Here is a 72,089-nt window from a genome sequence, read left to right on the forward strand (position 1 = left end):
ACAAGACTCTTCTGCTCGTCATCCGATTCGTAGACAATGTCCAACTCTTTCGAAGACATGCCTAAAAAAACATTTTAGTCAATTAGAACATGCACGCTTATTATACATGGGGTCAGTACCTGGATAAAGAGATTTGGATATACACATGCAAGTCCCCTGTCGCTTGGTACTAGCACCAAAAAAGAGGGGTTAGTACCAAGCGGTAGAGGGCCCACAATGAGGCAAATCCTAAAGATCAACCCTACAAGAAACCCCAACAAAATTTTCCCTACTACAACAGAGGGCGACAAGGCAACTCTTTTGTCCCCTGCTCGTATGCTGCTTCTTCCAGAGAAGGCCCTCTATGTTTTGAGTGCAATGAGCCGGGACACTTTAGGGCCAACTGTCCCAAGATGGCAACATCATTTCCCCAAGGTGGCAGAGAAAATCAAGGCCGTGGAACCCCTATCCACCAAGGTGCAAGAGGTGGTGGGCGTGGCAGAGGCCGTGGAGGAGCAGTTGCTAGGACCACCTGCATTATAAGTGAAGAACCGACCTTGGAAATGGCTGAAGAAGAGCGCGCCACCATCCATGCGGCAGTAGAACACCAAGGTCCGAATAAATAATTTGGTGTAATCCAAACCCTAGCCACTCATCACGGCAAGCCATTTCAGCTTTTGATTGATTGTGGCAGCACCCATTCATTTCTTTCTCCTAGGTGTTTGCAAAAATTAAACTTGGGTCAAAAATAGCTAGAAGAATGATTGTAGAGTTAGCCAGTGGGAAAGAAGTAGTATCTCGCCACTCTATAGGAAGCCTTGATTTTGAGCTGGGTAATGAGCGAACTCATGGCCACTTTAGAGTCTTGCCATTAGGAATTTATGATGGAATCCTTGGGATGGATTGGTTAATTGCAAACAAATCTAGCATTCATTGTAACCAGGGGAGTATCACTTTTGAAAATGAGCATGGCCAAGTAATATCCGTTCAGAAGATAACAGGAAAACCTAAATATAGAGTAGTCAAGGCAAAACATCTTCTCAAGGGAACACGTAAGGGTCAGCAAGTTTTCTTAGTCAAGCTCAATAAAACCATTGAACCTAGTAAGGAGACAGAGCCCTCTTGGCTCCAAGAATTCTCTGACATCTTCCCTGATGAGCTTACAGGGCTACCGCCTCCTCGAGAAGTCGATCATGAAATCGAGGTGATCCCTGGGGCTCATCAACCCATCTCAAAAACGCCCTATAAAATGTCCCTTCCTAAAGCCATTGAACTTAAAGAGCAACTTTCCCAACTCATTGAGCAAGGATTTGTACGCCCCAGTAGCTCTTGTCCTTTTCCAAAAACAGAAGGACAGAACTCTCCGCCTTTGCATAGATTATCGAGGGCTGAATCAAGTCACTGTCAAGAATAAGTATCCTATCCCTCGCATCGAGACGAACTTCTTGACAGGCTTCATGGGGCCAAAGTCTTCTCAAAATAGATTTGAGGTCTGGTTACTATCAGATCAAAGTCAAGGAAGCAGATATACCCAAGACAGCCTTCAATACCCGTTATGGCCACTATGTGTTTACTGTAATGTCATTCGGGTTAACCAATGCTCCTGCAACCTTCAACCGCCTAATGCAAGATATATTCCGTCCTTACTTGGATGAATTTGTGCTTGTTTTCTTTGATGACATCTTAATCTACTCCAAATCAATGGAAGAGCATGAGGAGCATGTGCGTAAACTTCTGCAATTGTTGCGCAGACATAAACTCTATGCCACCAAAAAGAGCAAATGTACCTTCTTTACTCATCTGAGTATCTTGGGTTCATCGTCTCCATTTTACAGGATTTTTATCAAAGATTATGCCTTGGTAGCTGCACCTTTGATGGATCTTCTTAAGAAGGATTGCAAAATAGTGTAGCTACCAATCCATCAAAATAGTTTTGATCAGCTCAAGGTCATTATTACTTCTGTCCCAGTCCTGAAACTTCCTGATTTCACCAAGGAATTTGAAGTGGTTACTGGGATGCCAGTAGTCTAGCACTTGGTGGTGTCTTAGGCCAAGAAGGAAGACCAGTCGCTTATACTTCCCGCAAGCTGAAGCAATATGAAGCAAATTATGCCACCCATGATTTGGAGCTCTTAGCAGTTGTTCATTGCCTCAAATTATGGAGACATTATCTCTTGGGGGGCGAATTCCAGCTTGTAACTGACCACAAAAGTCTAAACTGGATCTTCACCCAGCCTAACCTCAACATGCGGCAAAGGAGATGGATTGAAATTCTACAAGAATATGACTTCGATATCAAATTCCGCCCTGGGAAAGATAATGTGGTAGCAGATGCACTTAGCCGCAAATCTTTCTTGAGTGCAATTTCAATGCCAAATAATCCCATACTGGTTAAGGTGGAAGAAGTCTCATATCATGATCCAGATTATCAGAGGATGATGAAGTTAGTAGAAGAAGGGGAAAATTCAGAGAAAGAGAAGAATCTAATCAAGGGATACTCTACTCATGAAGGAAGTCTCTACTTCAATCACAAGCTATGTATCCCTAAGGATCCTCCTTAAGAAACTAATCCTCCATGAAGCTCATGATAGTCCTGCTGCTCTGCAGGACACCTAGGCTATGCAAAAACATTAAATGCCGTAAGAAGGAGCTTTCATTGGGAAAGCTTGAAAAATGATGTCCTTCGGTACTTGAAGCAATGCCTCTCATTGTTACCATATTATAGTAGTGATGTGTGTGAACACACTTAGGACCGCCGGGGCACTTTTTCCCTCACTAGGAGGTTTTTTCCCCCGTGCATTGTATATACGCCCATTATCTTCTAGGGCTTGTTATCTTTCATTTTTGGCACTCATAATACACTACTGTGTTGTGCTCAAGCTTCCTCATCTTCTTGAAGTTGTGTGTGCATTCCTGCAACCCTAATTCCAACAATTGGTATCAGAGCAGGCTTCCTTCTCCCGGGCAGCATCACCGGCACCTGCCGCTTCATCTCCTCCGATTGCAACGAGGTTTCACGAGCGTCTGCAGGTTAGTATATGCCGTGGGAGATCCCGTAGGGCTTGGTCGTTTCAGAATTTTGATCTGAAGTCATTTCGCCCTCCGTTTTTGCATTCCAAGTACTGCGCAGGCAAAATCGTCCTACTGTGCAGATTTTCTGTCAAGATTAAAATCTGCAGGACAGGTGCCCATTCGTCTGTTTTGGGCTGTGCTATATAGCACAGGTCGATTTTATACAGGTTTACCTCTTGCAGACAGCATTTACATCTAGTAGTACAGTCATTGGCCATGGCTGACAACAATGATGTATTCCGCATGTTGGCTGCTGAGGATAAGTTGGATGGCACCAACTATCCATTGTGGGCATATATGATGCGACATGTATTGGTAGCAAAGGGGTTATGGAACATTGTGCAGGGTATTGATGCACGTCCTATTGTGGCTGGGAATGCTGCAAACACATCAGAAACAGGTACTGTAGATGATGGTGCAGGCACAAGTGCTGTAGCAGCTGTTCGAGAACCACCACTTTCAGCAGAGCAGATTCGTTGGGATGGTAGAGATGCGCAGGCTCATGCCTTGATTGCGCTGTCTGTCAAACGTACCATTATCCCACATATTCGCTCCTGCAGGACTTCTAAGGATGCTTGGGATGTACTTGCCACATTGTATCAGGCAAGAAATGAGGCTCGTGTTGCTTATCTCCGAAAACAGTTGGAGAATGAGCATATGAACGAAGGTGATTCTATGGATAGCTTTTTGACAAAGATCAAGGATTTCAAAGAGCAGCTCATTTCTGCAGATGAAATCCTGTCAGACAGTTCACTTGTGCAGACTGTTTTGAATGGTCTACCAGATTCTTATCAGGGTTTTGCTTCCACTCTTCGCTTGATGATGAAAGGCAATCCCAATGCCTTATCATTTGAGGAGTTAGTTTCTGTTTTGCTGCAAGAAGACCAGTCAAGGCAAAACAGGAATAGTATGCGTGTCGCAGATCAAGCTTTCGTTGCTAGTCAGAGAAGCGGGAAAGGTAAAGCTGGCTTTTCTTCTAGTAAGCAGAAATCTGCAAATGCTGCGCAACCAAAGAAGGAAGACAAAGATGAGAAGAAGGGTGACAAACAGAAGACATTTTGCAAGTACTGTAAGGGAAATGATCATGTCATCAAAGCGTGTCCTAAGCTGGCTGCGAAAGAGGCTAAGAAGAAAGAGGCTGGTATGGCTGTTGCAGATGCCTCTCCTTCTAACAATGAATCTGCTAATGTTGTGCTAGATACAGAATGGGCATTCAATGCGCAGTGCATTTATGACCCATCTTTGCATGACACATGTATGTCTGCAGTAGATTCAGATGTATGGTACTTTGACAGTGGTGCCACTAAGCATATCACCTCGCAGCGCAGTTTATTCACTTTCCTTGAGTCTGCTCCCACAGGGAATACTGTCACTTGTGCCAATAACTCCTCTTATCCCGTTAAAGGAGTTGGACAGATTGTGCTGAATGTTGCAAATGGCAACACCTTTACACTTTTTGATGCATTGTATGTGCCAGGGATCAAAAAGAATCTGCTGTCAGTCTCCGCATTTGCCAAAACAGGTTTGGTTGTAAAATTTGTGGATGACAGATGTACTGTTCATGATCTCTCTTGTGGTGACATCATTGTAGCATCTGGTTCACTATGTCGAGGGCTGTATAAGCTCAATATGGATGGCAAATGTGTAGAGGATTCAGCATGTGCTATTATGGATACGCAGGCTATTTCAAATGCAAAACTGTGGCATGCACGTTTTGGTCATCTGAATTTTGCAAGTTTGCTGCGCCTGCAGAAATCTGAAATGGTGTCTTCTTTGCCTAAGCTTGAGGCACCTGTCAAGCATGTTTGTGAGGGCTGCATATTGGGTAAAATGCAGCGTGCTTCCTTTCCCAAAGATGGATGAGTGAGAGCTGAACGCAGATTGCAGCTTGTTCACAGTGATGTTTGTGGTCCCATGCAAACTCCATCATTTGGAAACTACCTTTACTTCGTGACTTTCATTGATGATTTTACCAGGCATGCATGGGTATATCCTTTGAAGGCAAAGTCCGAAGTGTTTTTGTGCTTCAAACAGTTTTTGGTTATGGCTGAAAATGTGTCAGAAAGTAAGATGGGCACCCTCCGTTCAGATCGAGGGGGGGAGTATATGTCTTCAGAATTTAATGCATTTCTGGCTGAGCGTGGGATAAAACACCAATGTACAGTGCCGTATACACCACAGCAAAATGGTGTGGCTGAGAGAAAAAACAGGTCTCTCATGGAAATGGCAAGATGTATGGTTAAGAGTCAAAGTCTACCACATGGTTTTTGGCTTGAGGCTGTCATGTGTGCCACTTATGTACTAAACAGGTGTCCCACCAAAGCATTACAGGTTGTCACTCCATATGAGGCTTGGCATGGCCGCAAGCCATCTGTTGGCCATTTACGTGTTTTTGGTTGCCTGGCATATGCATTAGTGCCTGTGCAACATCGCAGAAAATTGGATGACAAAGCTGTCAAATGTATTTTTGTTGGATATAGTGCTGAGAGCAAAGGCTATCGTTTGTATCATCCACAGAAAAAGCGCATTTTGGTTAGCCGTGATGTTGTATTTGTGGAAGATGCAGTTCAGCCCTTGGTTTCATGTACTAAGGAGACAGATATCAGCTCACGTGATGTCTATGATACATTGTTGCCTCTTTTCAGTGGTGCACAGTCAAGTGCAATACCTCATGAAGCAGTTTTTCAGCCTATGCAGGTTTTAAATGATGGCACAGATCAGCCTATATCTGATGCAGATGTGCATGATGCACTTGAGGATGAGAGACAAGAGATTGAGGGCTCTAGGAATATGCCTAGATGGCTGGTGCAGACTTTGCATGACAGCAAGTTGGATGCCCCTTTGTCTAGTCGCACTCGTTCTGGCTCTCATGGTGCCTCTTATGCGTCAGATTGTTATGCATTGGCTGTTTCTAGTATGTGCGATGAAAGTGAGAATACCTCAACATGGGTAGAAGAACATGCTTTAAAATAGAACCCAAAAGAGAAAACGTAACCTTCTAAACCCAAGAAAGACAAGGGACAAAAAGCTATCGAAACCAAGGTCGAAGTGAAAGACAGGGAAAAGGAGTCTGTAGAGGACATAAACCCAAAAGGGGACATAAACATGACAGAGCCAAAAGTTATACATGATGCAAAAGAATCCACATATCAAAGACTACCACACAAACTTCAACACCCATATGTGCGACACAGGATACAAAAACCCAAAAGAAAACTCGATCTCGTCACATGGGTAAACATAGTGAAAATTTGACAAACCAAAGGAAGTCAGAGAATGAAACAAGTTCTAGTACATCACTAAGTGAGGATGAGAAAAGTTCTTACTCTTCGCTCAGTGTACCACATAGACCAATCAAGACACTAGAACCCACCCAACCACCCCAAATGGATAATAATGATCACATGACATATGCAAAACACAAAAAATGAGCTCAGGAGTGCATGCTTGGCATGGTTGAATGTCTAACAGGGTCACCGGTTGTGATTGAACCTCATAATGCCAAACCTACACCAGCAACCAAGATACAAAGCCTAGAGGAGTACCGCTTTCCCTTTGAAGAGGAAGACATACTCTCTACAGAAGAGTCATTTGAGAGATAGATTGTACGAACTATAGTCTTAAGAAAGCACGTAAGGAATTCGATAATTCCCTTACAAGATTAAAACAGTCTCTCAAAACCTCATTCGGAGGAATGGTCTTCTCTCATGATAAAGCTAGCATCATATCAACACTTGCACCTTTAATGGCCCAACCTGCATTATACAAGGACATAACGAACTACATAAAACAGGACTGTCAGGATTCACAAGTTTCCAAACAGCCCTCATTAAGAATTGTGAGAGGGCCAAGTGTGCCAGTGTACGCATTGGGTACTCTTGAAAAAGCTGAGACCTAAACAGAGGATGAAAGTGAATGGGAATACGAAACAGAAACAAGATTTGAAGTTGAAACAATAACCGAAACACCCATGGTTCCTTTGGAAGATTCTATCATGGTATGGTTGGATTTTCCTAAAGGCACTGATGTTCAGTGCAAACGTGCATTGATTAGCCCTCGAGCTAGTCATAACATCATTGACAATAGACACTTGGGTGTCATTGGGACAACCTAAACTCATCCTTGCAAGCAATAGTCTTGCAAGAGGAGCCAATGGACAAAACATTGAAGTTCCAAGTTACTTTAGATACACTACTCAAACAATCGATGGCGATATGGAATTTACATTTCATGTCACCCTAGATTCCCTTGAGCATGATGTCATCCTTAGCGGACCTTGGATAAGTGCATCATTGTATTCACTAGATGAATCCATGCAAATAGTAACCTTGAACACTCCTGCATGCAATGTATAGTAACCTTGAACACTCATGCATGCAATGTATAGTAACCTTGAACACTCCTGCATGCAATGTATAATTGCTATTATGGAAGGATGAAACCTTGCAAGAGCTGGAACTTCCAACACATCTTACTGAAAAGATCCCTAGGATTTTGGTTGGATTGGAAATTGTAAATAAAATTGCCACAACTCAAGCACAGCTTTATCCAACACGAGAACACAATCTCATGACTCTTGAGCTATGGGATTTGTTAGGTCAACCAACACTCATGGCACATCCTGAAGGGATTACCTTTACACAAGACTTGAACATGCCATGTTTGGGGTTCTTTGAACATACAATGTAGATTGAAACTAACCCCCTCACTTGCAAGTTTTTTGTGGTTGAGTATGTAATGGAAGCAGATTTGATCTTAGGGCATAAATGGACTGTTGCTACCCAAGCACCACTGTGTTTTTTACGATAGAGTCATCATGATGGTCAACGATAAAAAGTTGACAATAACATTCTGCGAGGAAGAGGATCCAACTTTAATGGATATCTATGATACTGAACGCAAAAGGATACAAGCCTTTTCCACAAAAGCCCCTCTACACAATGACCTACCATCTGCGTCAACAACCCTCTAATAAAGCCTCTACTCCATCAACCCCATCCTCACCTACGAAGTTTGATGCCAAAACCTCGCAATCAGCAGCTATTCCTGAAGAATTTCCTAGAGCCCAACCATCTATCTCTAACAGGGAACTCAAAGGAAAGGCTGTGGATCCTATGCATCTTCATCTCAATAAACCTCACCAAAGGAGACAACCACATGCTCCGAGGCCTCATCATCGCGACAGCCACTCCACAAGAGACTCTAACCTCATCAATCAACAATGCCAATGAGTCTCAAACCTATAGCCTCAGCACCAACCAAATTCAAGGAGGGCCCCAAACCTTCCACATCACCCCAAAAGAAAACTCCACCACGACAACCACAATCAAGATATCTTAATAGTATCAAAATGTGGGTGGAGAAGCAGCTACTTGTAGCTCAAGGCTCTATGAAGGTGCCAATAAAATTTGGGTTCCTCGACAATCAAAACCTCTTTCTCAATGCAACACTCGAAAGCAAATGAAGAACAAGAGTACTCCACGACACCGTCCACAAAAGCCTATGCGAGTTCCTCAAAGAACTCTAGCAATGCAACAAGTGTGGGTACCAAAAACACTGCTGAAAGCACAAGGGTACTACCAAAGAAATACCAAAGCTTGGATCCCTAAGTGCATCACAAAGTCCCCTAAGCTCACACAAAGAAGGAAGCCTCAACCCCAAGCACATCGGCCAACCAAATTACAGTGTTCATCAAAGATGGGTGCTTGTGCATGTACTTCAACAACAAGGATACCATGATGGTAATTCCATCATATGGTTGCCAAAATCGAACAATGTGAAGAAAACCTCACCACCAACTTTAACCCCAACAACTTCACCTATAGTTCGATAAGAATGGAGGCCCAAGAAATAGTAAGCAAATCCCTCAACCACTCTCGTGCATCCAGCACTAACACAAGAGCTTGTCTGTTCAAGTAAACAATCAGCAGTCTTCCCTATTGTCTCGACATCATTTCAGCAACAAATTCAAGATCAAATATGGAGACTTACGAGCACATCAAGAACAAAATAACAATGCTCTTAGTCACTCCTCTGGAAATGATAAATGATCCATCCTAAGCAAGTGCAAACACAGTTGTAAAGTCACGGCCCATGTCAGTCCCATGACTTTCACGTCTGCTATTTCACGTCTGCAATTTCATGTCATGACTTTCATGTCTGCGATTTCACTTCATGACTTTCATGCCTGCTATTTCACATTATGACTTTCACGTCTGCTCTTTCACGTTTGGGCTTTCATGCCTCAGTGTTTCACGTCTTAGCAGTTCACGTGGAGAAAAAAAAATGAGGTCAAAATTTGCAAATTTAAGGAGTCCATCTCAAGGCTTAAGAACCTGAACTTTCATGATTTAAGTCTCATCATGGATTAAGCCATATCACACAATAGCCACTATATATTTGTTAAGCTTATTGCTTACTATTCTTTTGGCTAAATTAATGTAGTAGCTGTTCCATGAGTACGAATCCATACTTATGCATTGGAGAACAATAACTTCCAGGTACATCTCTGGATGGGGGAGCCACGGTGGGTGAAAGCCTGGTCAATGGTACAACCCATCGCTTGGAATTTTCCTTCAAATTACAAACCTCTCCAAACGACGCCACAATCCTCACAACAACTCAATGATTTTCAATCCATAGTGAAGATATCTATTTAGCCTCGCAAGTCAACGTAATTCTTTCAATCCTCACCAACAAGTGGCTACTTCAACACAGAGCAGTTCAATAAGATTCTATATGACTACATTCTTATACTTCATGTAAATCAGCTTCATAAGAGCACTTAAATATGCATAAAAACATAAAAAGCACATGGGTAGAAGAAGATAGGATCAAGTCTTACTCAACAAAATTTGACAAGAATCCTGCCACACAAAGGGACATCATCACAAGCCAAATACTTCAAATGATGAATGTCACTTCAATGAATCAAATGAGGAATTGAGAATCACCATTTCATTCTGATGATCTATGTTCCTCCGGATCCTTCTCTCTTCTCTCTCATTATTAACACTCTTAGTGTCCCCACTAACAAAAATCACATGTAACCTTGCCGATGATTGCCAAAAACAAAGTAAGCCAAAAAAAAAGACACTCACACAAATATAAAAATGCAATCATTTGTCGCAAAAACCCCCCACCCTGTTAGGAATTCCCAATACACAACTAACCTCTTCATTCATTAACTAGCCTTTCTTATTCCTTCCAGAGGAACAAAGATCATTGAACGTTATTCAACATCAAGCCATCGACAAAGCTTGTTCATTCTCCCCACATAAAGGTCTTCAACACATCACGAGGGACGTGATCGTCATCGGCGGGAAAGGGGGGAATGTTAATCTCATTCTAGGATTAACAAGAGCTACCACCATTATCTTACATCAAAGAGTCACGGTAGATACACCAAAGGGTCATACATTCAAGATATAAAGCAATAGTGTCCAAAGCTACAACTTGGACGGGCGCCCGGAATGGTGTGATGGAGTATTTATGGAGATTTTTTCTTCAAGAGCGTGTGGTAGCAAGTTAGGATGAAGTGCTAAGTGATGTACTTCATGGATATATTATGAGAGTAGTCATTGTAATAGCATTAGGCCTCTTGTGAGCCTAAAGTTCCCAGCCGGCCATAGTTTAAGTGAGTGTGAACACTTATGGCCATGTATATAAGTGAATTTCTCTCATAATACAACATACTCTCCCATTGTGCAATTGAGTCTTACTCTTGCTTATCCTCTTGCTAATCTCTCTCCCTAATGCATGCTAGTGAGTGTGTGTGAGTGAAGTGAGGTGAGAGGAGGGACGAGGACCCATAGTGCAACGCGACGGTGTGACAACGCTCATAGGAGATGCGGTGGAATTGCTTCTCAAGGAGTTGTAGAGTTGGAGACCTCGAGGGTTACGAGCTCGGCCATTGGAAAGATCCTCTCATGTTGACAGTTTGCGGTTCACCAAGGTAATCTCTTTTTGGATGTGTTTCAAGGAGGGTTAGGGTGAGCCTTAACAAAGAGTCAAATATGGCTAATGCACATTAGCACCAAGTGCTGAAAGGAGTCAACGAACTATGCATAAGATGATTGGGTATTCATTGTGCACTATTGTTATGACCCTTCTTTCTATGATGTATGCATTAATATATGCAGTATAGAAGAACAGGTGCCTTGTATGCACAATGAGGATTGGGATGATCGTAGTGATTGCACTCAACACAAGGCATTTTGCTCCTCACTTTTAGAGGCATTAAGGATGTCTGGGCTTGAAGGTTTTCATCCTCTCTTATAGATGTCTGCTATAAGGTTTTAAGCAAGGCTGCATAAAATTCGGGGAATGTTAATTCCGAGATCGATCTTTCTTTTGCCATTGCTTCACTGGGTTTAGATGAGAAACACCTCGTAGCATGATCATCTTCTAGCATGTTATCATCTAAATGTATTGCTTCTTTGCAACATTTATCGAATGTTTCCGGATTGGTTACAATGATCAAGTTGTGTAAGCTGTTATTCTTCAAGCCCATTATGAAACATCTCCTCAATTGAATATCGTTTAATTTTTTCCATGACTCACAATGTGAGTCCAAGAGTTTTATCCTAAGGATAAAATCTCTAATGGATTCATTTGGTTGAAGCTCAATTGAATAGAGTTCTGTTACTGCACTCCATCTATCACCTTGTCTAGAAAAGCCATGTATAAAGGCTGATTTCAAGGTTTTGAAGTTGGTCTTGATTGCCGGCATCAATGCGATGAACCATCTGACTAGCTTTTCCCTCTAAGCATAAGTTCAACGCATGTACCTTAGTGGGGCAGTTGGGATTTTCAAAGGCTTCACATCTCTGTTCAAACATTTGAATGAATTGAATAGGGCCTATTGTTCCGTCATATTTGCCCATAATTTTGGAAATTTGTACGGCCATATTTTTGTATGAGTCACTAAGGCCATATGTGAGTGCTCCTATTGGAAGAGACTCACTGAGTCCTTGGGCCATCCCCCTTCCTAGACTAGTCAGTATGTTCAAGGTGTGGGAATTCAAGAAAGGGTTGGTACTTATAGGATTTATGGGAATGTTAGGCAAGGGGCCAAAGCCCGGTTAAATCGACGTGACAGGGGGTGTAAAACCCAATGACACGCTTGTTATAGGCATGGCCAATGGCATTGGGAGGTGAATTTGTGGCATAGATCTCAATGGCTCGAAGATGTCAGCCATTGGGTTCAGTCCTTGTGTGATCCCTCGCACTCCCTCTATCGTGGCCAGTCGGAGTTCCTAAATTCTCTTAAATGAGTAATTACAGTTTTTTTTTACTTTTTATACTTTCCCATAGCCTGTTTTATAGCCTCAAGAGGCTTGGCGTACTCTTCGTTGGATTAAACGGGTGTCCATTTGCCCTGATTAGCTTAGCCGCTATATGCACGTGAACCTCTAGATATTTTTTCGAAAAAAGCATATGCTAGAAACTTCCCAGATGGAAGAGGAGGTCCTAAAACCTATTTTCCATCACTGTCTCAAGACGAAAAAAATTTCTGAGAATTTTTTCCCTGTTTCTTCGTAACGCATTTTTAAGGGTGTTCCAAAAGGAATTTTGAAAAACTCTGTATGAGGAGTTGTAGTATTTTTGGAGTACTTCAAGTTTGTTTCCCTAAGTCGTCCGCGATTTTGTCGTTTAGACCCTCAAAAAGTAGCCCGAATATGACTCATCGTTTTCGTGCTAATTTTCGTGGTTTTTGGACTGTTTTTTGCCTCAATTTCCAAGTCAAATTTTGAGACTACTGGTCAGAGGCCAAAATGGTTGATTTTGACTTCGGACGACTAGTCCAAAGTCGAAGAGCTCGATGTCAACTTTTCGATGAGCCTTAGAGCACCTTCATCGAATATACGGTTGAGGAGATACGGGCCTCCAAACAGGGGTGGTTTTCGGAGTCATGTTTGGCGACGGACCCCTTTTCATGCCATGAACCGGATTCCATGGAACATTAAATTTGTTTTTTTTTGCGTGAAAATACAGAAAATGGTTCACGCCGTGAACTCCGGACTTCACAGAATATTAAATTCGATTTTTTTTATTTTATTTTTTTGGCACGTGAAACCTTAGGCTTTTACGCCGTGAAACACTAAGTGTTTCACGCCGTGAAACCGGACTCACGGAATATTAAATTTGATTTTTTTTACGTGAACCCTAATTCCGTGAAAGTGTAGAAAATGGTTCACGCCGTGAAAGTACAGAAAATGGTTCACGCCATGAACCGAACTTCACAGAATATTAAATTCAATTTTTTTTTACGTGAACCCTAGTTCCGTGAAAGTGCAGAAAATGGTTCACGCCATGAACCGGTCCGCTTCATGGAATATTAAATTCGAATTTTTTTTCGTGAACTCTAGTTTCGTGAAAGTACAAAAAATGGTTCATGTCGTGAATCGGACTTCACGGAATATTAAATTTGATTTTTTTAAACGTGAACCCTAGTTCCATGAAAGTATAGAAAATGGTTCATGCTGTGAATCGGACTTCACGGAATATTAAATTTATTTTTTTTAACGTGAATCCTAGTTTCGTGAAAGTGCAGAAAATGGTTCACGCTGTGAACTGGACTTCACAGAATATTAAATTTAATTTTATTTTTTTATTTTTAGTAGAAAATACGAATTTCTCCTTTTGGGGGAAAATATTTTTGAATTTAAAATGAAAGGGATATAGGCATTTTTCCAAAAAAGTCAACCTTTTAATGACACCCCTTACATCCTTCATAAATGACCCCCAAAATGGACAAATTTGACAACTCATGAGCATCTACTCATTGAATGCTCATTAGCCTTAATGAGTTGTGCAAAAAAGTAATTAAGAATTAATCTAAGATTAATCCTTTCACTAATCTTTCTCTCTTTTATACTAATCAAGGACTCTAATTAACCACTAATCCTTAATTAATACACACAATTGAGCATATCATTGGATAGAGCAAGCAAATGCTAATCTTTGTGCATCAACAATTGTGTAAATTAATCTAAAATAGGAGATTAATTAGACTCTTAATTATGGTCTCCTCTTTTAAGGCAAAATTAAACAAAGAGAGTCAAATTTCTCTAATTGATGAAGAAATTGATATGATTAGGTGTTTTGATGCATCAATATGCTCTCAAAACACTCAAAAATCCCAATTTCGACTACTCATATGATCAATTTAAACCTCAATTAACACATTTTCTAATTTTTTGGCCTCTTGAATAAGATTAATCACCCTTAATGACAAAAACCAGTCCATTAAGAGAAATTAGTCAAAGGCAAGGTTTTTTTATAGTTTTAAGAAATTTTTTGAAAGATTAAGCTACTGCTAATGCTTGCTAATACTCTAAACCAAACAATTTCAACAAAAAACACACAATTAAACTAAAATTAATGATCTTAGTTCTATGTTTAAACTAAAGAGAGCTAACATTCACTAAAAATTGCATTCTATTGCATTATTTGATGCAATGGATGCAAACTAAGCCTAATACAAACTATGTGCAAGCCCTAAGAACATGAAAAACCTCCAAAACAACAAATTAATCTAAAAATTAAACAAAAAGCATTCTTTTCAAAAACACAAAAGAGAGTTATTCTACACCAAATCTCACACAAATCACCATCAAATCCACATCTTTTTCATGGGAAACCATTAATCAAGATAATGGCAATGGGTTATGCATAGATTAGAGGCAAAACGATGGAAAAAGCCAAGGGATGGCTCCCCGGCAGAGCAACGCCAAAAATGTTATGGCTCACCCTAACCCTCCTTGAAACACATCCAAAAAGAGATTACCTGGTGAACCGCAACTATTATGAGGATATTTCCAATGGCCGAGCTCGTAACCCTTGAGGTCTCCAAGCTCTATAACTCCTTGAGAAGCAATTCCACCGCGTCTCCCACGAGCATTGTCACACTGCCGTGTTACACTATAGGTCCTCGTCCCTCCTCTCACCTCATTTCACTCACACACACTCACTAGCATGCTTTAGGGAGAGAGATTAGCAAGAGCAAGACTCAATTGCACAATGGGAGAGTAAGTTATATTATGAGATATATTCACTTATATACATGGCCAGTGTTCACACTCACTTAAACTGTGGTCGACAGGGCACTTTAGGCTCATGAGAGGCCTAATGCTATTATAATGACTACTCTCATAATATATCCATGAAGTACATCACTTAGGACTTCATCCTATTTTGCTACCATACGCTCTTAAAGCGAGAATCACCATAAATACTCCATCATCACATCATTACGTGCGCCCGTCCAAGTTGTAGTTTTGGACACTATTGCTTCATATCTTGAATGTATGACCCTTTGGTGTATCTACCGTGGCTCCTTGATGTAAGATAATGGCGGTAGCTCTTGTTAGTCCTAGAATTGAACTAACAGCTATATTACATGTTGCATACAGAAGTTGTCTGTTTACGAGTTATTTGATTGCTGTAAGAAAACATGTATAACAGAATTAACCAGATTGTTAGTGAGAAGCTGGATAAGAATAACTTCCATGCGTGGAAGTCCAGAATGACCAATTTCCTAATGGGTAAAGGATTTTGGGATTATGTAGAAGGAGACAATGAGGAGCCTCTAGAGTTATCTGAGGAGAATGCCACTCCTGCAGATATAAAGGTATTCAAGGATTGGAATCAAAGTGCAAGAAAAGTCATGTACTGGCTTTCTACTAATGTCACAGACACTATGAATAGAACACATACAGGATGCAAACACTCCAGTAGTTGCATGGTAGAATCTGGTTCAGATGTTCCAGACCAACACAAAGATAAGGAAGTTGCAGTTAAAGCAAGAGTTGCATACTGTGGAAAAGAAAAGCATGTTCATCAATGAATATGCCTTAAAGATCAAGGGCATTGTTGAATCCCTTGGGTCTATCAATGTATCAATGGAAGATGATGATTTGGTGAGTGTCTGTCTGAATGGGCTTGGCAAAGAGTACAAGCCATTCAAGACCTCCATAGCAGTTAGGAAGAATATTCCCAACTTTCGGGACTTGATATCTATGCTGATCATAAAAGAAAAGGCTTTAGGTGAGGATTCTTCTTCACAAAGCAAGAACACATCGGAACAAGCCTTCTACTCTAATTCAGGTAGAGGCCGTGGTCGAGGCCAAGGTGGTGGCCGACAAGGAAATCAAAATTCTGGACAACAACAATCCAATGATTCACAGCAACAATCACACACAGGTGGAAGAGGCCAGTCTAGAGGCAGGGGGAGCCAAAGAGCCCGAGGTGGTTGGCAAAGAAATCAAAATGCAAATAGCATAGAGTGCTATTACTGTGGCAAACCAGGACACATGGCAAAGGACTGCTACAAAAAGCAAAATGACATTAAAAGTGGGAAGTTTCAGCACAGCAAGGTAACTATGCATCATCTAGAAAACATGGAGGTGATGATGGAAGTGAGCAGCTTTTTGTGATGTAGCACATGCTTAGTTCCATAACAGGGAATGTGTCAAGATCTCAAGATATATGGTATGTGGATTCTGTCGCCTCTAACCACATGACCAGTCATGCTGAGTGGTTTAGAGATATGTAGAAAATGGAGAAACTAGGTTATGTAGAAACAGGTGATGATACTGCGCATCCCATTGCGCATGTTGGTAAAGTGCCATTGTCTATGCATGATGGCAAAATGGAGTACTTGGTTGATGTACTTCATGTTCTGAATATTACAAAGAACCTAGTTTCTGTTGGACAGATGGTTGAGCAGGGTCTATAAGTGAGGTTTAATCCTCAAGGATGTTTTGTGGAAGACTTCAAAAATAAGCTCGCTTGGTTGCAAAGGGTAACACAAATGGCAGGATGTTTACTTTGGATGTGAACATGCCTGACATAAAGGCAGCCATGTTTGCGCATGGAACAGGTGTCATTGCAGATATTGACATATGGCATAAGTGCATTGGTCATGTGAATGTACAGTGAGGTTTAATCCTCAAGGATGTTTTGTGGAAGACTTCAAAAATAAGTGTCGCTTGGTTGCAAACGGTAACAGAAATGGCATTGGATGTTATACATTCAGATGTATGGGGACCGACCAAGACTGCAACAATTACAGGTTGCAGGTACTATGTTACATTAATGGACCACACTAGGAAAGTGTGGGTTTATTTCATAAAGGAGAAAAGTGAGGTGTTTGCTCACTTTCAGAGATTTTAAGCCTTGGTTGAGAAGGAAAAAGGCATGCAAATAAAATTCCTAAGATCAGATGGTGGGGGACAATATTTCTCCAATGAGTTTAGTGATTTCTTGAGAAAGCAGGGAATCAAGAGGCAGTTTACGTGCAGGTACACTCCACAACAGAATGGTATTGCAGAAAGGAAAAACATGCACATTGCAGAAGTGGCACATGCCTTGATGGCTGAAAAGAATATGCCACATTACTTTTGGCAAAAGCAGTAGTAACTACTATGTACATTATGAACAAGACACTCACTGTAGTTGTTCATGGTATGACTCCTGAATAGAAGTTAATAGGCATAAGACCGGATGTGTCTCACTTGAAAGTGTTTGGGTGTATTGCATATGTACATGTTCCTGATGAAGTGAGAATAAAGTTGGATCCAAAGATAGAGAAATGCATCATTCATTGGTTATGCTATGGAGCAAAAAGGTTATAGATGATATAACCCTACCACTCGTGAGATGCGAGTAAGCACATATGTTGTCTTCGATGAGATGAGTAGCTTGTATATGCACCAGTAGTGAAGGCAACAAAAGATGTAAATGTAAGAAGTGTTGATGTTGCACCACATGTAGATCAACAATCACAGGTGCTCAGTGGACCTGGAGAGTCCTCGAGCAGTGGATCCAACGTTAGCCCATGGTCAAGCAGGTTGAGAAATGATGCAGGTATACATGTATCACAGAAAGGGAAGGAAAAGGTAGATCAACCTTTTGTGCTTGATCTGTCAGCAGGTCACTCATATATGGATGGTGACTCTAGTGGCTCTAAGCAGAGCCTTGAGGAGCTTGGCATTCCGTCTGTGGGGTTACTCCTGGTGTAAGGAGAACCAGGGCTGTTTTGAAGACACCTGGCAGTGATCCAGGTGTATGCAGGTCTACGAGGGTTAGATACCCTGTTGATAGGTTGAGATATGATGGATATACATCCCATCATTATGCTTACATGGTAAAAGCAATACAGGAGGTTGACCCACTTTCTTTGAGCAGGCAACTAGAAATAAGAAATGGGAAGATGCCATGTATGAGGAGATGGCATGTATGAGGAGATGCCATGTATGAGGAGATGGCAGCATTGGATACAAATGCAACATGGGAGTTAGTGCTTTTGCCTGAGGAAAAGAAGACAATTGGATGTAAGTGGGTGTATAAAGTCAAGCACAATGTTGATTGTTCAGTGAGCAAGTACAAGGCAAGATTGGTTGCCAAGGGTGCAGACTTATGGCATAGACTATGAGGAGACATTCAACTCGGTTGCAAGAATGGCAACCGTGAGAGCTGTCATTGCTATGGCTGTAGAGAAGGGTTGGTCTTTACATCAAATGGATGTAAAGAATGCTATCTTGCATGGTGATTTGCAAGAAGAAGTGTACATGATGCAGCCACCAGGTTATGAGAGTGATACACATCCAGATTTTATGTGCAGGTTACGCAAAGCCTTGTATGGCTTGAAGTAAGCACCCAGAGCATGGTCAAACAAGATCGGGGAGTATCTTGTTACCATTGGATTTCACATATCCAATGCAGATTTTTCATGATATGTAAAAAAGACAAATAGAGGGATCAAATATATCATGCTAGAACAAAGCACATTGAGATGCATTATCACTTTGTGAGGGAGAAGGTTCTAGGAGGAGATGTAGATCTGGTATATGTCAGCACAGAGGATTAGGTGGCTGACATCTTTACGAAGGCATTGGGCACAAAGAAGCTCCACAGGTTAGGAGCTTACTTGGCGTGCAGAGTGTGGAGTTAAGCTCGAGGAGGAATGTTGAGATATCGAGCTCAACTAGTGCTATGGAGTGGACATTAATGACCCGCCTAGGTGATAACTTCCGCATCTACAGGTGAGATTATGGGTGATATGCGGCCAATGGGATGACAGGCTGTGTGACAGCCATTTTGGATTACTAGAGACTGGCATAGTTATAGCGCCAGCTTATTTAGTCGGGTTCACATTATGGACCGACCCTTGTATGTTATAGTAGTTGAGTACTAACCCATATAGTGTGTACTCTTATCTTTATGTTATGTTGGTTGAGTAGAGAAGAAGAAGATAGAAGAAAATTCAGCTATCTATCTCTCTCTTGTGTCTTGCTCTCTCTCGTGTGTCTGTGTGTGTGTTTGCTTGCTAGGGTTTAAAGCTCTCCCTCTCCCCCACGTTATCTTTACTTTATTCACAGTTTAGTTAGTGCGCACCATGGCCTCGAATGTATGAATGGCCCAAAGAGGATGTATGCTCTCAAATGTATGAAATGGCCCAAAGTGGAGAATCTACTTATATAGAGCTCAAAAAATATCCCAAAGTGGAGAATCTACTTATATAGAGCTCAAAAAATGTCATCATTGCAAGAAACCCTAATTTTAGGAGGCGTTTCACACAGGCCAGAAGGGTGCGAAAATGCCCAGTCCGAGCACCTCACTCACAGGGCATTTTCGCACCCTTTTGGCCTACTTTTTTTTTTGTCCAAAAAACTCAATTCTACAATACTTGACAATCTCCCTCAACACTAGTGATGGGGAGATTGATGGAGCTAGTGATGAAGCTACTAATGAAGCTAGTGAATGAGAGGAGCAGAACAAACACTAACTTTTCGTTCAGTGTTCAATGTAGTGAAAGCATAGTCTATGTGACACTTTAAGAGGTGGTCAAAGATACGCATGAAAGCATGCAAAGGACAAAAGTGAACATTCTTGAGAGGAAAAGGAAGAATGGGGTTCCAACTATTATCTCACAAATCCCTCGTTGGAGGCGCCAACATAGGTGATGAAAGTACACCACCATCCTATTCACCCTGGCCAACAAATTCCGATTTCGTCACATTCCTCTTCACCAATGTGCCTCCCTTGCATTTCTTCTTGCCTTTTTGTTTCACTCCATGCATGCACCAAGGGTAGGGATGAGCAATATTTTCACCTTGAGTGCAACCAAGCATACACTTGATTGTCTTGGTCCCCACCCAAATGCCAATCAATGGCAAAACTTCATAGACCCTCAACATCTTTCACTATGCTTGGTAAAGCTCGACAAGATGAGGCGATTACAAAAGTAGAGAACATTCTCAATGAGATTGGTTGTCATGGTGGTGGCATGGAGACTTGTGTAAACCAAAAGAACTCAGGAAGTTCTCATATGGTTGTGCATAAGGTTTCAACGAGTGGCACCAAGGTCATAAGGTTTCTCCAGTGGCCTGCAAACGTAGGTAAGAAGGTTCTAGCAAATGCACACAGGGAAGGTGTGGAAATCATAGCTCGAAAGAGATGGGAGCTGTGGAAAGACCTTTGTGCTTGCACTACCTCGGACGGATCGGATGCAAATATTGTTGTCTTGCGTGAGGTGTGGGAAGATTTTAATAAGGTTGTGCGGTTTTGATGAATCTAAGCAGCACAACTGAGGAACAATGCAAACAATTTCAAGCGGAGTTGTAAAGATTCATTAAAGGAGTGGTCAACACATGGGGTGAATTGAATATCGTGCATTACATGGTATTCCATAGATTTCTAAGGTTTGCACTAAAGATATCTTCTATTAATGCATTTTACAGAAATGTGGTTTTGTTCTCTGACTACAGCACCTATTGTACGCTCATGGTGCATGGTTCATGAACACATATGGCTCCCTTGACATGTGGACTACCCAAGGACTCCATCAATCTCCCCATCATGAGCTCCATCACTCTCTAGCTCCTCATGATCGTCACCAACTTTAAAGGCTTCTACCATAACGCAGTTCATGAGTGTAATACGCACTCTCTCTTCCCTTCGCTATCTAACACTCATCCAACTTCAAAACAAATGAGACTATTTGACCTATGAAATCCACAAACAAAACAATGTTACGCTCTTAGTGAAAACGTGCACACGAACAAAAACATTATAATGTTACAAACCCCACTCACATCCTGTAGGCAATTCATAGAATAATATCATAGCCTTTTGTAGCATCTAGAGGTCCACAAATATGTTGTTGAATTCTTTGTAAGGGAACGAAACCATATCATGTGCGGTCTTCTTTTTCCCCCATGCTGTAATGGAGCGATGCCGTGGATGTGATAGTACTCACCAATCCTGCATTTGACGTCTTCGTTTCTCACTCCCTTAGCTATTTATACCCTCTTAGGCGGCGAGAAAAGGTTGTGCATGATACCTTTCTTGCGAAGGGTGTCTCCTAACAACTGATGAAGTGCCTTAGATCCCTTGGTTCTAATGCCTACCTCATTGCATGCATTAACAACTTCAGCACTCCTAATAGTTTGGACTACCTCGCACATGATATCACTGGCCACTGCCAAACGTATCTTCTTGCCACAGGGATCCTTGATGATTTCAAACACATGCTTCCTCGCTATGATCGAGCGTAAAAGCTTATTACAATCCCCAGACTTATCAGCACCTATAACATCTTGGAGGAATACCCTATAAACCAAAAAGAAAGCATTAACATTTCGAACTTGGAATTGCACTGACAGTGTATCGACATTATGAGTGGAATGGTTAAGAGCCATACCACACTGCATGAACTCTTTGCTTATGAGCACCCCCTCCCACAACAAGTGTTTCAATGCGGTTGAGTGGCCTCTTGCGCTCCCTAGCTCCAACAGGGGTGCTCTTCATGTGGTCGATGTGGTCTGCCTTAGCTTTTCAATGCATGCTACACCCTCTTGAGTTGCATCCTTGAGCTCATTAACCTTGGCATGAGACTAAAGTAGGGCTTGGTGCAAACCACCTAACGTCTCTTAAAGAGCATGCAATTGCAAGGATAAGTATAATACTCTGCCAGCATCACTTGTTGATAATCTCTTGCAATTGCGAGAACACGTAGAATAATTTGCCAATGTCACTTGTTATAATCTCTTGCAATACCCAAGCATCCCATTGTTACCATCTCCCACATACTGATTAAATGAGGGCAAGTCTCTAAAAGTTGGTGGGTATTGCGCATAAGGGTCCGCTTGGTATAGATTTCCACTCGATTTCCATCAACCCACAAATCCACATTTGTGTGACCACCTTGTCTCCGTGCAATCTTCTCTTATTCCGTGAGATGACATACTCTTCCAACACTCGAACATGCAAATCCACCTTGCATCGTTGTTGCGATGGCACATTCACATTGGTGATTTTCTACAAGGCTGTGATTCTACTTAGGTGACAAGTTGCACAACCGAACGAGCTCCAAGTGGACAAAAGAATTAATAGGCCAAGTAATGTTGGATTAACAGCTCTATGTTGATGTTAAGCTATGAAATCACAGTAGAGACAATGACAATTACATGAAAGCATAGTAGAGAGAGAGAGAGAGAGAGAGAGAGAGAGAGAGAGAGAGAGAGAGAGAGAGAGGGAGGGAGGGAGTTGATAGTAGAGAGAGGGACTGTGTGTATGTAGGCCATTAGAGAGAGAGAGAGAGAGAGAGAGAGAGAGAGAGAGAGGGAGGGAGGGAGGGAGGGGAGGGGAGGGAGGGAAGGAGAGAGAGAGAGAGAGAGAGAGAGAGAGAGAGGGAGGGGGGGAGGCAAGGAAGGAGGGAGAGAGAGAGAGGGAGGGAAGGAGGGAGAGAGAGAGAGAGGGAGGGAGGGAGAGAGGGGAGGCTGATTTGGAGGGAAAAAGGTAGGGTAGAGATGGTTTTAGGTGGAAATTGAGTTTAAAAATGAATTATAATATATATATATGTGTGGGTTTGGGTTAAGTTTTCAAGCAGGAGAATTCAAAAAAGATGGAAAAAAAATCACTATTTTTGGCCCCCACCTAGTTGTGAGAATGATGATGTGGAAAGTGATAGGATAATGTGGAGGCATTAAATGAGGGTGATTTGGTGAGGAAGTGGAGGCAATAAATGAGGGAGAAAAAGATGTCACATTTAAGGGGATAATGTGGAGGCATTAAATGAGGGTGATTTGGTGAGGAAGTGGAGGCATTAAATGAGGGTGATTTGGTGAGGAAGTGGAGGCAATAAATGAGGGAGAAAAAGATGTCACATTTAAGGGGATATAGGAGGTTTTGGGGGGACATGGAGGTTCAAATTTGATTTATATATATATATATATATATATATATATATATATATATATATATATATATATATATATATATATAAAATAGGGTATGGGATAAGTTTCAAAGCCAAAAAACTTGCTAAATGAAAAAACCTTGCTAAATGAGTTTCCTTAATCTTAATTGTCATGATTTTGCTTCACTCCTCAAAGAAATTTATCCAATTAACCTTATTTCAATCGAGCCGACCTGGATAAATGGGTTAGACATTGAGGAAACCTTCTTTGTCACCAAAACTAACTATCTGAATATAGAATTTTCCCTTACAAGCCCTTTCATTGGTGGTGATTTTGTTACACGTTACACTCGAAAACGGGAAAAACTACCGATTACACCCTTATAATTTGTAAAGAGGAAAAGTAATCATCCCTTTACTCAAGCCTTAAACACCATTCTCGGGCCTTTTCACCTGGTAATGTACTCTTTAGCTAACCCTTTTGTTGCCTTTGAGGATGTTTCTAAACTTCTCAATAAGTTTTGTAACAATGTACTCTTTAGCTAACCCTTTTGTTGCCTTTGAGGATGTTTCTAAACTTATCAATAAGTTTTGTAACAATGGCTTTAGAAAAGGTGATGTTCTCAAGATTGTTGTTGAAAATCTAGCCTCTGCAAACGAATGGCCCGGGTTTAAATTCAACCCATATCTATTTATTAACTTATTGAGGTACCCATACTCATGGGGCCTATTGCCTCAATATTTGTGAGTATGGTGCTTGGGTAAGTGTGGGCGCACACACACATACACATGCTCATGTGGTCTATTTAACATAACCTACTCAATATATTTTTTTGGGAAAGTTTGTTATCAATTGCTTTAATTTAAGCCTTATAACTTTTGGCTTTATCACCATAATTGGGTGTAACCACGCCGATAACCCTTGGCTGCATACGTGACGTCACTCTGCACAAGATCTCACACAAATCCTCGATGATGGCTCACAAATGTGGTAGCTGGCACCCTTTGCTTTGCTTTAACTATAAAAAGGCCAAAATTTGGGTGAGTTGTACAAACTCACTTAGCCTATGTGGTGTATCTTAGGTTTTTTGGGAATGTCAATTGTGCTTGCTTCGGCTAGGAGCTGATCCTCTTAGGTGCCTATAACTATTACATGGACTTGTTGCACTTGCTTAAGCTACATAAATAGCTGACCAGTGGTTTCTTATTTTATGGGAAGGATTTTTTGAATCCCATTTTTGGAAAGAGTATTTGGTACTAATGCTCTGTTATTCTATGGCATGGGCATCTTGCTGCTACCTACCCCGTAAAGACTCTGATAAGAGATTACAGACTTGCTTTTCTGAATATTGTGAATGAATATGCATGTCATTCAAAGGATATTTTACATCTGCTATTGACTAGACCTTAGGGAACTATATAGACAAGGACACTACTACTTGATTAGGTTTGTAACTCATAGGTCAGCATAAGAAACCATCAAACCTATCTTGTTTTCATAACTAGGGATCTAATTGATGAATACAATAGCCTTGGTTTTGGTCTATAGCTAGTTTGTTGAATATACTAAAGATAGATGATATATTGGGTGAGCTTTGCATATCATCCTTTTGGGATGCTTGGACTAACTAAGTGGTCTTTCTGTTCTGAAGTTTGGATTTGGTCCCTTATATTTGGAAGCTTCGCACCATATGGCATTTGTGAGTATTGTGATCTGGACACAGGTTTTGTCCTCTGACTAATTACGGCAGACTGTTGACATACCCAACTTGGCTCCTAACTCTTTTTGGGTGTGGCATCCATACATAGAGATTGGATGATAAAAAAAAACCACCAAATTTGCTGACTGGCTGATTTGTACTGCGGTTTTTGGATTGCTGGCTTGCTTATTGGCATATTGGGCAATGAATTAATGGCAATAAATAAGCACTATAGATGAATCAACATTTGATATTCTACGCCTATTATTACTGACTGGACATGAGGGAACAATAAAGCTCTCGTCACTACTGTCTGATTAGGACTTGTTAGACATGTTGAATAGTGCTAATCTTAAACTATGAATTAAGCTGGATTCTATCTCTTTTGGAGATCTACATCCTGTTATAAGGCTTTGATTATAAAACAGCTCACTGATAGCTCGATTGGATGGGGACTGATTTTTTTGGGTACTATCTGATTTAGGGCTGAGCTGACTTAATATTCTGCTACTCTCATAAGGCATTCCCTATGGTTGTTGTTTATTAATATCTATCTCTAATAATAGAGAATCTAAACCATGTATTGCATATATTGGACTTCCCAATGAGGGTGTTGCTCTGTCTCCACCCGTTTACAATTTTTAACTAAACTTAGCAGCTCTATTGATTTCAGTTCCTAGCACCAGGATAATTCTCTCTACTTGTTAAACCCATTTACGAGATGTTCGAGGGTTTACGATTTTTCTTTCATTGACTTGTTGTCTATGCTGGCTAGGGAATATATTAATGAGTCCTTTTGGCCAGATGATCAGGAGGTGCCATTGATATGAATATTAGACTTGGTACATACTTGCTGGGTCTATTGTTAATGTCCATTATGGTACTGATTCACCTCTCTCTTTGGAATGTCTCTTGTTAATGTCCATTATGGTACTGATTCATCTCTCTCTTTGGAATGTCTACACTCCTTCATCACAAGGAGTTGATAAACCTGAAATCCTGTCTTTGATTCTATGGCCTAGTGTATGGATTCACTCAATCTTCCTTTTACGTTTGATGATGTTTTTTCTATCTAAAAACTAATGGGGCGAGCCTCTTTTGAATGACTAACAGCTGAGTAGATGATACAAGTCAGCGTGTTCTATTAGCCATGGCATAAACATGCAGGGTCTATTAGTTTATCCACTATGGGACTATTTTGCCATCTACTTGTTTTTACATTCTTTGATTAGAGTATGTTTATAGGGTACATGATTGGTTGAATATATATGGTGATCACTACCTATATATTGGTTATGTTATCATTACTGGTGGTTATGGAAAAAAAAAAGTTGTCAACTTGGGATTTGATAGATAAACATAGGGATTGACTACTCAAATTTAACCTGAAATCGATTAATTGATCCAACTATAGCTTAAATCTGGGGTTCTTTGAGTGACATCTATAACATGTGGTAGGTCTTAGGACACCTCTAATATGCATATAGGCTAACAATCTATTTGTCTGGTTGAATGGATGCAGGTAATAGGATCTACCCTCTCAAATGTCTTGTAGATTAAGCTTTACAATGCATACTTTACTGTTTGAGACACTGTCTCTTTTATTTATGACATGATTATTGTAAACAATATTATTGTTTTGTAATCATGTTAAACACTTCATTTATAAAGACTGTTTGGGTTCTCGAACTTTTTGTTCGGATGTGAATATGTTATTAAATGAAGATAAAACACGCGCGCGCACACACACACACACAAACAAAAACAAAAGGATGATTCACAACAAATTTGAGTGTACAATTTGCGTACTCAATGAGAAAAACACATCTCCTAGTTACTAATATACATCTTATAATGGATGCCTTCCTTTAGATTCACCTAGGATCGGAGAGGATATGGCATACAAAAGTTATGATGGAGGTTGGAAGAAAGAAGGATAGCTTTGAATGCTTGGATGAAAAATTGACGTGCACATTATGTTCAAAACAAAAGTCAATTAGTGAATATTGATAGAGGTTGGTTAAGGCTTTAGAACTTAGAGGAGACCTTTAAATGGCTTGATATGAAAATGAAAAAGTATTGGGTTTTTATATAGACCCCAAAGTTTTACACCCAACATGTTAGCCAACTTGGCAAACCACAAAGTGAACCCTTATAAAAGTAGCTACCATAATTAATAATTCTCAAAAAACAACTAACCTTGTTCTACAAACTCATATGGGCCCTCGTAATCGTCTCTCCAAGGAAGCGCTCCCAATCATGAGCATGTGTGAACACTAGCCCATAAGTGTAAGTGTGCACCAACTATCTAGCAATAGCAATGAGCAAGTTAAAGCTCATTGTTATCTAGCGGTAGCAATGAGCCAAAGCTCACATGGTTACCATAACCATCTCGATCAAGCATGACCTATTACGATGTCAAAGCTCAAATACTTTCACAATCTATTTGTAGCAACGACTACTACAGCCAATATTTTATGTATCATCAAAGGGAAAAACATTAATTGAACAACACGAGCATACTAATATTGTCGATAATCAAGAAGCTGCAAAAATAAAGCTAAGCTAAGACCTAGGGCTATGATACCAATTGTTGGACAACTAAGAGAAAATGTCGAGGTCAAAGAGCTCGAATGATTTGATTAAAGGCTAATACATCATTGGAGATTAAAATTCATTAAAGAGTAGTACATCATTAGAGGGTTGAAGGTACATATAAACTTCAAAAAAATGATATACTCAACTTCTAATGTTTCCAAAGCGAGTACATGAATATTAAGTCCTTTGAAAAGGTCCTTTTCCCTCTATTTTCTTTACTTTGCATTGATTTTTCGTTGGATAAGAGACTTTCTATTTTTTTAATCTAAACTTATCCTAGATATGGAGTTTATCCACACCTCAAGTTTTACGCGACAAAACCTTTAGCAATATCCAATAGAATAGAAGTAAATTGAATAATCATTATGTGTGGGAGCAATTGTGGCTAGCGCATTATATAATGATTAGAGAGTGTCAAAGTACTCAAATAAATATGTAATATTACAACTCCAAATTTTGATCAAATAACCTACTAATAATATTACTTTTGAGGCAAAACTAAATATCCCACTTTACCCTTTGTTAAGATCTCTTGCTCCCTTTTATATACTTCAAGCCTCTACAGGCATAAGATTTCAGCTCTCTCTCTCTCTCTCTCTGGTAAGATCTCATGCTCCCTTTTACCTATTTCAAACCTTTTATAGGCATTATGCTTTTAGTGCTCTCTCTCTCTCTCTCTCAAACCTTTTATAGGCATTATGCTTTAGTGTGTGTGTGTGTGTGTGTGTGTGTGAGAGAGAGAGAGAGAGAGAGAGAGAGAGAGAGAGAGAGAGAGAGCACATGTGTGTGTATGAGAGAGAGAGAGAGAGAGAGAGAGAGAGAGAGAGAGAGCACATGTGTGTGTATGAGAGAGAGAGAGAGAGAGAGAGTTGTTTTCATTTATTGTCATTTTTATTGTTAATGGATTGAAACAATATAAAATCACAAGTATACCTTGTCCTCAAAAAGATTTATGTATTCCAAAGGGCATTAGAATGGCATATGTTGGCCTTTTAGTTTTAATTCTGAAATTGCCACAAATCATGTTTGTGTAATGTCACTTCTACAAAAGACAAAGCCTAACCACACAATTGGTATGGTTCCTTAGATTCTTATCAAACCCACAACATAAAAAGCAAATGATTTTTCAATCTTTTTTATTCACATTACTTTTGAGGATTTGCATCCTTATGTGTCTAAAAAGATGCATCAGTTTTCTATTTTCAAGAGTAAAATTTGTAAACTTTTAGGTCATGAAATAGACAGCAAGGACAATGATTAAATTAACTTTTTATATGTATTATGAGAAAAACATTTTTGAAAAATGTGTATAGATGGTGCATGCAAAAATAAGGTTGTCTCCATAATGAGTATTTCTCTCTCTCCCTTTGGTAAGATCTCATGCTCCCTTTTACCTATTTCAAACCTTTTATAAGCATTACACTTTTAGTGCTCTCTCTCTCTCTCTCTCTCTCTCTCTCTCTCTCTCCATCTCTCTCTCTCTCTCTCTCTCTCACACACACACACACACACACACACACACACACACACACGTGTGTGTGTGTGTGTGTTAGAGAGACAAAGAGACTCTCCCTTTGGTAAGATCTCATGCTCCCTTTTACCTATTTCAAACCTTTTATAGGCATTGCGCTTTTAGTGCTCTCTCTCTCTCTCTCTCTCTCTCTCTCTCTCACACACACACACACACACACACGTGTGTGTGTGTGTGTGTGTGTGTGTGAGAGAGAGAGAGAGAGAGAGAGCGAGAGAGAGAGAGAGAGAGAGCAGATGTGTGTGTATGTGTGTGTGAGAGAGAGAGAGTTGTTTTCATTTATTGTCATTTTTATTGTTAATGGATTGAAACAATATAAAATCGCATGCATGCCTTGTCTATTTGCCTTGGTCAACTACATCTAGATCAACTAAAAAACCATGCTAGAACACATGAATACACATAATCAATCATGAACTTTTGATTATTTCTAATCTTGTAGTACTTCAAAACACACAACTTGGTAAGCACATGTCTATGTTGCTCTTTAAGCTGGCTTGGTAGGGACAAATTATTATTTTTGAACAAAGCAATACAAATAAGTATATGGCTAGATTTTATGGCTTATTTTGTTTCACTAGATACAAACATTTCTTTCATCTCCAATATTTACAAGGAGAGAGTTCTATAAAGTTCTCATGAACCATTGAGATGCTTGTGTTAGGGAGCTCAAAACGATAAAAAAACGCTACCACTACATTAGGCCCAAGGGCCACTACACACTTCTCTACAAACTAAAAAGTGTGTTGGTCAAACAATTTAGATAACATATGAAGCAATGCCAAAATCTTCCAAGAATGCAAAAGGAAGAATTAATGATAGTGATAGAGATGAAGGAATTTATTTTGATTGTCTCTATTTGATCGAACACAAGGCTCAATTTTTGTGTGTTGGGAATTTGCATGATACTTACATCCATCAATAGGAACTTGACCTTTTTTATGTCTCTATTTTGGCCAGTGAGAGAGGGAGTGATACTTACATCCATCAATAGGAACTTGACCTTTTTTATGTCTCTATTTTGGCCAGTGAGAGAGGGAGTGAGTTCAAATCCACCTCTTCTGCCCCCCAACCCCCCCCCCCCCCCCCCGCGCGCACCCCAATGTCTCACGAGCTTTTCATGTTTCTCAACAAATCACAAAACTTATAACATAAAAATTTCGAAGGTCAAAATACTATATTTTAGAGCTAAAATATAACTAAGATGCTTGAAATTTGAAAGTTATTTTAAATTGTGGGAATGAAATAGAGGTAAAATATATATATATTTTTAAATGCTAGGATTTACACACACACACACACACACACCCTTTTGTTTACATCCATAAAGGTATTTGTGTGGAGTGGGTAGTCGGAATGGAATCCACGTCCTTGTGTACAGACTCAACCTACCAGTCAGGTTGTTTTCCCACCCCTGAAAGAATGAAATTGTTGGAGGTCCATGGTTCCAGGGTTGTAGCATTTGCAAAAAAATAAATTAAAAAAAACTTCACAAGCATATTTCCATGTTATTTAATTGAATCAAGCAATTTGCCACATATGGGAGAGAGTCACAAAACTACACACAAAGGACCTACAATAATTTCATTTTAACTTATAAACATTTAGTTCTCAATTTTTAAGAATCTCTCAAAAATCTGCAAATGCCTACATTTTTTTTTTTTGCAAATTTTATGATTTGTTGAGAAAATTTGGTCTTCCGTGAATAAAAATCACGGGCGAGGCCAAGGCTCAAGACATTTCAAGTCAAATTTGAACAGCTAAGAACAACACGGTTACACGGGAGCTTGTCCCACAAGTTAGGGGATCCCTCAAACACAGCGGGAGATCTGCGCGATTGCTACCTATACAATCTGCCATTTGCCCACTCTTTCATTCTTCCTGTGTGCTGTGGTTGCCTCTCCCTCTCCTCCTCCTCTTCCTGGGCGTCCTCGTCTCATCTTTTCTGAGAGGAGGGAGAGAGAAAGAGAGGGAAAGAGGCACCCTGGGGGCCAAAACACTCTTCATCTTTTCCGCGCACCTTTCCTTTTTGGGTGAACCGAACCCTCATCGAGTTGCAGAGCTTCTGTTACGGCTGTGATTGTGCACTCGCAAGCTGAATTGGGCTGTTGGGTTTATGCCATCTTGGGCACATTTGCCTTCTTGGGCGAATTGACGATATCATCCATAGCTGGTAAAGTGCTTCTGGTGCTCTCATCCTTTCTTTCATTTGCAGGCTGGATTGGGCTTTCTTGAACGCATAACACAGTTGGCCTGGCACATACTGCGAACCCATCTGTGCAGCTTGGCACCATCCACTTTTGCCATATCATTACTGCAGCATCCATGCTGTATTGGGTCACTGCATCATCCACATTTTCCATATTATATTGGGTTACTGCGTCATCCACGTTCTCCATATTACCTTGGGTTATTGCACACTGCTTAAAGAAATTTGGCTGCTCAGTTGAAGGCTAAATTGGGCTTTCTTGAATGTATATCACAAGTGATCTCCAATGCATCACTCAGGTTGGGCTTCTACTGTATATCCTCTGCTTTCATTGTATCCAGATCCTGCCATTCCTTCCTGGTTTCCATCCTTAGAGGCATTTTTCTTCTCATTCAAGACTTGAAATTCCCCCTCTGCTTGATTTAAAATGAGTAAGACCACAGAAAAGGCAGAAAACCTACGCACAAGGGTTGGCAAATATGAACTTGGCCGTGTCCTTGGAGAAGGAACCTTTGCCAAGGTTAAGTTTGCCAGGAACATCGAAACTGGGCAGAGTGTGGCCATCAAGATCCTGGACAAGGAGAAAATCTTCAAGGACAAGTTGGTTGAACAGGTAAGGAGGTTGATGCCTTTCTAGATGCCAATTTTTTGCAGAAGCCCTTGATTCATTTCCTATATTCTGATTGAGCTTGTTCAACTGGCTTCTGCGTTTTTTACCCAAAATCGTGCACTCTCCCTTAATGTTCAATATTGGGAAATTCACACATTTGAAACTTGAAGTATCAGACTGTTGTATGGTTTCCGTGTCATACATAGAAGTTTGGGTTGGACTAACATAGTCTTCTTATTTGTACACAATGCTTTCTGAGAAGTTTTAACTTGTCATGCCAAAACCTGTGAGACATCAGATTAAATGGCCCAATGCATTGAGACTTGACCATGTTCAAGATTGCTGATCTTTTGTTTTTTAATCAAATTGTGACGCAACTTTAGTGTTTACACCTGTGTAATATTGTGTTGTTTTACACACTATCTTTTCATTGTCATAGCTAGATTCCCACAAGATGGTGAAGATTGCATGCCCAAGCTTCTTGGGCAGTCACAATGACTCCCTCCAGCAGGCAGGGATTTTTATGTTTAACCACCCTAAGACTGCTGATACTTTGTTTTGGACACAGTTGTCAAAACTTGATGTTGGCAAGGTCCCAACCCTGTTCTCACAGTTTTTTGGAGGGAGTCATCGGCAACACGGTTAAGACGTTTGCATTCCAACTTGGCAACAAAGGTCACATTAACTTAGAATGCTTGCTCGCATTAGGTTTAGCTTTAGGAAGATTAAGATCTTATCTAGTTGCCCATGAGCACCACACCTTAGGGCAACTGTGCCATTGCCATCATGTTTGTTTTAAACTGACTTCACCTTGTGCTGCGACTTTTGACATTCATTAACTTGATCCTGCTCACACAGATGCCCCTGCCTATGGAATGTAACTTACGGGATAGGGTGGCATTACGACACGGCACTGAGATCTGTTTCTGTTTTCATTTTGTTGTCGTTGTTTTTTAAAATGTTCTAGGAGTTGTCGTTTTCTTTCCGCTGGGATGTTTGGGCTAGTATGATTTTGGATCTCATTAAAGGTCAAATGAAAACTCATGAACCATCCCAATGTCATAAATGTATGTTTTTTTTGGTTTTTTTCCCACCTCGTGCACTCTCTTCATTGCTGTATAATGCAATGAAATTCGATAAATTGATGGCTAATATATACCTTTATTTTTTGTTTTGGAAGATCAAACGAGAAATATCAACGATGAAACTTGTGAAGCATCCCAATGTTGTACAGCTCTATGAGGTGATTGTTCTTGAAAAATATTCACTTTGTGTGCTAGTGCATGGGATGTGTTATTTAGTTTTACTGTGTCTGCATATTTGAAGCTTGGGAGGCAAAAGCCCTTACCAACAGGCTACATGCTTGTGGACAGTGCAAATATTGATGTTGTTGGACTAAATATATTATTGTCTGCAAAGAGCTAATTTATTCATTGGTCCTATGGGTGTCTCGGGATAATGACACTAGAAGATTTTATTTTCTTTGAAAAATTTAATCATTAACAGCCAAGTGTTCAGCATGTGTGAAATTATGGCAGTTAATCCCTTAGGTAATGATTTTTACAGATCATGGCAAGTAAATCAAGGATATACTTTGTTCTTGAATATGTTTCAGGAGGGGAGTTATTCAACAGAATTGTGAGTATGCTAAGCTTAATGGTTTAAGATAGGATAATACACTAGCTGTGTCCATTGTGTTGCTACTTATTTTTTTGGTCGGTGCTGTTTTCATAGACCTCAAAAGGAAGGTTGAAAGAGGATGAAGCACGGAAATATTTTCAGCAATTGATTGACGCTGTAGATTTCTGCCATAGTCGTGGTGTGTATCATAGAGATTTGAAGGTTGTACACATCTCCACTAGATGGCAATCATGACTTAAGTGTTGTATGTAGAGTGGTGTGTCTTTGTCTGGTCATGTTGCAAGGGTACTTTTTATATATATAAAAGGTTACTTTCTTTATTGTTGTGTTCTCCTTCAGCTTTGTGATTTTGTAAACTGCCTATTTTTCCTGGTGGCAGCCGGAAAACCTCCTCCTGGATGCCCATTTCAATCTAAAGGTCTCTGATTTTGGACTAAGTGCACTCCCACAGCAGTTGAGGGTGAGTGTCACACGTCCTTATTGTGTTTGCATGCATGATGTTCTTGGTTTTTCAATGTAGCTAGAGCAGTTGGGTTGTTCTGGCCCAAAAAAGGGGGGTATTTGGTTGAACATGAACAATTATTGTAAAGCAAACCTGCGGGACTAAATGATATTGGCACATTTTCCATAGTGTGTGAGTTATTTTTCACATGGACCATGATGCAGGAAGATGGGCTTTTGCATACTACATGTGGCACTCCAAACTATGTCGCCCCTGAGGTGCAGTCTCCAGCATACAGTTTTGGCTTACTTCATGCTTTTATCTGCCATTCTACGTAGACAGTGCATGCACTGCTATGGGGCTGAAGATGATTACCTGTATTTTTACAGGTTATTGTTCATAAGGGATATGATGGTGCCAAAGCAGATTTATGGTCCTGTGGAGTCATTTTATTCGTCTTGATGGCCGGGTATTTGCCGTTTGATGATTCTAATCTCATGAACCTGTACAGGAAGGTTAGCAAAGATTCTTTTTCAACAGCTAAGAATCATTCGTTGATGGCTTTGGCCCTTTGGTGATCTGTTTGGTCTCAGTGCAGAGAGTATGTAGGGTTTGTACCTTGCCTAGTGTGTCAGTATGTTTGATGTTTGGGGAATGATGCTAGGGTTCTCGTAGGTTTTGATGAGACTTTTAACGAATTGTGTTTTCAAACAGATTCACAGGGCAGATTTCAGGTATCCTCCATGGTTTTCTTCGGGTGCCCGCAAGCTGATAACACGAATATTGAATCCAAACCCCAAGCTTGTAAGTAGTTGCAAATCTTGTGGTGTTAAGCTCATGTGTGTTTGCATGTACATTATGCTCGCAGAGTTAAAGAAAATGTTATAACTATTAGTCAGAAGATGAGTCTTTTGAAGAATTTGTACATTTTGTGAATTCCAATGCCAGTAGTCCTTTGGTAGCAACCTGAAGAAATAATAGTAAAATTTGCATTCTTTCCATACCTCGGAGAATACAGCTGAGGGCCTATGTTAATAGTAGAATGTCAGAGCTGTGGTTTGGCAGAGGTGTAATCTCGTCCATCAAATTGGTCTGCAAGAATGTTTGGAATCAACATATCCTGCACCCTCCTGTCACCATCTTCATTAACATTCTGCACCTGCTGATGAGCGATGATTTTCTATGCCTGCTTACATGAGTTACAACTGTGACATCCAGGAACAGGAGTTGGTGCAGTTTGGTTTTGAAAAGCGGATGGCCGCTTCTGCTGCAGCTACCTGTTTACCAGAACTAAAGTCTCAAGTTTTGAATAATGTAATGTGTGCAGCATAGGCACTGCAAGAAATCATTATCAACTCAAAAGCCTGTCTATAGACAAGTTACAAACTCATTTAGGTAAGATAGTTTCTGATAGGCGTCAAGCTTATAAGACCAAAATTATGGGTTGCCAGATAAGTATAGAGAAATATTTTGTCTTTTAATATATATATATATACACCTAGATGAATCCAGGAATGTCACGTGCATCCCGCACTTGGATGCCATGTAGACATTTCTGTACAGAAGGTGCAGGACCTGGGATGGTGAACTGGTCCCATGTGAGCCCAGTCCGGGACGAGTCAGCCAGGGATCCATCTCAGTCGTCCGAGGTCAGCTGTGCATTGTCCTGCACATGAGTCCAAGGTCAGCTGTGCACTGTCCTGCACATGAAACAGTGCCAGTCCGCGCTGTGAGTCTCCCTCTAGAATGATGTCAGTGGTTCTGTGTATCTGGTATGGTACCGGATGCCAGATCACTGAGTAGATTATGTTTAGGACAAGGGGCCAGCCCATAGGGCTACCCCGGATCTGAGTGTGGGCATGGGAATGGTGTAGAACCACCCCCATGAGGACCAGGAAGGCCCAGGCTGAACCCACCAGCCATGGAGGGGCTATAGGACAGCCTTAGGGCACAGATAAGGCAATCTCCAGGAGATTACAGCCTTTATATGGCTGTAGGGCATGTATGGGGCAGCCCAGCCCTGGGATTGTGGACAAAAGTTGTGTCCAGTCAATCAGAAGCAGGCGCATCACTTTCAGCCTGTTAGGAAAAAAAGGCAGTATTTTTTGGGATTTAATTCAGCATTTATTGCTGAATTTTCACCAGTCGTGGGACATTGCCTGTTTTTCAGCTGGCCGACTGCTCCTGAGGAGGAGTATAAATAGTGGAGGCCATAATCCCATCATTCATCTCTTTTTTCACCAAGTGCTCAAGCAAACCAAGGGGCCAAGACAGCCAAGGGCTTGCTAACGCAAAGGGGTGAAGGATTCAGGTCAAGGGCAGGATTTTCCAGCCAAGAAAAGGTCAAGTTTTTTGTATTTGTTTTCAGATTTACATCATTCTAATAAAGCAAATACACCATCCGTGGTGGGGGCCCTACAGAGGGTAATTGGGACCCAATACTGTGTCCTCTCCATCTCCCCCTTCTCTCTCTATTTTCTGCACATCTCCTTTCAGTTTGTGCGTTAATTCCGTCGCGGATTTCTGAGTTTTGAAGTATCGATCCTTCTCCGAAGCTTCCGCATATTACAGTGGTATTAGAGCCTACTTCAAGGACAAAGATTCAACAAAGAAAACCAGAAAATTTTTCTCGCTCGTGTGGTTGGTTTTTAGATGCCGGTGGACTACCCCTTTCGGAGTGACTCCTGTCCCTCGAAGGACGGATGGTTTTTAGCCTCCGGAAGTCTCCCACACAGATAGTGGATGGTCAGATTGCGTTCCGGAAAGGAATTGCATTTTCCCGCTATGGCGAGCTTCGGCGATGAGAGAGAACCAGAACCATGGGCATAGCAGCTATAAAACGCGTTTTTTATAAAAAATACTCGACGGGACGTTTTTTTGGATAAAAAACGTCCTTTTGAAAAAAAACGTGATGTTTTTTTTTTAATTAAAAAATTTGCCAGGCTAACGTTTAACGTTATGCCTGGGCTTTTTTGGGATCCGCGTGCGCTCTGGTGCGCTCTGTTGCTTCCCGAACCTGCACGCCCAAGTTCCAACCTCACACGGTACGGTACTCTCTCTCTCTCTCTCTCATCTCTGCTCGTTCGCCCCTGCTTGTCGCTCCCCCTCTCTCCCTTCGTTCGCTTCCTCGTTGTGCTGGTCGCCCCCCTTTCCCCACCCACCCCGCTCCCCCTCTCTCCCTTTGTTCGCCTCCTCGCTGTGCTGGTCGCCCCCCTTTCCCCACCCACCCCGCTCCCCCTCTCTCCCTTTGTTCGCCTCCTCGCTGTGCTGGTCGCCCCCCTTTGTCAAATGTAATTAAACTAGTGTTTTTTATTTAAAAAAAACGGCGTTTTTTATTTTTGCCCCGCGAAAAAGACGTATAATACGCGTATTATACTTTGCCGTATTATACGTCCCGTCCCGTACCTGGCTGCTATGACCATGGGACCAGAGTGCACTAGGCAGCCCAGCTAAGGCACCCCGCTTGAGTGTCACTGACATGTTCCAGCAGATGATGCGAGCAATCGCAGACCAGACAGCCAAGTTGGATGAGCAGAAGGCGCGGATCTTGGCTCTGGAGGAGCGTTCTCGCTCTCCAGCGTCGCGTTTTCCATCTCCTCCTCCCTCTCCTTCCGTATCCCAGATACCAGATCCTCGTCATAGGGACCCTCTCGCGGGGTCACAGCCGCAGCCAAGCTCCTTGCTTGAGTTGCAGATGCGTGCATTGGAGATTCGACAACGAGAAGACGACGCCATGCGACGCGTGGAACACGAGCGTTACCTCAGAGCTTTGGACGCCAGATTGACACCGGCAGCGCCCTCGAATCATTTTCCCGAGAAAATGAATTTCAGTAAGTATAATGGTAAACTCGATCCCACAACTCTTTATTCATGGTTACATCAATTTGAAGCTTACTTTGCCGCAGTTAGGAAAACAAATACTGACAAAGTGATCTTAGCTAGTTGGTACTTGGAAGGTGAGGCCATTCCTTGGTGGACTCAGTGGGCTCATGCCCAGACCAGAGCAGGTATGGCAGCTTATGGGTGGGACGAGTTCGTCTGCGAACCTTAAGCAGCGGTTTCTACCGCCCCACTACCTTGAGCGACTCGAAGACGAGTTCAGGGGAGCGCGTCGGAACGCGCAACCAGTCCTTCAGTTTGCCAATAAAATTTCGACCTTGTGTCTGCAATTAGGCTTATCTGATACGGACAAGAAAGGGCAGTTTTTGTATGGCCTGTACATGCAAATCCAATGGGAGGTGTGTATGTTTAGGCCAGCCACCTTTGAGGACGCACTCTCGCTTGCGCAGAGTGCAGAAATGAAACACAATGGTGGCAAGCCCAAGACTTCCCAGCCGGCTTCTCCCAGGGCTAACACCTCGGGGGGCAAAAGCCAGAACCAGACGGGGTCTTCCCCAAGACAGAGCCCGGGAGCCTCTGGCTCCAAGAACTCGAACAATGCGTCTAAGCTTACTCCAGACCATAAAGCGTAGGCAGGCAAGACAGGTGGCAAGTTGAGTGCTGAGGAGCTTTCTCAGGACAAGAAGGAGGGTAGATGTTTCTTTTGTCACACAAAAGGACATACTTCTCGGGATTGTCCGAAGAAGCCTCCAAAGGCTGCCGCCGCCTCCACAGCTTCCGTGGTGAGCACAGCTCCCACACAGACCCCAGCGGCGGCTACCCCTAGTTCTTCAACCCCCGGTGCTTCAGTTGGAGCAATTATTAGCTGGGAGCTCGAAGATAAGCAGAAGGGCGCCCATGACCAGGAGTATGAGCGCAACGAATTGCTCAAGTCCTTTGGCTACATAGGTGGCCAAAGAGTCGTCGTCTTGTTTGACAGCGACAGCACGGAGGATGTGGTCACGGAACAGGCCGCTAGGCTTGCCCGTTTCGAGCTGACTCCGGTGGACAAACAGGTTGAGGGTTTTAGCACAGGTATGACAACGAGCGTCAAGTATGAAGCTCTAGGTGCTAAGTTAGTGATTCAGGGCATAGAGTTTGTGCGTGACTTTATGGTTGCCCCTCTTGTAGGAGCAGACATAATTTTGGGTAACCAGTGGTTTCACAAGTTTCTTCCTGATGTCAAGTGGGACAAGCACATGTTCCAGATCAATCGGAATGTGTCAAACACCCCGGTGACCATTAAGTGTGAGCCAGGTATTCCAAACTTTCCGCTCATAAGCCACTTGTTGCAGGCTAAGCGAGCAATCAGGAAAGGCGCACAGTGTGCGATGATTTACATCCAGACAGCCCAAACGGTGGCCAGTGCTTCTGAGAAGTACTCGGTTCTCGAAAAGTTCCAGAAGATTTTTCTTCGGGACAGTCTCCCTCCCCAGCTCCCCCCGTCCAGACCGGAGGATCACAGGATTGACCTCCTCCCAGGCTCGGAACCCCCGAGCAAGTTCCGTATCGCCTTTCTAAGGCAATGGAATCGGAGTTGGATTGCCAACTCCAAGAATTGTTGCAAGCTGGCTTCATCCGCCCCAGCGTGTCGCCATTTGCAGCACCGATCTTGTTTGTCAAGAAGAAAGATGGGTCTTCTCGGTTGTGTGTCGATTATCGTGCACTCAACAAGCTGACTATCAAGAGCAGATTCCCGATGCCTCGAATTGACTATATTCTCGAGAGGTTGAATGGAGCAAAGGTGTTCTCCAAACTGGATTTAAAGAGTGGGTACCACCAGGTACGGATTGTAGAGGGGGACATCCCCAAGACAGCCTTCCGTACAGAACGGGCCCACTATGAATTTGTGGTCATGCCATTTGGTTTGACAAACGCCCCAGCTACATTTAACCGCATGATGATGCGTGTTTTCCGGGAGTTGATTGGAGAGAGTGTGTTCATATTTCTGGACGACATACTCATATTTTCAGCTACAGTTGAGCAGCATGACATTGATGTGGAGAAAGTTCTTAAATTGCTGGAAAACAACGAGCTCTACGTCAATGAAAAGAAGTCAGAATTTTATCTGTTCTAGGTACATTACTTGGGATATATAATTAGTGCTGAAGGCATTCGACTTGATCCGGCTAAGGTGGCCGAGATTGTTAACTGGGAAGTACCACAGACAGCTTATGACATTAGATCATTTGTGGGTATATGCTAGGCATATTCCACCCACATTGACAAGTTTTCTGATCTCTCGGCAGATCTCACCGATCTGCTAAAGGGAGTGAAAACAAGAAGGCAAAAGATTCGAATGACTCCACGAGCGTTGGAGGCATTCCAGAACCTCAAGGTGGCTTTGTTAGAAGCGCCTTGTTTAGCCCTTGCCTCGTGGGACGAACCATTTCAAGTGATCACCGATGCGAGTAACATCGCAATTGGAGGTGTATTGCAACAGAATGGTCATCCAGTAGCTTACATGTCTCGTAAGTTACTGCCCGCTGAAAAGAACTACTCAGTCTATGATCGTGAACTCCTAGCAGTTATACAGGCCTTGAAACATTGGAAACATTTCCTGTATGGCCGTGACTTCGAGGTTCGCACTGACCATCAAGCATTGCGCTGGATTCAGACGATGCCAAGTGCACAGTGGAGTGATCGACAACACCGCTGGAGTCCGATATTCCAGCAGTTCGGTGGTATGATTGAGTATCTTCCAGGAAAGGCCAATCCAGTGGCTGATGCTTTGAGCAGGAAGGGACAAGTATCTACGATTCAGACCACTAGACTTGACCTTGTGGGTACAGGACTAGAGGACATGAAGCACACATACGCGGATTTCGAGGAATTCGGTACTCAGTGGGAACAGGCATTGGATGCCACAGGACCATGCCATTTTCTGATACGCGATGGTTGGCTGTTCTACAAAGGCCGACTATGTGTCATGAAATCATTCCGGGCAGCTCTTCTCCATGATGCCCATGACGCCATTATAGGTGGTCATAGGGACATGAATTCGACTCTGGAGAAATTAGAATGGCAATACTATTGGCCAAAGATGAGGCGTGATGTGTTTACATATGTACAACGCTGTGACATTTGTCAAAAGGTGAAAGCTCCTCGTGGAAAGAAGATAGGGTTGTTACAACCTTTGCCAATTCCTGAGGGTCCTTTCCAGGACATTTCGATGGACTTTGTCACAAATCTGCCTCCCAGTCTGAGTAAGCGTAATACGTAGTGTTTAACTATTGTTGATAGGTTCAGCAAATTTGTTATGCTTATTCCTTGCAGGGCCAATGTGACCGCCGAGGATGTTGCCCAGCTATTCATTCGGCATTGGTACCCGATTGGCGGGATTCCTAGAACCATAGTGTCAGACCGAGATGCCAAGTTTACCAGTCATTTTTGGAGGGCATCGTTTGATAATTTTGGTACTAAGTTGAATTTTTCCAGTGCATTCCACCCACAGACAGATGGCCAGACAGAGATATACAACCAGTTGGCCTTTGATGTGCTGAAGTGTTATGTCCACGATTAGCAAGGTAAGTGGAAATCGTTTTTGCCTTTAGTTCAAGCTGTTTTGAATGACTCTTTTTCTTCAGCTATTGGCAGGACTCCATATGAGGCAGCGTTTGGAAGATCCTTCCGGTCGTTCTTAACTAAGACTTCATCTTCAGTACTGGAGGCGAACAGAGTGACGGAGTCTTACTAGGAGATCCTAGAGTCAGTTAAAGACAGATTGGCTAAAGCGCAAGAGTCCTACACTCGACAGGCCAATAAAGACCGAAGGGATATGAAGTTTTCGGAAGGAGATTGGGTGTATCTTCGGATTATGAAGCAAAGATTGAAGCAGGTGGGCAAGCGATGCCCAAAGTTGTCTTTCAGGAGCTTCGGACCTTTCCCCATCCGGAAAAAGATTAATGAGGTGTCTATGCAGTTAAAGCTACCTCCGAGTTGGACTATGCACGATGTATTTTATGTCAGTTGGTTAAAGCCATATGCAGGTCCACCCCCTTCAGAGGTCAAAGACGAAGCGGAACCAGACATTGTGGATGAAGCAGAAGTAATGGTTCCAGAATAGATCCTTCTGCACCGTTTCAAGCATGGGTTAGGCCGACGATTACGACAGTTCCTCACAAAGTTTCAGGACCGGGGAACTCATGAAGCGGTATGGCTCGACAAAGAGTTCTTTGAAGACTATCCGGCATTATTGACGGATTATTTGGAGGCTATGCAGCTTCTGTCAAGTTAAGCAGAAGGGGATGTCACGTGCATCCCGCACTTGGATGCCACGTAGATATTTCTGTACAGAAGGTGCAGGACCTGGGATGGTGAACTGGTCCCATGTGAGCCCAGTCCGGGACGAGTCAGCCTTTATATGGCTGTAGGGCATGTATGGGGCAGCCCATACAGGCTGCCCAGCCCTGGGATTGTGGACAAAAGTTGTGTCCAGTCAATCAGAAGCAGGCGCATCACTTTCAGCCTGTTAGGAAAAAAAGGCAGTATTTTTTGGGATTTAATTCAGCATTTATTGCTGAATTTTCACCAGTCGTGGGACATTGCCTGTTTTTGAGCTGGCCGACTGCTCCTGAGGAGGAGTATAAATAGTGGAGGCCATAATCCCATCATTCATCTCTTTTTTCACCAAGTGCTCAAGCAAACCAAGGGGTCAAGACAGCCAAGGGCTTGCTAACGCAAAGGGGTGAAGGATTCAGGTCAAGGGCAGGATTTTCCAGCCAAGAAAAGGTCAAGTTTTCTGTATTTGTTTTTCAGATTTACATCATTCTAATAAAGCAAATACACCATCCGTGGTGGGGGCCCTACAGAGGTTAATTGGGACCCAATACTATGTCCTCTCCATCTCCCCCTTCTCTCTCTATTTTCTGCACATCTCCTTTCAGTTTGTGCGTTAATTCCGTCGCGAAAAGAGTGTTGATTTCTGAGTTTTGAAGTACCGATCCTTCTCCGAAGCTTTCGCATATTACAAGGAACATGCCCAAATTCACCTTTTAGAAACGTGCATGTTATATACTCATGGTAGTCAACCCACAAGACTACATAACTATCAACTCCATTATGCATAGTATGGACTAGATACTACGACATCCCCTCTAACGTCATCAGCGCCCAATAGTGGGTGTAGAACTCTGTATCAAGATATGCTCTCACACACGCACTCCACACACACACACACACACACATAAGAGCATATATTCACACAAAGGCCTTCGTACTGAGTTTCTGTCAAACCTCCGGAGATGCAGGGCAGACTTAGCCATAATGAAGCCTAGCACTAAGGGAAGTAGCAAATAGAAAGAATTAGTACAACAAATAAATAGTTGATAGGGCAAATGCACCGCTAAAGATAGAAAGAATTAGCACAATATCAACTGGCCGCAACTCGGACGAAAACTTCACAATGTGAAATCTGCATGTCCGCTAATACGGCTGAATTATATACCTAGATGAATCCAGGAACATGTCCAAATTCACCTTTTAGGAACGTGCATGTTATATACTCATGGTAGTCAACCCACAAGACTATATAACTATCAACTCCATTATGCATAGTATAGACTAGATACTACGACATCCCCACTAACGTCATCGGTGCCCAATAGTGGGTGTAGAACTCTATATCAAGATATGCTCTCACACACGCACTCCGCACACACACACACACACACACACACACACATAAGAGCATATATTCACACTAAGGCCTTTGTACTAAGTTTTTGTCAAACCTTCGGAGATGCAAGGTAGACTCAGCCATAATGAAGCCTAGTACTAAGATATGTTAATAGCACTACTCTGTCAACACTAGCTTGGTTCCACTTTAGTAGCTTAAGATATGTCGAGTCGCTTACCGATGGCGTCTAGTTGGGATCGGGGGTAATAGAGGAAGGATCTCAACATCAACTACATCATTGAGTTTTGATTTGTTTATGATCGATCATGATGGTTCTGTAGTTATTAGGATCCATGGGCTCTCCTGCCTTATGGATAGGCACAATAATGTGATGTGACCAGGTGGGGAGAAAGCCTTTTGAGAGGGCCCTATTAAACATATGGGCTAGGAGGGGTGCCAGGGTATCACCTGCAATAAGAGAGGTGCTCAGCCATAAGCCCCTCGTGATCCTGTGATTGGCCATTCCGAAGCTTGCATATAACCTTCATCACCATGTCTCCTGTGAAGAAGGTGGATATGGCGGGACGTGCGTGAGGTGGATGGGGGGGGGGGGGGGGGGGGGTATATGTGGTATAATGCGTGTGCATATGAGTGCCAGATGTGGGTCTGTGATGGGGGCGGGTAAGCGTCATTCCCGGATCCTATGCCAAGCCTTGTTGGAATTCCTGCTCAGGAGGAGTTGGTATAAGTCCTCATGCTGAACAATGTGCTCGTTTCTTGCGGCAAGTAAGGTACTGGCTAATCCATTCAGCTTCACGCTTTTGGATTTGGCCGGTAGCTAACTCATGCAAAAGACGTGCACGTGTGATACGGCATTTGTCGTCATACCACAATTCTGAGGCATGGTACCTGTGCAGGCTTTGGTGGTGGACCGGGAGGTGTGTGGAAAACTGTCAATGGCGGATGTGTGGATGATTGTTGTGAGCTGTGAGGTGAGGGTGGTGAGGGGTCTACATCCAAGAGACGGCAGTAGAGATGATCTGCATAGATAAGATCATAATCATGGGTGAAATGAATTGGAGAGAGAGAGAGAGAGAGAGAGAGAGAGAGAGAGAGAGAGAGAGAGACAGTAACACCTGCAATTGACCAAGAGGGTATATGAGACCAAAAAGGGAGTACAATGTATTCATGATGCATAAACAATGGAAAAGAAAAAAACTGTACGAAACTAGCTACATAAGCTAAAGTATTCATGTGATGCTACATGGTAACAATGAATGGTCGTACGGTGATACCATCCTCCTCCAGAATAGAAAGAAAAGCAGCCATAGCATCTCCCCTCTGTGATGGGAGCTCGCCATGTTGAAGGAGATTGGATCTGCAGCTGCCGGGTGGATGGATGAAGCCTTTGAGATCTGGGATGTTTGGCTTTCAGAAGAGATTGTGCAGCCTCACTAGTGACAATCTGTGAACGTTGGGCTAGAGGATGACATGTCCATGTAGGCCTTGTGAACTTGGTGGGTTTTGCTGCTGCTGTCCGGCCACTATAGTTGGTGTCTATGACCCAAAGAAATCTGTACTGGGAGTCTAGGAGGCACCTCGGTGGCTCTGTCTCTCTGACTGCTGCCTCAGCATGACCTCTTTGTGACAGCGAAGCTCCAGTAAATACATGCCTGACATCTCTGGTCTTCATACTGCATGACCCGAGAGGGGACTGAATCTGTCTTCTCAGAAGAGACAATGAAATCTCCCTAAGATCTCATAGTTTGGGGGGGGGGGGGGGGGGGGGTCAGCATCTGAACAAGTAGTGCTCCTCATCCTCCACCTCACCAGTGGTGCATACTCTACATATACATGCATCTCGTGGGATGCTCTCGGCTCTTCCAGACTCAACCTAAGGCAGTGATATGATAACCCTCAGCTAGCCAATCAGTATATAGGCATGGCATGCGACATGCGCTTCTGTAAGTACCATGGGCCCTCGATGAACCCATCCTCAGAAATGTTTTGTAAAACTGAGGTTTCAAGGTAAGCACTGGTGGAGACACCCATGTCTGGTTTGTATGGAATGTCCAGCCGAATGCGGTGGTTGATCTCTTGCCGTGATAGATCCAAAAATGGAAAATACAAGCTTTATTGGAAGGAAGGCAGTCCATCTGGAGGCCGTGCCCATCAAACCAATCAACCAACTGAGAGTACCACAATCTGCCATGTCCATCCCGATGTAACCGCATCGATGACTCAAGGGCCAATCTCAGGAGGCGCTCATTGTGAAGTTTGTATACATGGTGAATATAAGTAATGGTCTGAAAGGAGGATGCGTAAGGCCTCAAAAGCGTGAAGCTATTTGTTTAGTTCTTGATTCTCTTGCTGCAATTTCTTGTGGAGATATTTGCCTCATAGTTGGAGGTTTCCTTGACGAAATGAGAACACCCACAAAGAGGGCCTTAGATGTATTTATTTTTTATTTCTTATTTCTTATTTTTGAAAAAGGTTTAGGGAATCTTCTCTTTGTGTGGCTGCCAATGCAATTGTTGTTTCCCACAAGGGAGCAGATCACTGGACAGCGGATGATGGTGGGGCAGTCCACCACACTCAGTCTGTTTGACTGTGGGCTGCCGGAGCTAGGCCATGTGTAAGCTGGGCTGTGAACTGCTTGATGAGTGGTGGGGTGTTGGTGGTGAGACAGGCTTCTTTGAACTGTCATCAGCTGCAGAAAGGTGTATACTCAAGGATGCCTAAGGCCTCAATGGGACGTTGTGAGTGAAACTGCCCAAGGGCCATGGACTGTTTAGAGAGAGAGAGAGAGAGAGAGAGAGAGAGAGTGCTAATGGACCACTTTTTGGTGTTTATATTCAGAGAATCACCATCCCTCAAATACTGCAGGATTCTTGGTTTAAGAAGGGCTACATACCGCCGAAGTTTGCAGAGGAGAATGCCATTAGTTTGGAGGATGTTGATGCAGTTTTCAATGAAACGAACGTAAGAAACTGTGCCATTTTAGGTACTGGTAGGTCCAGTATTGATTCAGGTTTCACTAACTCATTGCATAATGGCGGGCCTGTTCTGGAATATTAGGAACCTCTTGTAGCAAAGACGAAAGAGCAGAAGATATCAAAGCCGGCTGTTCTAAATGCATTTGAGTTAATCTCATTAGCAAAGGGCCTGAACCTCTCTGGATTGTTCGAAAAAAAGAAGGTTTTTTCCTGTCTAGTCTCTGTTGTGTATGCATACATTGAAGGATGAAAGGGTCTGTTCTTGATGTCATTTTCTTACCTCTTTACTGTGTATAAATTCTTAGGAAGTCAAACAAGAGGCGCATTTCACATCAAAGCATCCAGCTCCAGAGATCATTTCAAAAATGGAGGAGACAGCCAAGCCTCTTGGCTTCAATGTGCAGAGACAAAATTACAAGGTAGTTCTTATAAAACAGATGGATGTTTACAAGCATATTTATGCTTATAAGTTCCTGGAATTTGTATTCTTGGGCACCGTGGTAATGCTGAATTGCTTTTGCATACAGATGAAATTACATGGTTCAGAAACGGGGCGCAAGGGCCATCTTTCTGTAGCTACTGAGGTAAGGCGGTCATTGCAAACACTGTGGTTCAGGGCTTTTCAATATGAAGCTGTTTCTTTACTTGAGTTCTATGGTGTGTTTTTCTGTCAGGTGTTTGAAGTGGCTCCATCCTTATTTGTGGTGGAAGTAAGAAAAGCTCGTGGCGACACTTTGGAGTACCACAATGTAACTAAATAACTCTTTTTTCACTCTTCATCTAATGTTGAAATGTGCTTATAGCATGCTCACTGTTGTGTGCAGTTCTACCAGAACTTTTCAAGAGGATTGAAGGACATAGTTTGGAAGAATGAAATGGAATTGGGGGGATGAGTGATCACTGATTATAAGTTAGACCATGAATGCTTTTTGAAATCACTCTCCTGGATTTTGCTCCCTGAAGGTTCTAAACAGTGGGGGAATCATGTGCTGTAACCTACATCTTGCATTTCTAGCTGATGAAAATACTTTTGCTAGTAATATTTTCACCTGTCTTCTTCAAGAAGATGGAGATGCTTTTTGCCTACAAGCACTGTGAATATGATCCTTAAAACTTGTGTAGGTGCATTGAATCCTTTTTTGGGGTTCATAATAAAGTGGTAAAGGAATTTCCCTCAAGAAGGAATAACAATGTAAAAGAGAGAATTTGGTGTTTTCCCTTCTCTCTCTCTCTCTCTCTCTCTCTCTCTCTCTCTCCCCAGTTTGGTATTTTCAAAAGATTTCCTTAAATAAAAGAGAGAATTTTAAATGATATTTAAAAACCCTTTACCCGTGAGTAAATGGTTTTCCAAAATGAGCTAAACAAATGAAGTTTTAATGTCATCAACTTTTGAGAATTTTGCTATTATTTAGTGGGTGCAAGACTTCCAAAAAAAAAGAGAAGAAGACTTGTAAGTAAAAATAAAAATCAATTTCACACTATATGAAGATATACAATGTAAAACCCTTATTTGTAAGAAATACAAGTAATGAAAAAGCATATCCTTCATTCATAAGAATAACAGCACCAAGTCAAATTTTGACTACTTTGACTTAGTCTCTACACTATTACTATCTCAATAAAATTAGTTATATTTGAGATGATGTGGATGAAGCATCTTCCTCTGGAGTCTACAACAATATTGTCTTCTTTAAGGTCATGACCATGACTTGATAATCTTTGAGTTTCACTTGGTCTGTATTGTTCTTGCACATTGAGATATATTTTTTCCTTCAACCCTTGAGTTTTTGCTTTACTTTTTATTTAATCCAAGAGTTTTTTATTTCAAAATAGTAATGGTTGACTTCCTCAAGTATCATGAATTTGTAAGATTGAAGTCTTAAACAAGCATATTTACCTCATCAAGTTTTAGGATACTAGTGCTAAGGGTGTTGTGACTCTTTTTCCTTTACCTCTTTCGTGAGTAAGATTGTGCATTTCTAAGCTGCATTTTTCAATAAAAGTATAAGACTTTGTATTTCTAAGCTGTATTTTTCAATAAAGGTATTTTCATATTTTGTTTTGTACTAATTAGTCATGAATAGAGAATATATATTTTGTTTCCAATGTTATGTTTTGTGATCCTTGTTACTTTTCCAATTAAAATAGGGATGTCCAAGTACGAGTATATAACCTAGCCGAGCCCATCATCTCTCTCTCTCTCTCTCTCTCTCTCTCTCTCTCTCTCTCTCTCTCTATGTATCTATGTATGTAAGTATGCATACATACATAGATTGGGGGGGGGGGGGCATGGAAACCAGAACCTTTGAGAAAAATTTACAAGTATCAATTTTAATCACAAATGGAGGTTTACTAGGACCAATTATAGGAATAGTGGTTATACTATGCTTTCTGTTTCAGGGAGGTTTACTAGGACCACAAATGGAGGTTTACTAGGACCACAAATAGGAATAGTGGTTAAACTAAGCTTTATGTTTAAAGGAGATATTTAGTTCTTTCATTTATTTAGGTTTATGCTTGATTGCATTGTATGTAGTACCATTATCTCCTTCTTTCAAAAGATTGGAACAAGGTAAGTTCACAATTTCTACAAAGAAGTAGACAAATGTATAGAAGAATCATATATAAAATTCACAAAGGACTCATAATCTCCACACATAAGTGGCCAAATGTGTAGAAGAATGGTATTACATCTAGAATAACATCACTTCCATGATACTCCTCTTAGATTTGGGCTTAAAGTTTCAATAATCATATGAAACTTATCTAGGTCCATGAAGGGTATGACACTCTCAACCTTATGGGCATTTATGAATGTAACCCAACATAAGGATAATACAATTTCTTAATTTTTATTTACATCTCTCTTGATTCGTCATCTCCTTGCTCTCCATTATTGTGAAATTTATGAGTTTGTAGGGATCTCTAAAGTCTCTACATATTATTAGGGCTATAAAGGATTTAATAACTATACTAATCTTGAGAAGAGGAGAAAATCAAAACAAAAAAATACCATTGATTTGACACATTCTTTCTCCTTTTATCCTTCTCTACCTGTTTCTTTTATTTAATCTAGATCCAACTAATGCTAATAGATCTAACTAACGCTTGTAGGTCTTTATTACCAACTCCCACATCGAGAAATATTAAATTGTTTTCCCCCATATCAAATCCATGAAGAAACAAAATGCCTTAAAAATGATAAGTATTTCCTCCTTTTAATCCTATTTGATTAAGTTTTTAAAATAAGAAAAACCTAGTGTACAAGGAGTGTTTATAAGCAACCATTATTATACTAGTCACACACCAATCTCCACACATTAAGAAAATCCTTCCTTCCACTAATGTTTATGCTTTTTTAAGAAAACTTTGATTAAGTAAAAATACACTACAATCGCTTGTCCCTTTACCAATGGTTTTTTCAGGAGAGATATATATTTTTTGCTCTGTATTTGATGGAATTTGATGTGGGATCATCATCGTCATTGTGGTAATCAGCCGCTCATGATTTTCAATGTCATCTCGTGAATTTCTTCATTATGATCATGAGTGTGATCTCTTATAATCTATAGATATTGGGTTACACGATCTAATAATTCATTTGTGTATAGGATATGATCTACTTCTTCCCTTGTAGAGATTCTACAGTAACAATTTCCTCCTCCAAGTCTGTATCTTTAAAAAATTGTTTGCTCTACGAGGAGGAGCAACTTGAATTACGTACCACCATTTCGAATTTAGAGGGTTTGGTTGAAAAATTACTTGTTATTCCCTCACTAAGTACATGTTGTAAAAGATAAAGTATTAATAAGTAAGCTTTACAGAAAATAATACCTACTCACATTATTATGGTAGTACAAATGTATCCCAAAGATCTATCTAGAACTTAGTGAAGTCAAGTGCAAGACATCCACTTCTGTCTCTTCTCACAGATACATTTGGACCATTGGTGACCACTTTGAACCATTGCACATCAAGAATAAACATGACAAACTATCAAAATCCAACTCCAATTATGTCTTTTATAATCAAGATTAGAGAGAATAACATTTGAGTTGCTAGCACTAGCTCAATTCTCTTGTACAAAGTTAGCCATTACTCCATAGTCAAAGTTGTTCGTTTCTTATCTATTCGCTCCACACAAAAATTATATCCACCATGAAACCATAATGCTCCATATTTTCGATACTACATTACATATACAAAAAATAACTTTTAAAGAGAGCATTATTTCAATTGTACGTCAAGAAAATTAATTATTGAATATGGATGTGCTAGTTTGATTTACGTACATGTTAATTACATCCTCTTGGAAATTCCATCTCTTGCTCACTGATCCTTTCAGTGTCCTCTCTTGCTTTCCTTAGATTTTGTTCTAGCCATCTAAGCAGCAGCAGATTGTTAGGGAGTTGTGTAAGCTTAACATGATATGGAAGATGTATTTGTTCTCTTGAACATTTTTTACATGTTTGATGTCTCCATTTATGCCTCTTTATATCTATCAAAGCCATTTTTTAAATTTCTAGAGAATTGAATATATAAAATCTATTGATCTTGTCTTATAATGTCTCATTCATGATCTTACAAGTTAGCCCTTTGCCTTGTAGTACCTGTCCAACTATTGGTTCATCCTCTTTGTTGTACTAAAGTCAAGGAATGTCAAGATCAATTTGTCTAAGGAACTCAGAGATACACACCAATGATTCTTGTACTAATAACCAACCTTTTACCATGCTCCCTTTTGTCGAACAAACCCCTTCAAGGTCTTCATGAATCTCTCTAAGAAAAAAACATCCATCAACGCTATGAATAGTGCTAATCTCAGCACAATTGCAACCTCCTCAATTACATGTATGAGAAAGTGCATATGAATGGTGAGAATACTCGTTGGAAAGTGCTTCTCAACAATCAAACACACTACTCCTAAGAAGTTCATTCTTGCATCTTCGATTGTTTGCGAGTTTATATCCTTCAAGGATATCCATCAAACTAAGCCAGTAATCTTTTAAATAACACTCCTAATGTCTTGATTTACACAATCTTTAATTGAATTAGGAAGCATAAACTGTAATGTGACACATGTATGTTAGTAATGAATATATATATATGATAAAGGAGAGATAAAATGGGTTGTATATACCTATAAAAACTTATGCCAGTTGTGAAACTTTAGGCCACTCAACTTATTGTTTCAAGTAAATGTGCCCTTAAGACTATACATATGTCCCATTGGTGTATGAAAGGATTCAATAATCTTCTTTGCTCTTTTCTCCTCTCTCTTGGATAAATTATAGGGTACTGAGGGTAGGACTCCTTTGCTTGATTCATCTACTTGTTCCCACAAAAATTCCATCTTTTCAAATTCCTTCAAGTAATCTTGAGCACTCTTACAGTCTTTATCTCCAATTAAATGTTCCCAAATTGACTGATTTTTTAATATTTGCATGCGATCTAAGAGATGATTGATTAGTAAATCATTTGAGTAAGGAAGTTGGTGAAAAAGTGAGAGCCTCTTCATTCCATCTACATATTCTTCATTACCATTAGCTCTCTATAATTCCAACCAATCACTTGCCTTCATTCTACGAGGTGGTCGACCAAGATTTCCATCCCATAGTGGATGATGCAACGGAAGATATCATACATGCCCTTGATAAGATCATCTTCTTTAGAGTTGGAGAACAACACACATCCAATCGAGGTCCACAAATAAATTTAAATTTGTTTCTAACCTGAACACTCACCAAAGCTTAGATAGTCATGCATAGTCCACATTAATATTCCCTTTATACTTGCTAATATATTTTGAGGACGTTTAGACACGTCATGAATAAGGGTGCCTACCCATAAGGTTTGTAATTCCTCTACTAAGGGTGCTCTATACAAGTCCATGTTTTTTACTTTGTACTTCTAGGTAATAATAAACCAAGCAAAAGATATCCCTTTTTAATGGTGGTCAATCATGGAGGGATATTATAATTTACCGATACCATGGGCTAGGTGCTCCATGTCGTTGAACACAAACCAAATGGGTTAACACCATCCATTGCTAAACCAAGACGTATGTATCAAGGCTCTTTCTTAAAGTCAAGCTATGTCTCCTCAATGTGTCTCCATGCACCATAATCAACAATGCTAATGAATGCGTACGATGCCATTAGTGTGGAACGGTTTTTAGCATGCAACGTCATTGCACTTAAACATGTGTTGGATTATTTATCTCATGACTCGGGCATAGAGTTTCTCTTTGGTAATATTGTATATTTCAATAACCTTGCAAATTATGACCGATGATTTATTTTTGAAGAGGATGGGATAAAGAAAGAAAAAGAGGAATTGGAAAGAGGATATAGAAATAATTTTGACACTCACATCTGACCAACCGTAGAGCGATTGTAGATTGAGCAACACCAAGCAAGCTTGTAATAACTAATGTTTTTGCTCCATCAAAAAATGGTGTTATACCAAGAGTTCAAAGATATGATTCCTTGGACATTGTGTCTTGTCCATCGTGGTGTATCATCTTCAAACATTACTTCAATTAAGTCTTCCACAAAATTTTATTGTGCATGTGATTCCATATATCCTCTTGCATGTGTGGCTCCATATCATCACTAGTTCTTCTTATTGTTCTTGTTATTATCCTCTAAGAATTGCATGCCTTGTACCTCGCCTAAATTTTTTAGATTGTATGGGCTCATCGAGTTGAATTCGTATGTACTATCTGTATCATCTACATTCTACATATGTATCAAAATAATTTGGGGAGAGATCATGGAGAGTGAGAGTGAGAGGGATAGGGAGATGATGTAACAAAGGGCCGAATCAACTAACCTCATCAAAATTATATGCTAATTCAAGTAAGGACTTGTTAAATTCTCCATATCTTTTGACATGTTGTTAGATAAGGATTTGACATCATCTTCTAATAGAGTACTTGCAATGTGTACATGGACATTAGATAATTTGTTCTAACCATGCCATGCTCCCTTGTTGAAGTTTTTCCTCTGAAGAGGGTGAATTGTTTGCATGCTTCATTGACAAAACAAAGAGAGATTAAGAGAAATGTTATGGGGATCAAGAAGGAATCAAGGGAGTTTATAATAGAGATCAAGAGAAATGTTATGGGGATATAAAATATGGATCTCTTTAAGTAGGAGTATGAATTATGAGTTGGCAAAGGGTTAAATTTTTTTCCATGAAATTCAGAACATGAAGAAAATAAAATATGGTGTCGGTATAGTCGTCTATATAACTGTCGATATATATGCATCGATAAAACGATGCATAGAGCGATGTTGTAAAAAATTACTATCGATGCTTATATTGGTGACGTGAAAATAAAAATCTGAGACTGTTTTCTCTTTACTTTTTGATTGAACTCATGCTTTGGTTCTCTTTCTCTCTCTCTCTCTCTCTCTCTCTCTCTCTCTCTCTCTCAACTCTTGCCAAGCCACCTCTTGCCATACCTCCCTCATCTCTTGTTATCGTCTCCAATGCAAATCTACAAGCAAGGTTTGGTTATTGTGTATTTTTTTAATGTTTTTAGTTTTTCTTTTTTTACTATTTTTAGAAAATTCTCTATGCTTTTTGTGTAGGGTAGCCTTCTCCCTCCCTCTTTTTCTTCTCCACAAAGCCACGATAAGAGAGGTAATGCTGCTGTTATTTAAATTAAGAAAAATAAGGTATTGTCTTTTTTTTAAGTGATTCTTGTATCACTTTTTAGTTTTTTTTTGCAAGTTAGGGTTTATAAATAGGGTCTCTCTACTCTCTTTCCCCACAAATCTACAACCCCAACAACTGAGGAGTAAGTCTATTTTGTTTTGTTTTGTTTTTTCTCTATTTCTATTTTTTTTGTAAACTAATATCCTGCTCGGGGATTTTGGCTTTTTTTGAAAGCTTTGTTCTCTCTTCAATTTGCTTCCAAACTCATAAGAAGGTTGGTCCTCTTTACTCTTTCTCTTTCTTCTTTTTTTTAAAAAAAAAAATCCTCTGTGTATAGCGTCTTTGAGCGCCTTGGGTTTCTTTTCATGTAGGTATTTTGCTAGAGCTCTATGCATAAAGCCATAGAGTTTAATGCCATGCATCCATACATAGAGCTCTATGTATGTGCTCTATGCATACATATGCATAAAGTTATATGCTCTATGCATACATTGGGATCTATGTAAGAGCTCTTTGCATGATCTCTTTGCTTGAGCTCTATGCATGCATAAGCTCTCTACTCTTTGCATGCATGAGCTCTTTGCTTGAGCTCTATGTATGTAAGAGCTCTTTGCTTAAGCATGCATGCGTAAATCCCTATCTATGCATAGAGTATAGAGCTATATGCGTGTATAGAGCTCAATGTATACATAGGGATTTTTTGTGCATGCACAGAGCATAAATCTCTATACATCTATTAAAATGCTCTTTGCCCTTTGCATGTAAGAGCTGTATGCTCTATGCATGCATACATAAATCTCTATGTATGCATAGAGCTCTATGCATACATTGAAATGCTCTTTGCATAGAGCTTAGAGATCTATCCGTGTATACATAAATCTCTATGTATGCATAGAGCTCTATATATACATAGGGATTTCTATGTATGCATAGGGCATATAGCTCTATGCATACATTGAAATGCTCTTTGCATGCATAGAATGCATAGAGCTTTATGTATACACAGATAGATCTCTAAGCTCTATGCATATATATGATGTATACATACTCTTATATCTTTTTTTAAATGATGTTGCAAGCATACAAATTCTCATCACCAATAAAAAGAAGAAGAAAGATGAGGAGAACGAGGTGGTAAACATTTAGTGATGATGATGAGAACCTGAATGCTTGCAAACATCATGTAGAGAAAACGTTTATGATTATGTGTGTTGCAAAAGTCCTTATGCATAGAGTGAGCATAAGAGTCCTAATGTATGTTACATAAAGTCCTGATATATGTTGCATGAGTATGTTTTGTTATGAGTCCTAATGTATGTTGCATAGTGTCCTAATAGATGTTGCATGAGTACATTTTGTTTTGAGCCCTAATGTATGATTTATTTTGAAGCTACCATGTATGGTAATCCACAGGACTACACACAGGATGAGATCACGAATTTCTTCTAGATGCTCTTGCCCCTTGAATAGAGTGAGACACCTAGGTTGGAGCTCACCTCACCTGTTCCTGGCTCACTGAGTCTTGTCAGCCCTAGTGCTCAGAGTGATGGTAGTGATATATAAAGTTCACGACATAGATCTTGTAGTAGCCATAGTGGTAGAGCCGAGACATAGCAGTAATAGTGATGGTGAAAATATGTTGCATTAGTATGTTTTGTTTTGATCCCTAATGCATGATTTATTTTGAAGCTGCCATGTCTGGTAATCCGCGGGACTACATGCAAGATGAGAGCACGATTTCTTCCACATGCTCTTCATTGAATAGCCTGAGGGAGCTAGGTTGGAGCTCACCTCACCTATTCTCGGCTCATCGGAGTGATGGTAGTGATGTATAAAGTTCACGACATAGGTCTCATTACTAGCCATATTGGTAGAGTCGTTTGAGACGCAACAATGACAGTGGTGGTAGTGGTAGTGGCAATGGTGGTGGTGGTGGCACTGGTATGTGTGGAGATGAAAGTGGTACTAATGCTGCTACTCCACCACATCGTCCTCTTGCACGCTCTATTGAGACTACTCCATGCACTACTCCAGTTTCACTCTTATAAACACTCTAGGTGTCACTCCGAGTTTCACTCATATAGCCACTCCAGTTGTGTCACTCCAAGTTTCACTCTGGAAGGCACTCCTTATGCTCACACTCCCATTACTCCTTGCTCTCTAGTAGCAAGACCCATGCACTTTGGGCATCACTCTAGGTTTCACTCCGAGAGGCACTCTTATGCTCACACTACCATTACTCCTCACTCTCTAATAGCAGAACCCATGTACTCCTATAGATGCTATGATGATGGATCCATCATTGAGGATGAGCTAGGTGGGAGGGTACTGATGTGTATGCATCAGCTTTGTAGTGTAAAATTTAGCTATGACATCCTCACAAAGTGGCACAACCAACCTGATGATAAAAAGAACTACATTATTATTGAGCAACTTCATAGAAAGCTCCTTGTGCCAACCCAAAAAAAGTAATTTAACAAGTGGGTGCTCAAGAGAATGAGACATAATGAGCCATCAAGGCGGCCCGAAGTGAGAAGTAATGATGAAGGAATAAAAGAGTATAAGCCCCCATACTTGACATTGATGTGACTCGAGAAAGGCTAAGGTTGAGATTCATGACACCCTCGACAAGCACAAGCAACAAGGGAGACTGCTAAAGCATGTCTTCAAGGTTTAGGACTTCTCATCTTGGTAACAATGGCATTGGGTGCTTTTGTACATACTTCATAAGTTTTCATCTCTTTCTTTCTACAATATAATTAATAATGTATGTATGAATTGCGATCTAGATCTATCATATATGCTAAATATTCTTCCTTAAATATGTGTAGAGGGAAGTAGTGGGGCATGACTATAGCCAAGAAGAGTATGACTTCGCGTGGTCTTACAAAACTAAGTCATTGCACAAGATGGAGCAGGAAGGACATGAGCTTAATTGGGCCCACATCATCAACTATGTAAGTATATAACATAATCAAGCATATAACTTATGGTTTGCTAGCATAAAACTTATGGTTCTATTTATGCAGTGAGTTTTGGAGGAGCCATGCAATGATGTGAAAGAGAGAGGAGGAACTTGGCATGATCATCATGATGAGTAGCTATAGGCTTTGCTCCTATTTTTTTAAGAGCTATGCTCGTAATTTTTGTAAGAGCGCTAGTTCAGCTCATGTTTTTTTGTAAGAGCTCCGCTCATAATTTTTGTAAGACAACGATGTGTACAAACTTTGTGCATATATTACTAATATGTTCAATAATCTTTCGTACATCCTTTATTTTTTTAATGTTAAATTGTCTATTTTTAACCTAATGTGTCTATATCTAAAGTACTTGGCTAGGTACTATGGGTGGAATGGGATAGGTTGGGACAAACTTTCCCAATCTGTCCCATTTTACCCAAGAAAATTTCTCCTAGTGTCAGTATATGCATCGATATTAACTAGCATCGGTATATGCATTGGTATGTATGTTAGTTACCAACTTATATACCAATTCTTTGATATTAACCAATAGTAGTATATATATAAATTGATATATATGTTAGTGCCTGATACATATATCAATACACATATCAAGCTTCTATACTGATGCACATATCGACACCGTGGGCAGTTTAGGAAAAATCATGAGTCTAAATCGGTATATACAATGGTATTAGGCTGATCTCTTTTGTAGTGATAATTTAATCAACCTTAATAAATGTTTTGGTGAGAATACCTTTTCAATAAGCTATCATTCACATAGATTGCATATATATACATTTATAAAACCTAAATGACTTCTCAAATCAACCCCACAAACAATTCTAATCCCCTAAACAACCTCCCAAAAAATCCCCATCCTCTAAACAACCCTCTTTACATGACCTTCTCAATTTCGTAAAAATTATATAAATATATATAATGTAAAAATATTAGATACTAAAACTATATAATAATAATAAATTATTTATATTAGTTATTAAAATATATAAGAATATAAGAATATAAGAATATAGGAATGTACAAATAATAAAGCTTAAAAAGTAGTAAAGTCAGAGAATGAAACAAGTTCTAGTACATCACTAAGTGAGGATGAAACAAGTTTTTACTCTTCGTTCAATGCACTACATAGACCAATCAAGAAACTAGAACCCACCCAACCACCCCAAATAGATAATAATAATCACATGACATATGCAGAACGCAAAAAGCAAGCTCAGGAAAGCATGCTTAGCTTGGTTGAATGTCTTTACAGGGTCACCGGTTGTGATTGAATCTCATAATGCCGAACCTAAAAGAGCAACCAAGATACAAAGCATAGAGAAGTACCGCTTTCCCTTTCAAGAGGAAGACATACTCTCTACAAAAGAGTCATTTGAAACAGACTGTAAGAACTATAGGCTTGAGAAAGCACATGAGGAATTCGATAATTCCCTTACAAGATTAAAACAGTCTCTCAAAACCTCATTCGGAGGAATGCTCCTCTCATGATAATGCCAGCATCACATCAATACTTGCACCTTTAATGGCTCAACCTGAGTTATACAAGGACATAATGAACTCCATAAAACAGGACTGTGAGGATTCGCAAGTTTCCAAACAGCCCTCATTAAGAATTATCAAAGGGCCAAGTGTGCTAGTGTACGCATTGGGTACTCTTGAAAAAGCTGAGACCCAAACAGAGGATGAAAGTGAATGGGAATACGAAACAGACACAGGTTCTAAAGCTGAAACAATAACCAAAACACCCATGGTTCCTTTGGAAGATTTTATCATGGTATGGTTGGATTTCCCTACATGCAATGATGTTCAGCGGATGATGTTCAGCGGGCGGTAAACGTGCATTGATTAGCCCCCAAGCAAGTCATAACATCATGAACAATAGACACTTGAGTGTCATTGGGATAACATAAACTCATCCCTACACAAGCAGTAGTCTTGCAAGAAGAGCTAATGGACAAAACATCGAAGTTCCAGGTTACTTTCGATACACTAATCAAACAATTGATTGGCGATATGGAATTTACATTCCATGTTACCCTAGATTCCCTTGAGTAGGATGCATCCTTGTCGGACCTTGGATAAGTGAATTGTTATATTCACTAGATGAATCCATGTAAACAATCACCTTGAACACTCCTATAGGCAATGAACAATTGCTATTTTACGGGAGGAAGAAACCTTGTGTAGGAGCCAGAACTTCCAACATATCTTACTGAAAAGATCCCCTAGGATTTTGGTGGGATTGAAAATTTCAAATGAAATCACCATAGCTCAAGCACAGCTTTATCTAACACGAGAACACAATCTCATGACCCTCGAGCTATGAGATTTGTTAGATCAACCAACACTCACGGCACATTATGAAAGGATTACAAGACTTGAACATGCCATGTTTGGGGTACTTTGAACATACAACATACAATGTATATTGAAACTAACCCCCTCACTTGCAAGTTTTTTGTGGTTATGTGTTGGAAGTAGATTTAATCTTGGGGCATAAATGGACTGTTGCTGCTCAAGCATCACTATGCTTTGCTAGTGATAGAGTCATCATGATGGTCAACGATAAAAAGTTGACAATACCATACTGCAAGGAAGAGGATCCAACTTTTATGGATATCTATGATGCTGAACGCAAAAGGATGCAAGCCTCTTCCACAAAAGCCCCTTTACACAATGAACTACCATCTGTGCCAAACGACTGACTTTGATAAAGCATCTACTCCTTCAATCCCATCCTCACCTACAAAGTTCGATGCCAAGACCTCGTAATTAGAAGCTATTCCTTAAGAAGTTCCTAGAGCCAAACCATCTATCTCTAAAATAATAGGGAACTCAAAGGAAAGACCCCGGAGCCTATGTATCTTCATCGACAAACTTCACCAAAGGAGACAACCACATGCTCAAAGGCCTCGTCACATCGACAGCTACTCCACAAGAGACTCTAACCTCATTATCATTAACAATGCCCATGAGTCTCAAACCTGTAGCCTCAGCACTAGCCAAAGTCAAGGAGGGCCCCAAACCTTCCACATCAAATTTGGGTGCCTCGATAGTCAAAACCTCTTCCTCAACGTAGCACTTGAAAGCCAAGGAAGAAGAAGAGTACTCCACAACACCGTCCACAAAAGCCTATGCGAGTTCCTCAAAGAACTCCACCAATGCAACAAGTGTGGGAATCAAAAACACTGTTGCAAGCACAAGGGTACTACCAAAGAAATACCAAGGCTTGGGTCCCCAAGCGTATCACAAAGTCCCCTAAGCTTGCACAAAGAAGAAAGCCTCAACACCCAGCACATCGGCCACACCAAATTACAGTGTTCATCAAAGATGGGTGCCTGTGCATGTACTTCAACAAACAGGGATACTATGATGGTAATTCCATCATATGGTTGCCAAAGTCGAACAATGTGAAGAAAACCTCACCACCAACTTCAACCCTTCATCTAAAGTTTGACAAGAATGGAGACCCAAACAACAGCAAAAAGCAAAAGCAATAGTGGCCAAAGCTATAACTTGGACGGGCGCTTGTAATGGTGTGACAGAGTATTTATAGTAATTCTCGCTTCAAGAGCGTGTGGTAGCAAGATAGGAGTCCTAAGAGATGTACTTCATGGATATATTATGAAAGTAGTCATTGTAATAGCATTAGGCCTCTTATGAGCCTAAAGTGCCCGGTCGACCCACAGTTTAAGTGAGTGTAAACACTTATGGCCATGTATATAAGTGAATTTCTCTCATAATACAACATACTCTCCCATTGTGCAATTGAGTCTTGCTCTTGCTAATCTCTCACCCTAATGCATGCTAGTCATTAGGAATTTTTTGGACCCAAAAAGGGACTCCTAAGGATTCCTAATTTTAAGGGATTAGAGCTTAAAAAACTGGGCTTAAGGGAGACAAAGGCTATGATGACCCCTATTTTTTGCCTTGCCACATCAGCCATAAGTTTCACTTTTTAAAGGGAATATTCTCATACTCTCTCTTACTTTTTGACTTTTCTCATAATTTCTCTCTTACTTTTTGAATTTTTTATCTTCACTCTCTACAAATTGAATCTTTCTTGTTAGTTTGAAATCTCCTTTCTCATTAACTTCCACCATATCTCCCTTCCACATCAGCAAAACATTCTCGTATTTAGGTGGGCTCCAAAAAGTGATTTTTTTAAATCTTTTTACATTTTGAGGTGAAAAAACACCTCTCAACCAATATGTATGATGAAAATAAATTTTTCCCTCCAAAAAGCTTGTAATTCAAGGGTCATGTCAGAAGCTTGTCATGGAGCCAGTACATCCATAACTAATTGTCAGGTCCCCACAACCCCATAAACATAACTAACTGTCAGGAAACCACTACATCCATGAGATCCCGAAATTGTGGGGACCCCAAAAATTATTTTTTTAAAATTTTTCTCATAAATGTAATTTATTGATGAAAAACTCCATGTTAGTATATTTGTATATCAAAAATATCATTTTCTACTTAGAAAAACGGATTTGTGTTAAACCTGCAACAACAAAGTTTAACAGTCTCTCTCACTCACTCCCTCTCTCTCTCTCTCTCTCTCTCTCTCTCTCTCTCTCCCTATGAGCATCTCTCTGCTTTAGCTTCTTTCTTTGCTTTTAGCTATGGAGCCTTTGCAAGCTGTGTGTGTAGCCCCTTGTGAAGCTAGAAAACAGAAGGTTGATTTACACATTCGTATTCCTGAAGAGTATGGCAGCTCTAAAAAAAACCCATCCTACTGATGCACAATTTGTCCAAGCTCGTAGGAGGATAGCTAAGGAGAAAAATGTAGATCTTTGGGTTGATGGGCATCTCTATCTAGTTGACCCTCCATTAAGAGCAAACCCTCCTTTCCGTAATTTATCATCTTTTATGCAATTTTTTGGTGAAGGAGAGCTTGGCTTATTAGGATACTACAGAAGATTGACTACAAGTGGAGCTTGGCAAACCCATATTCTCCACGTGGAGTACCTAAGGGATGGAGAAATCACATTGTAAAGCAAGAGGGGTTTATTTCAAAAATACAAGACATGGAGGTGGAGCTTCTGCAGGAGGAACACGTACAAACTATCTACAAGAGATGTTCAATTGGTTTTATCGCACAACCTTTGGAAGGATATTGGTTAGGGAGCGGGCTGCCCAACAATCTAAGCTTGCGCAAGAGGCATGCAAGGCTACAAAAAGTCATGCTCGGCTTTAACGGTTGCAAACCAATGCTCCCCATAGGCATGGTGCTTGGCGTGCACGAATGAGGAGACAAGGGAGGCGTTGGGTTGTGCACGCACCAACATAAATCTAGATGTAATAAGGCTAAGAAAATAAGTTTAGTTAGGTTTCTCTCATCATCGCTCTTCTAGTGGGAGCAGCCACCCCAGAGATCAAGACAGAGAGGCCGATGATGAGCAGTTCGACTAGGTTGGTGAAAACATTCCTACATTGCGCAGCACCATAGGTGGCAAGACCCTACTACCAGGACAGGGTCCCCTACCTACCCGGGAGGAACTTGATACACAGGTACCACAGCAACAGGAGGAGGAGGATTAAGACTATGAGAGAGACTAAGAGGAGGTTCCTGCAAGTGCGCGCAAGCATAGAAAGGTCAAGCTCTTCAAGCCAAGGAAGTCCCAACCTCGCCAACACACTAACACAACACAGAGAGCTCCAAGGAGGAGAAGGATGCGCCAAGGGCATAGGGCTCTACAAGAAATCAAGTTTTACACTGAGTTGCTAATAAGAAGAGCCCCTTTCGCTCGCACAGTGAAGGAGATTCTCCAATGATATAGAACAGAGTTCCGAGTGCAGGGGATTGCCCTTGAAGCATTGCAAGAAGCCTCCGAGGCTTACCTTGTTGGGCTTTTTGAAGACACCCCTCCTTGCAATACATGCAAAGAGGATTACCATATCTGCCAAGGACATGCAACTACCTCAACGCATTCGGTCGAGTGAGACACGATCTAGAGATCTTAGATGTTAACCTTTTTTTTGAAGTAACTCTTTTGTTTCAAACCCCCCTTTGTAACAAGCCTATCTAGCTTTCATTTGTAACCTTTTGATAATTAAAATTTTAAGTTTCTCTTACAAATTTTCAGTGTCATCATGTTTGTTTAACATGGAGTGTCTATCATGTGCCAGTTTGTCACCCAAGGCATCAGAAATGCTCCTGGAGGACTAAGGAAGCTATGCTAGAATAGTGTGAATTTGGCCTCTGCAACAACAGCGATGTAGGCTCAAAATTTGTAATGTTCTGGCACTTCTCCCCTAGCCACTCAGGATCATTTTTGATGCATTTATAATGAAGTTGAGCACACTAATTGTGAGAAACAGTAGTTTATAAGATAAAAACACCTTTAATCATGTGTAAAAATATAGTGTTTATTATCCAATGCATCAGAATTGCTCCTGGCGGACTGGGGAAGCTATGCCAGAACAGTGCAAATTTAGGCTCTACAGCGGCGGTGCAGGCTCAAAATTTGCACTGTTTTGGCACTGCTCCCCTAGCCACTCAAGATCATTTCTGATGCGTTTATAATGAAGTTGAGTACACTAATTATGAGAAACAATAGTTTATAAGATAAAAACAGCTTTAATCATGTGTAAAATTATATTGTTTGTTATCCAATGCATAAGAATTGCTCCTGGAAGACTGGGGAAGCTATGCCAGAACAATGTGAATTTAGGCTTTGCAGCAGCGGTGCAGGCTCAAAATTCGCACTGTTCTGGCATTGCTCCCCCAGCCACCACTGAGGGTCATTTCTACTGTATAATGAAGTTGAGTGCATAAATTATAAAAATAATAATTTACAAAATAAAAATACCTTTAATCATGTGTAAAAATACATTATTTGTCATCCAATGCATCAAAATTGCTCCTGGAGGGCTGGGGAGGCTATGCCAGAACAGTGCGAATTTGGGCTCTACAACAGCGGTGTAGGCTCAAGATTCGCACTGTTCTGGCACTACTCTCCCAGCCACTCAGAATCATTTTTTGATGCATTTATAATCAAGTTGAGTACATTGATTATGAGAAACAGTAATTTACAAGATAAAAATACCTTTAATCATGTGTAAAAATACATTATTTATCATCCAATGCATTAGAATTGCTCCTGAAGGGCTAGGGAAGCTGTGCCAAAATAGTGCGAATTTGGGCTCTACAGCAGCGGTGCAGGCTCAAAATTCGCACTATTCTGGCACTGCTCCCCCAGGCTCCCAGGGTCATTTCTGATGCATTCACAAAAACATTGATGATGCAAACTAGAAAAAATAATGATATACTTGATGAAAATAAGTTTGCAAAAATTGTATTGTATTCATAATAAGAAGTGATATATCATCTTTACAAAAGCTTTCTTACAATATTGAGCTTCCTTCTCTTGTTATTGGGCAGAGTGTGCTCAAGGAGTGATTGGGCTATTTCTTGAGGATCATCTATGCCTATGCTTTTGGCTATACCTATACGAGCAAGAAGCTTACCCTAAATCCAGAACCAAAAACATTGAAGGCAAGGGATTTTTTAATCAGAACTATACATTTGGTGCTCTGTGCCATAGAGGCTACACAGAGCACCTTAGAGAGGGCTTTCAAAAAGAAGAGAGTGAAGGCAGATTGAGGGGTGTGGTCCCTATGGATAATGGCGATGCCATCCACAGGAAGTCGACCAAGATAGTACGCCAACGCAGCATCATGTCCATGGACCTTGGCCTGGTCTTTGCTGCCGCTGCCTCTCCCAGCAAATGTGTCAATTTCAACCACCCTCTGCAATTAAAGGAAAAATCAAAATATTTTCCTATACATAATTACAAATGTTTCTAGGTTGTAAAAGGTCGATTATTACCTCTTGCTCAATGTCTTCTTTTTCCAAAGTGCTGGTGGGGGCGGAGAGGTCAATCGAGGACTTAGCCTCATCCTTTTTTGGTGCTTTGGTCTCCTCCATCACTCCAGCAGCAAGGGTATCCTTTTGAGCCTCTAGCTTATCTTGTAAGGTTGTGAATTCCTCCTCTAGAACTAGGGCTTGCTCCGCGGTCTCAACCACAGTTTCCTTGACCAAAGCAACTGTCTCTGCGATAGATTCTCCAAGGGGTAATATAGCACTATCTAGGTGAGGACCGAGGTATCAAGGTCCACGTCACATCGCGTGCATATAATGCCCAAGCATTGATCCATTCTCAAGCTAGTTGCCTTTTCAAGGTCATGAAGAAATAAGTATTCTTCACCTTCCACCACAATGGTGCTCAAAAGATTGATCTCAAGCTCTGGCAGCACCTTGCTCTCCTCGTGTGGGGAGGATGGCCCCGCATCTTCTACTACAGTGGGTTGTTCAGCTGGCAGATTGTGCACCCTCTGGAAAGTGCTCTGATGCAAGCTGCTCTTCTACACCAGCACTCGTTCCTACTGCCTTCACTTCCTTGTCATCCCTTAAATACCCTGCCAACTGCAATGCAGGCATCTCTACCTCCTCATCTGAATCCTCATCACGCTGATGAGGAATGCAAAAGTGGCGAGCCACGAGAGGAACCTAGTTCCTAAATTGCCCTTCCCCAACCTCTTCACCTCCTGCTTATTGAAGGGTACACTAAGCTCCTGCGGGGATGCAGATGTCGATGAAGCGTTCAACGCGCTGGATGTAGGGGCGGGCATATTGTTGAATGTACTTAAGCAGCTCAACAGGCACCCATCGAGCATTGAGGTAATGGGGAAAGGAGATGGAGTGGGGAGCCAAGTATTGCTCCATGTATGCAATCTGCATCTCATAATGTTGGGACGCAAGGGCGAGCGACTTTTCAAAGTCGACTTCACGAGAGAACATGACAAAGAGCTCGCTCTTGCCCGCCCACGGGGTGGAGGAACTCACAGAAGTTGTCAAAGTGGGTAGCCATGTGAATGCAAAGAGATAGTGTGAGCTCGTGCTTGGTTTCTATTGGTTTCTATCGCGTGAAAATGAGAAAGAAGGCACCTTTGGCTATTTATAGTTAAAATTTAAAGTTTGGCCTTTTCACACTAGACCGCTAGACAAAAAAATTACAGTTTGCAAAAATATTAAGATTTCAATTAAATAAAGATTGGTTAAAAAAAAGCCTGCTACAAAATTACAAGCATGTCATCTAAAATTGTTATAATGTCTTCATTTTTTGCCCCTCTTGTGACATTTACTTCATGTTGATCTCCATCTCCTTGTTGACTTGAAAGCTTGTCATTGCCTTCACCTCGATCCTGAAACTCTTGCCCCTCACGTGCATCAAAATAGAGGCTATTTTCCCATATACTCAGTTCATGTTCAAGCTCTTCCACATGCCTACTATGTGTTGGTAGGGCTATGCACCTTGCTGCTGAAAATTCAAGGTTCCCCATTTGCCATGATTTTGAGACCATGGTTGTCCCCTCCTTATGCTTCCCAATCTGTAAAAATATAGAAAGTGGCACAATAACCAAAAAGTGTAAGGGTTAATTCTAGACATGTAGTGGAATCAGATATACCTTTCTTCTCATCAACTTGAAACTTGACTCTTCCACATTGTCAAAGCCCATGATGCTAAAGCGTTGACGCAGGTCTGCTAGGCTCAAATGCTTTCTTACTGCCACTCGCTTAATCCATCCATTTTGCATCATCACAGCTACCTCAATAGGCATAATTTCTTCTTCTGAGGCTTGAAGTGGGATCCATGTCCCGTGCTTTTACATCCATCTTTGGTAGTGCAGACGCATGTACAAAATAGAGCGTGCCTTCAAGAACCTGAAAGACACTACAGAATCTACTACATTGCACTTGTACACATCACCTTGATGTGACCCCTCATTAACCTCCCAACCCTCTCCTAGTAATCCTTGAATGAGGTCAGACCGTACCTCCTTACAAATATACATTGTTTTTGTTTGGTGCATTGGCATGGAATTGAACATGTGCACAAAAACATGTAAAGGACAAAACCAATTTAGCCCTACTGACCTAGATGCCTTTGAAAACTTGAGTGATGTCTTGATATCACTTACCATCTTAAACTTTAAGCATAAGATGGTCCAAGCATCAGGTTTGGGCCATTCGAGATTGTTAAGAGGGGGGTTGGGGATCTCTTCTAGCTTGCCAAATAAACCTGGTTTTTTATCTACAAAATATAAGTGAGAAAAGAAAAAGATATTGTTCTGTACAAGATCACTTGGGCTTTGAGATACAAACATTGCCTCTCCAATGGATGCATGCATAGCATAGAAAACTCCAGTGAGGCTTTGGAGTGGTTGTTCCTCAACATAATTAGAGGGAAAAATATCTCTAGAGAGACATAAGAAAATGGAGAATCATAAGAAAATTTGAAACAAAAAATCCAATATTAGCATGTTAAAACTGTGTTTATGTTACACTGACAATTTGAAGGAAACCTTGGTCGTTGGCCTTGAATGTACAGGTCTCCAAGGGTATACACATGCTGCACTATAGCAACCAGTCCTTCCTTCTTAGTATGCTTGAAGCCTTGTAGCTGCCCCTTCCAATGATGTAGCATATTCCCCAGTTGACGCACTCGATGTGGTCCCTTAGAGCTTGGCTACATGTAGACCCAAGCCCCAACCCTGAATCTTGTTGGAGCCCAAACTCCATTCTCATCTCTTGTGTTATGCAGCACAAGCTCTTCCACCTTCTCCCTAGGTCTTCTCACATTACTGGAAGAGGCCATGGTGGTAAAGAGAAGAAGGGAAAAGAAAAGCTTGTTTTACAACAACAGAGGAGAGAAGAGGAGAGAAAAGAAAAGCTTGTTTTACAACAATAGAGGAGTGGAGGAGAGAAAGTTCAGGGTTTTCAGTGCAGCAATGGAAAGCTTAAAAGAGGGTTAGAGTTTGAGAATAGGCTTCTTGAACCTAGAGTAGACTAAAGAGGGATAGAGTTTATGCAACAATGGAGAGGGAGGGAGCTTGAGAGAGAGAGAGAGAGAGAGAGGGAGGGAGCTTGAGAAGGAGGGAGAGCTTGAGAGGGATGGAGTTTCTATAGCAATGGAGAGCTTAGAAAAGGAAGAAAGAGGGAGAGGGAGCTTGAGACTGAGGGAGCTTGACAAGGAGGGAGAGCTTGAGAGGTATGGAGTTTCTGCAGCAATGGAGAGCTTAGAAGAGGAAGAAAGAGGTTCAAAATGAGCTTTCCAAACCTAGAGTATGTTGGGGGGAAGTTTGAGGGAAAACACACTTTTGGAAAAAAAATAAAATTTTTTAATTTTTAGGGTTTTTAATCTGCGCGATTCTAGGTTTGGGGGGACCTCTAAGTTTGGGCCCAAGAGGTAGGGGGACAAGAGTAGTAATTAGGCCCCATTAGCAAACCAAAGCCTAGGCCCCCTAGGGTCAAAGAAGTCAAAAATGTGCACCCAGCCCTCTTCCTATCTATTGGTCCATTCCTAATCAAAAGTTAATCCAAGAGGCCCTCTTTGGGTCCAAAAAATTCCTAATGTGAGTGTGTGAGTGAAGTGAGGTGAGAGGAGAGACGAGGACCCGTAGTGCAACGCAGCGGTGTGACAACGTTCACGGCGAGAGATGTGGTGGAATTGCTTCTCAAGGAGTTGTAGAGCTTGGAGACCTTAAGGGTTACGAACTTGGCCATTGGAAAGATCCTCACAGACAGTTGCGGTTCACCAGGTAATCTCTTTTTGGATGTGTTTCAAGGAGGGTTAGGGTGAGCCATAACATTCACCCCATTGGCAAAGGAGCATTCCGGTGTGATAATGGAGTAAGGACGCGCAATGAATAAGCTAGTGCACCCACATTGGAAAGTTGCATTTGTAGCTCTAAGACAAGACCCAACGACACATACCTTGGCAAGGCTAAGGTAAGCTCTTAACTTGAACATATTTGGCATTGCTGATAGGGACTAGTAGCTTTGTTCATATATCCATTCCAAGCTATTAGGATTACTCAATATTGCTCGGTGTTGACTAGGAGGTCATGCTCTAAAAAACATATGGTTTTAGAGTCATTAGATGTGTTTAATTATTAATTTTATTTGAATCTTGTTCACATTAGGGCATTATATTTTCATCTATTGGAAAGGTAAACCTCATTTATTGGTGATTTGCATGAAATTGGAGCCCAAAAAAGTCATAAATTTCATTGCTTTGAGGAGCTGAGGATTAGCTTAGTAATTGTGATTAGGGTTGGAATCCATTCCGAAAACATGAGCATTGGACATTATGGTGAATTAGAGCATGCTATTCAATTTTTGTTCATGCGTTTCACATTTTCATAATTTTCATTGATTATTAAATTGGTAGATTAGAAACACGTAAATTCATCAAAAAATAATCAATAATTATTTAATTACATGTATCACAATCATTAATTAGGATTAGGATCATTAATCACACCCCATTAAGTCTAAAAATCACAAAAAATGGTAAAAAACGAGGCCAAACCAGATCTTGGATAGGGGGGTTTAGCCCATAATTACACGCAAAAAAACATAAGTCTAGACATGTGAACCTGTAGAGACGTGAGCCTAGAGACGTGAGTTGTGAGCACATGAGACATACACATGAGCCTATAGACGTAACCTTGGAGACGTGAGTCTAGAGGTAGGTATACCTATTATACATACCAATTATTACTACCATAAAGACTTGTACAAACGTACCTACTCATGTCCTTCTATGATTTTCCTATCATACAATTTGAACTAGCTACAAATTCAAAGGAAAATTCTTGTCCTTCGTAATTAAGTGTACACCAACCCTGTCATAGGCCCATTTCCTAGATTTCTATGCCCTAGGTAAGCTTATTTCATACAAGGAAAGTACGTATTGCACCTGTATAGACATGAGTCTAGAGGTGTGAACCTACATATATAAACCTGAAGACATGAGTCTAGAGGCGTAAACCTGCATATATGAGCCTGAAGACATGAGTCTAGAGGCGTAAATTTGCATATATGAGCTTGAAGACACGAGTCTAGAGGCATGAATGCAGCTGCACATGTTAGCCTAGAGACATGAGTCTAGAGACGTGAACTTGGATACACAAGCTTGCATACGTAAGCCTGACTTGAACCTAGACACGTGAGTCTACAGATGTGAACCTAGCAACACAAAAAAAGTGCCTACAATAATTTTAAGACCTGATCCAAAAGTGCATACGTAAGCCCGCAGTGGTGAACTTGCAAATGTGAGCCTAGCAGCACAAAAAACAAGTGTCTAACATAATTTTTAGGCCTGATCCAATAGCACCAGGGACCTTTGATATTTACCCGCAGTGGTGAACTTGCAGATGTGAGCCTAGCAGCACAAAAAACAAGTGTCTAAAATAATTTTTAGGCCTGACCCAATAGCACCAAGGACCTTTGATATTTACCCGATCTAGTTGGTCATGATAATATAGTCAATTGTAGCGTATCAAACCACACATCCTCAAACTACTCACCTTTCTCACTCACAAGAAGTCTCAAGACCGCCACAATAAGGTGTCCCTCACTATGCTTGCCAAGATGCTTTTTTCGGCGGCCAACCGACAAATTGGACTAAAGCCTTCACCACTAAGCTCCAAAGCTCTTGCAAGAACCCTGTAGGTAAGGTATAACATATTCTTAAAAAGATCCTTTGTCATGCCATTAACAAAGAGCTTTTGCCCCTATGCCTCACCCAGTCTATTCACACGACTTGCAACACTGCGTTCCACCGACACCCCTAAGCCCCAACCTCTTTCGAAGAAATACAAATGGGAGCCATCACGTAATCTACCTATTTCTTCCCCAAGGGCCCATAATAGAGAAACCTTCAACTAGCCACTCGTCATTGGCTTTAGCTCAATTGCACCCTCAACCTTCTATCGCTAATAACACCCACATTCCCTAATCCACCCAAGAAAAAGTTCTTCTTGGCTCCACCAGTGACATGTTTGAGCTTCAAGACTTCTTCGCACACCTGACCCACCTCCGAGAGGCATGTGGAGCCCAAGTTGATGATGCCAATAAGGAAAGTCACCTAGTGACCCATGGCTACCACCCTCCCTAACTCTGTAACCAATTCCCACTTTGTCTCAACATCCATTTCTATCAACCTTTTGCCCGTGGGAGCATCCTGTACTACCTAAGTCCGTAACCCTAAAGAATGGTATAGATTGGTCTCTCACATACCATCTCTTTCCACTAGAATCGGCCCATGATTCCCCCCCAGCACTTCTGATGTCAACACTAATCACTTGTGGGTCAAGCGTATGGGTCATGTCACCAAAACATCCAAGCACTACATCCTCAGATAACAATAAGATCTCAAGATTGAGGATGCATACATTTGGAAAGAGGGTCAGAAGGTCAACCATTCCCAACAATTGCTTTAAGCCACCCATGAGAAGAATGCTTAGCTCAACGTCAAGCTCAAGAAAGCCACACATGAAATCCATTGGCTTGAGAATGAGCTTGTGGACAAAAGCCACCCACCAGGAGGATCTAGCCCACACTCACAAGTAGGACATGGTAGCTAAAGCCACTCGGGAGGAGCTAGCCCACACTCACAAGTAAGACATGGATGCGCTCTAACTTCAAAACCAAGCCCTCAAGGCTGCTAAGGTTACGATAGAGCCCAAGCACATGAAGTCCAAAGAGACGAACTCCTAGACGTGCTCAAGCAAGCTAAGCTGAAGAGGCCCAAGTGATCTGTCAACTAGCCAATTTGCCAAGGAGGAGTGTGAAGTTGCCCTTGCTACCGCAACACACGAGGCCACCAAAACTACTAATTTTGAAGATGAGTACAATCACGTAGTGAGCATGCTAGGGAATTCGTCTACTAAGACCTATTCCTCCACAAAGAAACCCTGAGAACTGAGGCACATGCCAAAATTCATAAAATAGATACCCTTTCCTCGAATGATACCCCATTGGAAGGGCGAGACCAAAAGAAGTTAGACATGCTTCTCTCATGGAATACAAACCTCGACACTTTTCTCACCATGAGCCACTCTTTTGTGGATACCCTTACCCTCATCAATGTGCCCTGGCCCTA

General features: G+C 41.0%; 1 protein-coding gene across 3 annotated transcripts; it reads left to right on the forward strand.

Annotated features, from left to right (window-relative positions):
• The first annotated feature begins 30,821 nt into the window (after positions 1 to 30,821).
• On the forward strand, positions 30,822 to 47,658 carry LOC147619600 (CBL-interacting protein kinase 32-like). Of its 3 annotated transcripts, XM_086773267.1 has the most exons (15): positions 30,933 to 31,259; positions 31,370 to 31,908; positions 33,086 to 33,148; positions 33,472 to 33,543; positions 33,640 to 33,747; positions 33,926 to 34,006; positions 34,213 to 34,266; positions 34,378 to 34,503; positions 34,703 to 34,792; positions 46,344 to 46,466; positions 46,563 to 46,682; positions 46,786 to 46,899; positions 47,008 to 47,064; positions 47,155 to 47,229; positions 47,305 to 47,658. In XM_086773267.1, exons 2-15 carry the CDS (start codon positions 31,723 to 31,725, stop codon positions 47,371 to 47,373), a joined length of 1,338 nt encoding a protein of 445 aa, XP_086629393.1. In that variant the 5' UTR covers positions 30,933 to 31,259; positions 31,370 to 31,722; the 3' UTR covers positions 47,374 to 47,658. The 3 variants fall into 3 exon arrangements, with proteins under 3 accessions (XP_086629392.1, XP_086629394.1, XP_086629393.1); XM_086773266.1 differs by having other exon boundaries at positions 30,822 to 31,908; XM_086773268.1 differs by having other exon boundaries at positions 30,823 to 31,908; positions 47,314 to 47,658.
• Positions 47,659 to 72,089: the final 24,431 nt, after the last annotated feature.

The sequence above is a fragment of the Cibotium barometz genome, chromosome 33 (assembly GCF_041138505.1).
Source record: "Cibotium barometz isolate CiBa-2024 chromosome 33, ASM4113850v1, whole genome shotgun sequence".
NCBI lineage: Eukaryota > Viridiplantae > Streptophyta > Polypodiopsida > Cyatheales > Cibotiaceae > Cibotium > Cibotium barometz.

What these genes read in the sequence shown, in the direction of transcription:
- LOC147619600 (XM_086773266.1), top strand. Translation starts at nt 31,723, where the DNA reads ATGAGTAAGACCACAGAAAAGGCAGAAAACCTACGCACAAGGGTTGGC. An exon ending in CAAACTATGTCGCCCCTGAG is followed by an intron (nt 34,267 to 34,377) that starts GTGCAGTCTCCA and finishes GTATTTTTACAG; the next exon opens with GTTATTGTTCATAAGGGATA. An exon ending in ACACTTTGGAGTACCACAAT is followed by an intron (nt 47,230 to 47,304) that starts GTAACTAAATAA and finishes TGTTGTGTGCAG; the next exon opens with TTCTACCAGAACTTTTCAAG.